At 32.9% G+C, this 72,089-nt stretch overlaps 3 protein-coding genes and 1 non-coding gene across 7 annotated transcripts in view; 3 read left to right on the top strand and 1 right to left on the bottom strand.

The window, feature by feature from the left end:
* The first annotated feature begins 19,554 nt into the window (after positions 1-19,554).
* TRNAM-CAU (transfer RNA methionine (anticodon CAU)) lies at positions 19,555-19,627 on the top strand. Its single transcript has one exon. It is a non-coding gene; the product is annotated as a tRNA-Met (tRNA).
* Positions 19,628-58,754: 39,127 nt separating this feature from the next.
* LOC143921275 (polycomb protein Sfmbt-like) lies at positions 58,755-62,933 on the top strand. Of its 3 annotated transcripts, none has more exons than XM_077445510.1 (6): positions 58,755-58,935; positions 59,371-59,542; positions 59,612-61,107; positions 61,182-61,398; positions 61,516-61,826; positions 61,902-62,933. In XM_077445510.1, exons 2-6 carry the CDS (start codon positions 59,404-59,406, stop codon positions 62,217-62,219), a joined length of 2,481 nt encoding a protein of 826 aa, XP_077301636.1. In that variant the 5' UTR covers positions 58,755-58,935; positions 59,371-59,403; the 3' UTR covers positions 62,220-62,933. The 3 variants fall into 3 exon arrangements, with proteins under 3 accessions (XP_077301636.1, XP_077301554.1, XP_077301000.1); XM_077445428.1 differs by having other exon boundaries at positions 61,182-61,428; positions 61,516-61,805; XM_077444874.1 differs by having other exon boundaries at positions 61,182-61,428.
* A 1,213-nt stretch (positions 62,934-64,146) lies between these two features.
* Pi3K21B (phosphatidylinositol 3-kinase regulatory subunit alpha) lies at positions 64,147-69,568 on the bottom strand. Its single transcript, XM_077445595.1, has 4 exons — positions 69,307-69,568; positions 67,975-68,111; positions 67,206-67,904; positions 64,147-67,121 (listed from the first exon to the last, which is right to left on the bottom strand). The coding sequence occupies exons 2-4, from the start codon at positions 68,061-68,063 to the stop codon at positions 66,683-66,685; spliced, it is 1,227 nt and encodes a 408-aa protein (XP_077301721.1). The 5' UTR covers positions 68,064-68,111; positions 69,307-69,568; the 3' UTR covers positions 64,147-66,682.
* Positions 69,569-71,317: 1,749 nt separating this feature from the next.
* The window catches only part of LOC143911363 (uncharacterized), a 2,977-nt gene continuing 2,205 nt past the window's right edge, over positions 71,318-72,089 (top strand). Inside the window, exons 1-2 of one of the 2 annotated variants that reach the window (XM_077430240.1) lie at positions 71,318-71,560; positions 71,837-71,966. In XM_077430240.1, the coding sequence (XP_077286366.1) occupies positions 71,544-71,560; positions 71,837-71,966 (147 nt within the window). In that variant the 5' untranslated portion in view covers positions 71,318-71,543. The remainder of the gene's footprint in view (positions 71,561-71,836; positions 71,967-72,089) is intronic. The other variant, XM_077430230.1, reaches the window with a different exon arrangement.

Here is a 72,089-nt window from a genome sequence, read left to right as displayed (position 1 = left end):
TCTTGGTGAATACACGTTTATGTTAAAACTAAAACGAGATATGGTAATTCCAAGCTATTGTCAATTTTAATCAATAAAATCCACGCTGATCTTAAATAAAATCAATAAAAAAATCATGATATTATAGATAGATCATAACTAGACACCGACCCACAGCGCGCCGTCCATTGTTCAATTGTTGTAAATGCTTTGTTAAAGGTTCGCCTAACATGGAATCTTTTACCTTCTCAGACCCTGTTTACATTAACTTTATCGCTTGATGTAGAAGTTATTTTCAATTTATTTTCACCGGGACTTTTCGTATATCACAGAGTACACCATATTATTTCGTTGCGTTTTGTCAGTGTTTTCATATAATATGTAGCAATCGAGAATTATGTTATAAGGCAATTCGTGCACAATGTTTTTTTTTCGTCGTTTCGTATGAAAAAGTCAATTACAAAATATGCTGTTTTCCACAAATCAATTTAGAATAAACAAAAAAAAATCATCCCTATGACCCTTTAATGTGCTAAATAAAACAATTCCATAATAAATTTTTCTTCAAAAAAAAAAGTCAGAAATGAGAAGAATCCGAAATTACATATCGAGGTAAGCCAGTTATCAATAGAGTTTTTGTTATTAATCCACAAAAATAGTCGAAATATGATTTTTCTAAGTGGAATTTATTTAATTATCATATAAAGATAATTTAATATATTATCCCTATTAATTCAATTCAGATTCGTGTAAATACGAGTAAACACTAGTACGAGGTTTTTGCTCGCAATTTTACCGATTTAAAGTTCAGCACACTTCCAATTAACCTTTTTAAACGAAAACAAAAAATAGTGTGATCAGAACACTATCTCAATAAACATATTTCAATAGAAATAACTCAATATAAAATAGTATTAATAGTGGGAAAAAATCCCAAGTGAAAGTACGTACTTTTGACTTTTGATTTGAACTGGATGACTACTTAGAGAGATTTGAAAGCTGAAAAGTACTACAAATGAAAGATAAAATACCCGACTGTAGATTCCAATCTTCATTTTGAACAAAAAATTAACAGATTTTGAGAAATCGACCGAATTACACCAAGATATAGAAAAATCGCGCGATTTAAAAAACACATCTATCTCCGAATCTCGAGCCAATCAACATTTTTATTACCAGATTCGTGTTCACTTGGCATAATTCTATAAGAAAAGTCATATCTCGTCACTGAACCAAAAAAAGTCGTCATTTGTCGAACAGTGTAATTATGCGTTTAATAGTAAGGACATATTTATTATGATTATGGCGAATTTCGTCTACGAATTCATCACCGCTAGGCAGACGGGAATTTGCAGGCTTCGCTTACATCGCTTATCATTTCGGACCAGGCCCTTAAAAGTAGTTGAGCCCGAGAATTTATACGGTCTCCCCGCCCCCCCCTTCTCGGCCCTGATATATATGTACATATATTATTTACTGATATGTACATATGTATATTATTTCGTCATGCTCATTCAAACAATTTCATAACTATTTAAAAGGTTCTTATTACAGCACTTGAAAGCTAAACAAGAGTACTGTCATTAGTTATGTAAAATAAGATTAGAATCAAATTTTGATCTATGAACTAAAATATATGTTTAATTATGTATTATATGCACATATGTAGTATGTAGATAGAAAAAGCAATTTCCTTATAATTGAAGAAGAAATGGTAAAAAATCAAGTCAGAATAATTAGCAAACGGAAATTAAAAATACGATTAAGGAATTTTTATGCAAAAACCACCGACGATGAAAAACGATTTTCAATCATTTCCGTTAAAATTATTTTATCAAGTATGTAGTTTTAAGAAGCTTTTCGTGTACTTATTGAAAATAAATTCGTGAATTACCGATGGTTACGTACCACTGACTTTTACTGCGATACTGCCGACAGACAATCGCGATGTTTTTATACCACTTCTGTAATTTGTAAACGCAAAACGACAGTTACATTGGAAAAGCCTTTTTTATCAAAACCGTCGCGGTGAAAACATTTTTTATGCTTATTGAAAAAAAAATTATATTTACGTTTTAACTATTTGTCCGCTGAAAATATCGTGCCGTAAATCGAAGAGAAATATTCGCAATTTTCACGCTACTGATTCTCGACTATTTTTCAATTTAAATCCACGAAGAATGTTCACTAAATACATTAACATTAAAAAGGTTTAGCCGTACGCATAATATAAGGGATTAATCGCAATAAGCTTATTTACAATACTAAATTTGAACTTACATAATATTTCAATATACGGATTTTTTACAATATTTATTTGCCGATTGTGAAATTAATACGTTTTTTTAAATTAAATCATACAACAATTAATAATAAAAATCTGCTATAATGCGCGTTTTCCGATACAAGTTGGAGGTCTTTAGTATATATCCGGCAATTTCGTATAATGGCTGACCGATAAAAAATGTATAATTTAATCGTTGCTTATCGCAATATTTTGCTATTAGAATACTAATTTATTTATAGCGCTGATGAGTCTATTCCTTTTCACGACGTGTGAGTGTTTTAGCTTTATCCATATATAATACGAAGCATCGATATATTATGTACATACATATAAAATATTGTTTTCGTAAAAATTGCCTTCGTGATATTTTCACTATAAACTTAAAAAAAAATAATTAAAACAAAAACAAGCCTCTAAAAACAAAATCGATGAAATGGATTCGATTTTCTAACTGGTTTCGAGTATTTGTTTAATAGCTAATTGAAATATCTGTATTAAATCACCACTCTTCCACAACAAACAATTATGAATTGTATTTACTTTCTACTTATACTAAAAGGCATCATGAGACTTTCTGAAAAAAAACTTTTATAATCCAATATTTTTCTTAATGTACATATGTAAGCAATTGAAATGCTATTAAATAATACATAGATATTATATAATGATTTATGACGTTTTATTTTACTTCATTATTTTTTGTGTACTCAGATGCTGTTATAATTACCTATACCTTTCTCTTCCCCTTCTTTTACATACATATAGGCTTCCTTTTAAATTTAAGCTATAAACTCTTTCGACCACTTTCCAAATTTTCCTATCTGCATGTTTAATCACTCTACGAAAAAGTAAAGTTGTTTCTTGGCATTTCAGCATGTTTTCAAATGACTTTTCAATATTATTATTAAATACTAGTAGTTTTACCCGGCTTTTCTCGGTATTTGTAAAATAAACCGCTTAAAGATGGTTAATCTAATAGTAAAAATTCATTTGTTTTTTCATTAAAATTTTATTTGAATCGAAAAAAAATAATATTCAACGATCGTCATAGTAACTTTGATTTGTTTTCGATGCTCCCACCCAAACCTTACATATTTAGTTACAAAGTCTCTTTCGAAATTATATACAATTAGATTACTCTATTAAAATATACCACAAGTAGCTTATATGTATATATTTATATAAATATGTATACACCTATACGACATATATGGGTTTTAACGTTGCACAAATTTAGCATGGAAAAAAGCGCGTGCTTTTCACACAACAAGGTTAAACCACGACCGTGGCCTATATGGCCCAGTATCAATCGGTTCTGGTTCAATCAGTATAGCGGAAGCTCGTCAATTTTTATTTCCAACGAGAGATCAAGATCAACTGGTCATTCGCCATGCCCAGACAAGGGACTATTCGTTCGTCCGTTGCTCACGCGAGATTTTCCGATCCAATGATCTCTTTTTATAAACATAAAAAAAATATTTGTACAACACGATGTGCTATTGACATTGGTTTCAATAAAATGTCCATTCAATTATTAATCCATGATTACTTCCTAATTCATTCGGGGAGGAAAAACAATTTTGAAATTATGCATACTATTATAATGAACTACTATTTATACATGTTTAAAATTAACACTGATAAAATATAATAACGTAATATTAAAATATTTCAGTTCCTAGTCTATGTATGGAAAAACTTCTATAGGATGAAATTATTCTAGTTTACACAGTTTACATATTTTGTCGTCTGTTATATTTATTTTATTTATTATTTTATAATAATAATAACAAAAAATGACCAGTGTGACCTGACAGGTTGCCCCAAAGCGTCACACCAGTCTTACAAAAAAAAGAAAGAAAATAACGAAGTAAAAACAATAAAAACTCCAATCATTTGTCTCATTCAAATAGTCTCGTGTGAATCTAAAGAAACTAACCAGCTCTTCAACATGACAATTGCATCGTATATAATGATTGTCTAATGTACTTGCTGTTAACACCATGCTCCGCCTCTCTTTCTCCCCTTGGAATCGTATATCATGGAAAGAGACGTGGCATAGTGTGTATAATATTTAAATTTTAGTAAATTTTTTTTAAAAAAAATCGCATTTTTAATTTATTAATTTGATTTTGTCGGCCGATCAAATTCCGTTGATCCGAATTGCGATATTTTACCGAGTGCACAAGTATGTGCACACAGGCCACCAGTAGATAATAATAAAATTACTACCACTATATTCTGATGTATAAGTATAAATGTACATATACTTTGAGCAATCTTCTTATGTCCGAAAATATTTCACCCATTTTTAACTAACCCAATTCTTTTGACCTAAAATATTATATAAGATGTTGAAATGAAAACATAATTAAATTAACATGTAAGACTCTTTAAAACACCACTTTATTAAATACTAGTGATTCCACCCGGCGGTGCTCAGTATCTGTAATATGTATTAATGTAATCGCGTTTTTTTAAATATTTTATATTAAAAGTATACCCATGGTTATTAATGAATATATTGTATAATACTAATTATCTGGCTAATTTAATAGTAAACACTTATTTGTTTTTTAATAAATTAAAAAAAAACTAATTTTTAACGACAGCCCATCAGAAACGAATACACACACACACACACACACACACACACACACACACACACACACACACACATACACAACGGTCTTTGTTTTACACATCAGCCAGTACACTTTTCTTCATTTTGAGAAATATTTCGGAAAACATTAAATATAATGTTATCATTACATATCGAATTAAAAGAAGTAATAGCAGTTTTTGATATTATGAGCCGTAATATTTTTAAATAATATATATGTACATATATGTATATACTTTTGGTGCAATAACTTTTAAATAAATAGCATAATATAAGTAGAAACATTATTTGCTTAAGCAAATATATGGGAAAAGAACGAAAATATAACATGCTTTTTAACTTTTCTATAATAATGTGTAAATCCTTAGGAAAAAAAATTTTCCATCCGCATTCGATTTTTCGTGAATGTTCATAAATATTCAATATTCTGAATGTAATGAATTCGAAAATGCATATTCAAGACACGTCCTGGAAAATTGAAATTTTACAGTACATATGTACGAGTCAGACATTTTTGACCGCTATTACGCATTATATTTTCCAGTGGATTTAGGCCGATTTGCGTAATTGCTGAAACATCACATGATGAATGTAAGGCTTCTGACATCTAGAAAATTGGGTAGGATTTCGTCGTTTGTCGTAATATTTAAGTATAATGCCATTATACTACACAACCGAACATTGTATAACTGCTTTTAATGATAATATGGATATTATACGGTTGAAAATGTCAAAATTTCCCAATGTTTTTTACAATAAATTCAAGATTACAAAGCCATTGATGTATTGAGATAGTTCAATAGAAAAATAATTTTAAAACGTGAATGCTGTTACATGATGCTGAGCATGTTAATTTGTTTGCACTATTGGCAATGAAAATATACCGGAAAATTTTCTTCACACAATCTATTACAATCCGTGACCCACTTTTACACCTTTTTTGCTTATTATTTATTTTCATACGAACTATATATTTTCATTTACGATATCTTAATTCTCCTCTGAACTAATTTCATGATAACGTTAAAAAATATCAACCATGTTCATATTAAATCAATATATTCATAAAAGTAACATTTTTAAGATAAGAAACATTTTTATATTAAAAAAAAACGTTTTAAATAACTTAAATCATTTATGAAGTGTTTGATTATATTAGGTAATTTTTCAGTGACTTATCTGATAAAAAACGTGTACTTCAATATTTTATTCGAAATATTTTGTTAAACATGGGTATTGTGTACGGTACGTGGGAGGCAATTAAATTCTAAATTATTCTATGTATACATTTAATTTCAAGTTCATCTCAATTAATGTAACAGTTCGATCGTCTCGGGAAGACAATAGACTTTAACATTATGGGCAGACACGGTAATAGGAAATATTTGTTTACAAACGACATCAATGTCACTAATCACTCAGTCAAAGATAACTACTTGAGGTCACTAACAATAAATTGCCATCTAACTGTTTGTTGTCGATTGCGTTGTATTTGTTTATTTTTATACATTACAATATTATGAATCGTTTGCGAAAACCAGCATAAATCTCACGATCGCTTCTTGTTAAAGTGAATCATGTTTATAGCGAATAAAAAAAAATGTAAATAAAACGCGATATTCCCTTGAAGCTGTTATTCAACGTATAGACAAGGTTGCATTTGTATAATTCCTTAATAAAAAATATCTAACACATACATATGACTTAATTATATGCATTTCTAAAGAGTTAATTATACAATATATGTACTTTTGTTACTTAAAAATTACTTTTAAATTATTTGTAAATTTTGGACATATATACAGACGTACATGCATATCGAAATTAGAGCAGTGAATTTTTAAATTAAATATAAAAGTGGTGTTGAACCTTTTTAAGCTCACGTGTCGAAATATACTGGATCATTATAACAATTAAAATCTACAGAACACTCAGTTCAAGCACCTGAAAAAAAAACCACACTGCTCTTCTAATTTGAACGTCATACCATTGTTTTTTAAATTAAAAGTATTTTTATTATACTTATACATGTTACAGTCCAAATGCATATTTCATTCATTCATGATCATACTAGTTTGTTCATAAACGAACCAATTTGGTCAGTTATAGTGAACACAAAATAATAAATTGAAAAACGAACAAGTTGGTTCATGCACAAACTATTAGGCATTAGTTTAAGTATTTTAAATCGTTTGTCTCATCATCTATGTACATGTACATATACATACATATTATACGTACGCATATGTATATATATATATATATATATATATATATATATATATATATATATATATATATATATATATATATATATATATATATATATATATATATATATATATATATGACGTTTGGACATCTCAAAGATTTTGACAGCTAAAAATTTTATGCGACACCTGGTGACTCTATTTGAAGATAGCCTTTGGCAATTTTTATTTATTTATTTTATTTTATTTCATTAACATGTAAACCCCCCATTCGCTTTCCTTGCCAATTACAAACAATTATACAGTATCATAGAGACATACTGGGTAGCATTTAATAATATCAGCAAATTCAAGATGCTTTTAAACTCAAATTTGCGAGAGATAAATAAGACATATTTTATGTACATTATATGTTTATACAATAATACATAAAATAAACAAAAATAATGTATACTAATATTCTAATTAATTATTTATTTATTTTTTTAAAACACAAACGTTGTCATAAATAATATATTTATTTATCCCTTATGTATTAATCACATAATTAAAAGCAATTCTTCGTGTATGAACAAACTAGTATGTTCATGAACGAACCGATGTGAACACTTAATATGTATGTAACATAATTATTAAATGCTTCCCTTTTCTTTTGTCATTATGAACTTGACCAAGATATTGAAATTACATATACGTACATATACATATATGTAAGTGTAGAAAATATTTTGCACATATTCAATACGTTATCGCATTACCTTCTGATGCAGTTATTTCCGGCGATCGTTGTTGAACCTTGGCTATATATAATATAATATAATGGTAGATAAAATGTCCTCAAAGACCAGCACTATAATTATTATAACAAACACATAACGTTAATCCTGCATACGAGATAGAAATAAACGGTGACTATTAAAAACAAAACTTGACACACATCGCAATTACATACATATTTCCAGCTAATAATATGTCACATTGTGTGCGTATTATATATATGTAGGTACAAAGTAAAACCGCTTCTTACCTCATTCGGATAATCTTATAAATTTTTGTTTCTGAAAAAGATTTTCCCAATGAATGACCTGCAATTTATCGTGCACATCCTTACACCTTCCTCTATGTCAGTGTCAGATGTGTGACCTCTGTGTTTATTTTGATCCACAACATAAGCACTGCAACGTATTGTTAATGCAAGGCTAACACACGGATGCCTAACTGCACCTCGTCGAACACGTGGTCAATGATGCAATAATGCATCGATGACCGATCACAGGAAATTTCTATTTCTGTTTCTGAATATCGAATCCATTGAAATAATTGCAATATTTTGAAATAGCATACATATACATATATGTACATACACATATTTGTATGTATGTATGTATGTATATACATATGTACATAATATAAACGAATTCAGTTTTCAATCTTTAAATAAATATATTTAAAGTAAAATTTATTTATTGGATACATATATATTTTATTTATTTATTGGATACATATATATTTTATTTATTTATTGGATACATATATATAAATTTTATTGGATACATATAAATTTATTTATTGGATACATGCATATATGAACATACATATTTACTTATTTTTTTATTTTATTTTTACATAGATATATATACCAGAAAGGCTTAACAGGATGACCCCAATTCTTAGACAATTAATTACAAACAATGCAGCATTTTTATTACATAAATCACTATATTTCGAGAAGCTGAAGAACACGAAATTTACAATTAATTAATAAATCCATTGAGATATCCATGGATTTTTAGACTTGTACATACATTTTTACAAATTGTATATACATTAATAAAGAAGATTTGTGACAGCAGGTAGGATGACTATTTGCCAATTTTAAGGAACCGTTTCACCAATGATCAGTTTCACCAATAAAATTGGCAAACTCTGATAAGAAACGACCACTTGGACTCACAAACATCCAAGTCTAACTAGCAGTATATTAAAGATTAGCCCAGAATCGAACCCAATAATCTCTTGGTGCTAAGCTTAAACGCAATCATTGAGCTAAACTGCTGTCTATTCATACTAATTTCATACAGAAAACATATTTTTATTTTATGTTTCGATGAATTATTTTTTTAATCTATAAGTTCTTTGTCATCACTTACCCGGCTTCTTACAAGCGACCCGTCATGCTCTTGATACCCCGCAGCTTGCAATGATTCTTGTCACTTAATCTTGTGGCATCTTCCTCTTCCTCCCAGAACGACCAATTTTTCCGAGCTGTTCTGGTTTCACCTCGCGATGTACCCAAAGAACTAGAGGATAGATGTAAGACGTGTTGGTTACTGCTATTTCAGATACGTCACGTACATATGTAAATATTACGAAACATATGAATGTGTCAATATAGAATGTAGTAAATAATATATTTCGTAATGCTGTTTACGTGCAGTTGCCGGTTTGTAATATATTATACATACTAGTATAAATCAACCTTAAGACAGATGAATGGTAGCCTATCACCAACCCTCAACTCCTGCTGAGAGAAAGCATTGGTTCTTCTCGCTGTTCAGAGGATAATAAACATCAGTCTCTATCATCACATCTCAAAAGCGTCTATACTCTGTCTTTTTTATCCTTAACTACAGTATTAATAATGAATAACTGATATTTGATATTTTATACCTGGGGTGAGTTTAGGCGTTAAGCCCAAAAGTATTAAGAACCATAATATGAAAATCTCTACGATACCAAATTATCACCAACGACTGAGCATGGCCAAAAAGAGCAATGACTTTGGGCAAGAATTGGCGCCGATTCGGACGCGCACCTATGCACCCACGATGCACACTAATTGAGTGGACTCTTGTCCATTCGAGAAAAACCAAAATAAAATAAAAACTCATGCCATGTCCGTGCTCGTGACCGTGACATTGAATGGCAGCCAGTGCGGCAAGATCGACCGAAATCACACACCGTGCACCATTCGTAGAATCACGGTAAATCAGTCGAGTCACACTGATCCGCGAAAACGGAAATTAATATGGATTTTCCGGGAATTTTCCGGCCACGCTTTCGACCGATGGACTATTAAGCTCCGAAAGACCGACGTCGGCAGTAAATCTGTCGCGATATGACGATCAGTGACCTTTTCACACACGAATCTTTCGATGAAAAGGAAATGACATTGCATTGTAATAGTTGGCGCAACATCTTGGCGCACGCGACATCAACAAACGGTCACTAATTAATTTTCTGCGAGTCAAGGTCAATGAAAATATCCCATCGCAGAAATAAATGATGACAAAAGTCAAAACTAACACCGCATATACTAAATAAAGTTGATTTATATCCATGACACTTGCCGACGTCGGTTCTGGCATTGAAGAGTTCGATAAAAATTCGGTTCGTGTTTCGTTCAATTTTGAAACGACGGTTCGTGTTTGGTTCAATTTTGATTTACGGCACATCATTTAAACGATTAAAGAGCCTATTTCAATATACCTACTTTTAGTGTTTCAATAAATTGTAATAATATATTTTAACAAATGATTTTCAATACGACCACGTACTGAAAATCATTTGAATGGCAAAACATTACACCAGAAAAGCATTATTGTAATAATTACATTCATAATGTATTACTGTTGTGGGATCCAATTTAAAATCATATAATATTTTCATTGACATTAACAAATTGCTTAAAAATTACCAATAAATTATCATATATATAACGACGGTATCATATATATAACGACGGTAATCTGTGTGTGTGTGGGGTGTGTGTGTGGGTGTGTGTGTGGGTGTGTGTGTGTGTCCTAACTCTCGCCGAACATAATGAACGAATCGATAAAAATCGATTAATTCATTTTTCGACGAGACGACTTTGTCGCGACTCGAACCGATCACCCCAAATAGCCTGAATATGGGTCTAATGAGGTAATGGTCTCGGACATCGTGCCAAATCCAATTTTTCATTTCGCCTTTTTTTTTTAAACATTAATTGAAATATTCCTTCTCGCCATATAAAAATACGTAATTTTAATAATTTCATTTATCGAAGTTTTGAACCATTTTTTTTTCTTTTCATATAAAACAATTAAATATATATTTTTAATTGAAATTATTGAAATTGAAATTAATTTATATTTTAGCGATATTTGAAAAAATAAAATCAATTCCAGGACGCCGACTCGAACCTACCCCCATCGCGCCCAGATCAATATACACTGACCAGTACACCATGATACGGATATAAAGGCTGCTCTAAATAACGTTAATATTCAATAATCGTACAGAACGTATGGACAACCAATCAAAACGGAGTCATATCTTCGGTAGTTGTCGGGAGAAGTCGGGTGTCATGGATCGAGTGAATCGATTTCGATTTGCAGTATCGCTCGGGGCGATAGCTAATAATAATAGAAAAAAATAGGAAGTCTTTAAATAAATAATTGAAAACTCTCCATGGGAGTCTGCGTATTTTTAAGAATCGAAAATTATTATAAATAAAGAATTGAAAACTATCTATGAGAGTCTACGAAAATAACGGTTCCGGTTCCGGATTTTTTTTTTAGTTTTATAAGAGTATATAATAATTTTATACCCATGCGATGATGTTTCATCGGGCTATTCACTAGTTTTCATATAATTGAGACCGGTCTCCGTGACGGGCCGGAATGTGAAATTACCGAAAACGCAAATATCGGAAGGCAAAGATCGAAAATCGAAAGAAAAAAAAAGAGTGCATGGTAAACGGTACATACTCACTTAATTTGCGCGAGCAGGATACAACAGGAACAAGACGAACAGGCTTTTCCTCCCGTATTAATGTGCGCGTGCTTTCGATTTTCGATCTTTGCCTTCCGATATTTGCGTTTTCGGTAATTTCACATTCCGGCCCGTGAGGTAGACCCAATTGAGACATACATAGTCGAATCAAGCAGTATATTTTTACGGATTTATTTTTACATTTATTTTTACGGATCTAAGACAAATATAAAACTCGAAGTAAAATATTTTCATATCAAAAGACATCTATTACGTAATGATTCTAAACTTTTGACAGATTAATAACTACATACATATATGAAACCGTAAATTATGTATACATTAACAAGACAATCCAAGATTAACAAGACAATTCACTTGCTAATATGAACAATATTCATATACATTTGATTTTAAATTGATCTTCCTAATATCCGTTTTATCAAAATTTTAATCACATATATGTACATATGTATGTACGTATCAGTGGTGTGCCGTCATTGGACTAGAGGGACTAGGCTAGCCCATAAAATATTTAACCCAAAATTTAAAAATATCAGCAATTGAATTAAAATGAATTCAAATCGTTGTCCATATTGATATTGTTCACTTATTACGGATTAGTGAAGTTCAGTAACCGGGATCAGCCCTACCTGAGCTACCTGAGGTAGTGGTAGTGTTAGTGAATTGTTATGGTATGGTCCGCCGCGTCGTTCGCTTGCGCGGACTCGCGTCTTTTCAAGCATTCATAGTTTCACTACAAATATTCTAATTTGTGTCTATCAAACTACATTCTGAAATAGTAGGTACAAATATGGTAAGGGACTCGGCTCACAAAACGATCAATAACGAGAACTTGAAATGTTGCAGTCACGACCGATTGTTCGAAAAATCATTCATATGATTAAGTTTTGAAGACAGGAAAGATGTTTTTAAGATAAATACGCTAATTATGTATGTTATTTCTGAAAAATTTAAAATTATACTCATCACTTATAGACAGATTATGATTCCAAATTATGATTCGAAATTATGACGAAACTTCAAACTATGATTCGAAAATTATTTTTTTTTATACATATATATTTTTTGTCCATACCTAATCCCCTGTTTTAAAAGTCACGTTATGCCATTGGTACACATGTAAATATATGTATGTATTTTTCCATAACCAATTGTAATTAATTTTCTGTACATTTTCCCGTCGTGTTGATTTTGGATCATTCTAAAAAATTATAATTATGGCAATTCCGAAATGATTTTACGATAATTAATAAGTCAATGCAACCACATTTGCCAGTGATACCATAACCTTGACCACAGCTACCTGCATATCATATGTATAATCGTACATGCATACACGTTTCAAAATTGTAATTAGCAATCTCTTTTTGGCGAATTACGTGCACAGACCGTATCGCAATGGAAAAACCATCAACATTCACAGACTCTTCTAAAAAATAAAATTATTTCTGACGTACTCATTATATATTTTTGATCGTTTGGAAGATTTAGTGCAGAATATTTTAAATTGTAATTATAACCAGTTGTTAATCTGTACTTCAAAAAAAAGATAATCCATATTCATCGCATTTCCCGAGACTTTTACCAAGGTCAACCGATGATTCAAGTACTACAAATCAATATGTATGTATGTATGTACATACATATTCGACTTATTCCATGTCAATCCGAACCGATTCATAACCTACTTTTACTAAAGTTCAATGTAACTTCAAATATTAAATGTTTACCATTTTTTGCCCCTACTGTCATACTATAATTGAAGCGTGCCGTTCGATTTTTGCTGATCTCACCAAGGCAGAAAACGAGATCAAAATTCTAAGGATAACAACAATTCCAATTTAGTGATCGAGTTTCAATAGTGTCAAAATTTATTTTGATCGCAAATAATACTAACAGATTTCGAACATTAGTATATATGTACATATACACAGTCGTGTGGTGCTAAATAAAAAAGAACCAGGTCGGTGTTTAATTTTTACAACCCCCCTCCCACTTTTTTCCTTACTAAAAAAAAATTGTATCCTAATATTGGTAGTCCAAATATTTATAACAAAAATTAAATAATAACTAACTAATATTCTTACCTACTTGTTGAAATTATGATGTATTTTTTTATATTTTATAAAATTTTCCATAATGCATCCTTTTCAACATCTTTCATTTTGTAAAACCCGTGTATGTATGTCAACAGCAACATTTGCTTTTAGCAATGCTAAAACCATGTACATATGTACATACATATTATATATACATATGTCAAAAAACTATCAAACATTAAGAGGGCTGTAAACCCGAAACCTTAATTTTGTTGCCGTTCCTTTCTTCGATAAATATATTGAGTGAATGTATATATTGAGTGAATGCGAAAATATATCAATATATCTATTGAGTGAATGCGACAGTTGCGCTTCGACCAGATAAAACGTATTTTAAATTGACAACATCGAGGTTTTGTATTCTCCTATTTTCTCCTCCGAAACTGGACCAATTTTTAAAAAAAAAAGTCATGATCGGTATGAGAAAGATATTTTCTGTGCAACTATGTGCGTATTTTTTTTAAAATCGACCATTAAATAAGCACGCTGGACTCTTTTCGTGGGTGTAAAAAAGAGGCGATTTTATTGATGTTTGGCGGCTCCTAGCTCCTATAAAAAATAACTAATCAAAAAAATAAAACGATAGATGCAACCCAATGGTAGATATCCATAGCATATTAAAAAACAATTTCTCTAGTGCCATAATTGAGAAAAGGAGAAGTCTAATACGTTTGTATGGACAAGGCGCTGGTATCCAGCCCTCTTAACATGTGAATTTAGGAGATGACTATTCATTTAAGCTGAGTTCCCTCATTTTATCTACCCTCAAGTGCGTCTGGTCAATAGTTCAAATACTGTTTTCTTTTGAAGATTTGGGTGGTTTTAGATAAAAAGCTAATAAATTCCATTAAACGTCCTCTCATTTCATTAAGTTTTATGCTCAGATTACTATTCTATTGTGGTCATCAAGTGTTAAAACGAGAGTCTACTCACAAAATTTGAAATACAAAATTTTATGTGAAATTTTAGTCAAAATATTTTTTAATTGTACTCGAAAAAAAATGTTTATATCAATCAAAGTGCCAGGGCGGCGACCTGGCTCAAAAAGAAGTACCTGACCCGACTACACCACCGCATATACATAGGTACATACAATCACCCGGGACATTTTTCACTCAAATTGAAAAGGTTTCAAGATCTTATTATAATAATTAATAACACGATCTATTTGGTTTCAACTAAAAAAATACACTATTGTTTATGTAAAATATAATTTTCCATGAAATTTCAAACCTTCCCTCGTTCTGAGAATCCATTTTATTTTCAGTACACATATTAATATCCTGTGTGTCGATGTGTCGAGGATACCTCTAATTAGGTCAAACTTTGTATAAATACATATATACATACATATGTATACGATATTATGTACGTATGTATGAACGTTGATTTTGAAATCGATATTTCAAAATCAACGTTATTTTTAATTATTTTATAAAATATTATATGAAGTTCAATTACTGGAAATGAATTGAATTCGTGTTTTACTTTATAATAGCACAGAGTTAAATTTATAAAAAGAAAGTCGAAACAGTTTGAAACCCATCTTCATATTGAGATAATTTTTGGATGAATAATAAACTCATATTCTCTTGGCGTGACGTTATTATTTCAGAACATATTTTTCATATATAATACATATATTTGTATGTGAGACAAATATAACTTTCTACAGCCATCTTTATTTGTTTTTAAATGCATTAATTTATGGACTAAAACAACATTTTTAAATGAAAGGATTACTAACGACGTGCAGACTAACGATTTAGTTTTACTTTTCTTTCAAATTGATATTATGGTAACGTCCATCATATATATAAAGACGGTAATCTGTGTGTGTGTGTGTGTGTGTGTGTGTGTGTGTGTGTGTGTGTGTGTGTGTGTGTGTGTCCTAACTCTCGCCGAACATAATGAACGAATCGATAAAAATCGATTAATTCATTTTTCGACGAGACGACTTTGTCGCGACTCGAACCGATCACCCCAAATAGCCTGAATATGGGTCTAATGAGCTAATGGTCTCGGACATCGCGCCAAATCCAATTTTTCATTTCGCCTTTTTTTTTTTTAAACATTAATTGAAATATTCCTTCTCGCCATATAAAAATACGTAATTTTAATAATTTCATTTAGCGAGGTTTTGAACCATTTTTTTTTTCTTTTCATATAAAACAATTAAATATATATTTTTAATTGAAATTATTGAAATTTGAAATTAATTTATATTTTAGCGATATTTGAAAAATAAAATTAATTCCAAAACGCGGGATCGAGCTGGGGTCCTCAGGTTCAGAACATTCACGCTAACCACTACACTGCGGTCTCGATAGAAAAAATACTCTAAATTACGTACATAATATTCGATTACCCTTTACAAGTATGGGGAACCAATCATTCGCGTATCCCCGGCTTTCGTCGACAGTCGAAAAAATTTTTTTATTTCATTTTTTTCATATTTTTCATATTTTTCATTATTTTCATATTTTTCATTATTTTCAGTTTTTTCAGTTTTTTTCAGTTTTTTTTCATTTTTTTCAAATTTTTCATCTTTTTCATTGTTTCCATTTTTTTCAGTTTTTTCAGTTTTTTCATTTTTTTCATATTTTTCATTATTTTCATAATTTTAATTTTTTTGTGCCTTTGTCTTTCCGAAACCAGTCGATTCCATATCTTTAACTTTATTTTTATTCGAGTTTCAATTTCTTTTCGAAACCACCCGTTGAAATCAACGGGCCCTACACTAGTTATCTTATATGCACCAATTCATATGCAGATCCAATTATGTAAGTTTCGTTCATGTTCATCAATTTATTTTAATTTTAATCGGCCGTTTGGGAAAATTGACTCATTGCTCTTTACATTGTTCCAATGGTAAAATGGTTTCTAAGTTCAATGGCACTGCCCGCACATTAGAAAGGAGAATTCTCGTAAAAGTGTGAATGGCACAAGCGGATGATGTGTTTCAGTTGAAAAAAAAAACTACCAACCGTAAATAATTATGGTCGGGAAACGACTTTCCAGCCATTTCTCGGTCGAAAATATTTATTTTTCCCGTTCGTTAATTCTTTTTTCGCGTTTGAAAATTTCTACTAACGATCCACCGGATTTTCTTCTCCATAAATTCGTAAATTTAAATCGACAACACTCACTTTTAAAATTTGCGTTCAGATAAAATAATTTTCGTACTTGAATTCTATCAATGTATACATATTTATGTTTATTCCAATACGAATGTATATATAATATGTACATATATTCACCTCCTCAAAATAACCTTCACTCACATATTGACTGATTTTAATTAAAATTTCTTGCAAAAAACCTACTCTGCCACCAATCAACACGGCAATTCTATTGTCCTTTCGGACGATACACAATCAAACTGACTTATTGATGTTAAAAATGACACTCAACAACCAGTCACAGCATAAATCATCATTTCTGACACAGTAGAAGCAATCCACAATAATGGTTAGATCGGTATAAACCGGTTCAAAATGCTATCAAAACATTTTTACTGAAATTGCACAATGAACATCGATTACAATGACAATGGTTGGTAAAATAGATTTTGACGCGATAATTTAATAATAATAAACTACAACGAAGTGTGTTGACAAATATAAATTATAAACAAGTGTAGTGGAATTGACCTCGCCTCCGTAAAATATTATGATATCGATAGTTATTAGATAAAATTATGCATAACAATTCCATAATTATGAATATGCACATATGTAAATCATATATATATAAAGACGGTAATCTGTGTGTGTGTGTGTGTGTGTGTGTGTGTGTGTGTGTGTGTGTGTGTGTGTGTGTGTGTGTGTGTGGGTGTGTGTGTGTGTGTGTCCTAACTCTCGCCGAACATAATGAACGAATCGATAAAAATCGATTAATTCATTTTTCGACGAGACGACTTTGTCGCGACTCGAACCGATCACCCCAAATAGCCTGAATATGGGTCTAATTGAGCTAATGGTCTCGGACATCAAATCCAATTTTTCATTTCGCCTTTTTTTTTAAAACATTAATTGAAATATTCCTTCTCGCCATATAAAAATACGTAATTTTAATAATTTCATTTAATTTCATGCAAATGACCATCTCTAAAACATTTCGCCCTGCAAATAAAAAGAGTGCCCTTCTTTAAAATAGCTCGCACGACAGAATCGGGGTCCACCCAGCCAACCCTAACTTAACCTAACCTAACCTAACCCTTACATAATACCAACCCAACAATTTAATCTTAAATGAATAAAACCAACCCTGAAAATGTAACTGGTTATGATTTTACTACGACATATTCATGTCATAATTAAGTATTTTTCCTGATACTATAATTTCCATAAAAAAAAACCGATGCGAAATTTCATCAAACTGTCAAATGCATCATAAACTTAAATTTTATTTTTGTTACTTGCAACCCGTTTAACGTTTGATTTGCCGGGCGGACCCCGATTGTGACGTGCGAGCTGTCAATTTGACATTAAATGTCGTTTTGACATTCGTCGTGTAATTTATTTTACAGCCGTGCTAAAAATATTATCCCTATTTATATTACTTAACTACATACGTACACACAGAGAAATGTAATATATTTATTTAACCTAAAGCCACTTCTAATATAGAAGTGGCTTTAGGTGTTCTTTTGTTGTCAAGTGACATTCTGTCCACGGACAGATCTAAATAATTTTAGCATCAGTCGTATTTGACGCTTGGTGCTCGACATATGTCCGATAAAAACTTCTCTGTTTGTTTATATTACTCGCAAGATGGGCAAGCATCGGTAAAATTTGCACAATACATTCAAAAACACACAATAAACAACATGGGATACATTTTTATAAGTAAATTGATCCGATTGTATTCCGTGCGATGTAGCGTATTTATAGGAGACGTACCGCGTAAAATTGACAACAATTATTTATTCGTAAGGGCTCCTCTATTCTTATTACATCTCTCTGCGTACACATATGTATACGCGACGAATAAAATTATATGTACAGACGTCCAATGTTTAAAATCGTCAATGAACTCAATATAATTCAACGGTACTAAATTAGAGCAAGCGTTTCGCTCAGATGAATAATAATTAAAATAGAAATTTTTCGAATTAAAATTATAGTTGAACCAAATAATATAATTTAGTCAATAAATATTATTGAGAAACGAAATACTGTTGCTTTGAACATTAAAAATACGGTCGTCTCTTTCTTACCGCAGACTCAATATGAACATAGTTTCACCTGAAACAGTAGTATGCGACGTTGTTCGGAAATTGAGCACAATACCCGCATGAACATTCGAAAGTATACTCACTTACGTGTAAAATAAAGTTCACTAACTGAAACTGTATTTGATCTGATGCGGTAAATCGATATATTCGTTTTTCACGCCATTCCCCACACTAAAACGATGTGATCGCAGTCGAAAATGTTTGAATTGCGTAATCTAGACAGTGACAACGCTATTTTGCGATAATAGCTTAATGCGAGATAAGTAAGTTATTTCTGTCTCATGGATGCACGCATTACTACAGATTAAATTGCAAAAATCTGCGAGAGCTCTTCAGTGGCCTCGGTGGCGCAGTAGGCAGCGCGTAAGTCTCATAATCTTAAGGTCGTGAGTTCGATCCTCACCCGGGGCATAATTTTGCCTTCTACAATAGTTTTTTCAATCAAATTTTGTGTTTCTTTAAATACATAGTAGATATATATGTTACCCAAATTTTCAGAATCGTACCGTAATCGACATACGTAATTCTTTCTAAATATTTTCATATGCGCCGCAGTCAAAGTTTTTACACCTGAAAATAAAAATACAAAAACATTTATATTTTTTACTTAATATTATTTTATTTAATATACATGTTTTATATACGTTTTAGTTAACGTGAAAGGGGGAGGGGCGGGTGGGGGCAGCTCCGGGCCATAAAATTGAATGCAATTTTAAATAGAATAATAAATACAAAGATATTTTTCCCACTTTTGAATAAAAAATGCATCATTTAGAAGCCCTTCGATTAATCAATAGATTTCATTTGAAAAAAATATATAAAAATAGCACAGAGTATTCTAGTCACCGGCCGCATCGCCGAGTAAACTTAAAATAGTCAAAAGTTATTTAAGATCTTCAATAGCTCAGAACAGACAAACAGGCAAATTTTTAATATAAAAAAACTAATAATAAAAATAGGATATACATATGTATGTTTTTGGTAAAATACGCGATATAATAAGTTTCTAAGCGATTCTTCAGACATTGTAGCGCGGCATTTTTACTGAACTATATACATTAATAAAAAATTGTAAAAAATGCCCCACCCCCACCCCTCTTCGATAAAATAAGATAAGGTGCTAATTAATTTGAACTTTAATTTTGACCACATTCACTTTCATTAGAATACTGTACAATCATAACAAATATATTGCACGAAAAACAAATTATTCAACTTAAGTAAAATGTTTTCAACATTAAATAAATTATTCAACAAACATATTGCACATTAGAAAAAATATTATCACTGAAATTTATTTGTTCACACTTTGTAATCAATAAAGAAAGTTAAGGTGCAACAAGTGCATAGTAGTTAATTTTAAAATTAGCCGAATTAAAATTCAGTGTACTTAGCGAATCCTATCGAAAATAGAGTTCAATTATATAATTCCCCAATACGATGCGTCCCACTTAAAATAGCACAAATGCTACAAAGAAAATCTTAACATCATAAATTCAAACTATCGAAATTTTCTTATTTAACAGATTTTGAACAAATATCGGTATAAAATACGATTCCGTTCCTTCAAGAAGGCAATTTAAACAAAAACTGAGTAACACAGGTCACTTAATTTATTACTTAATGATAAATAATATGCTCAATATCGCACATGTCGAAATTCACGAAAGAAAGATCATCAGTGGCACATTTATCGACATAATTAAATGCCAGTCTTGAACATGGTACATTGTTGCATTACTATACGCGTGAAGTATCGTGTGCATATTAAAATAAAATCTTATTCAAATTTAACTTCTTTAAAAATTGAACATTGCGTATTTTCTCGCATTTGAAAAATCGTGACCATTAAATTAGCGGTAGGTATGGCACTATGACCGCGACCTTAGACGCGTGACAAACTTTCTTCTTTAGCAGCATACCATCAATAACTCCGACGACAATACCTTATTGATTTACCAGAGAAGGAGATGCCATTGTTTCTTTCTTCGTCGCCCTTTTCCCATGGTTTTCCAGACGGACATCGTTTGTGCACGACCTTTCGTCGTAATCGTTAAAATGCGAAGCGAAGGTCTGAGTTATTGTTTTACTGCTACAACGTCGATTACAGTGCGGCAGTTCCTGTAGAAGTGTAGATGGTAAAAGTGAGACTACGCACCATGAAATTACCTGCTCGATTCACCTGCTATTTTTTTTTTTGTTTCATTTTTACCCAAGGTGAAATTTGTGCAATTCAATTCAAGAAAGATACAATGACGAATTTTATGGAAATTTAATATTATATTATACATTTCGATATTAACAATTGATGATTTCAAAAACCAAAACTGCTAATTTCGGTTATTATTTATGATGTATTATTATGAATGTATCAAACAATATTCCAGGTTGTTTTAATAAAAGGAATATATAATTGAACTTCATACATATTTGATATTTTTCACTAAGTACATGGAATTTTAATTTGCTACTTTGCACTAAAGATTAGTGTAGATACTATAAGGTGTACCAAATAAGTATACATACATATATGTATAATACTTTTGGAACACCTTAACTTTATTTCGAATACTTTTAACTTTAAAATAAATACTATTCACTTGGTACACCTTAACCTTACATATTTCCAATACTGATACGTCAAATGACATAGTATCATGAACTATTAATTTTCTGTTAGCAATTGAATGTTTTAGATATTTTTGAAGAAAGTTGATATACTGTTCAAAACTGAGTTGACAAGGATTTTTGTTTCATCTTAGCTTACGTCTGTTGTGAAATATTTCACTTTCTGTCTTTTCGTTAGCACAGCAAAGATGTAAAATTTTTGTGTTTTTAACAAAAATGTTTTTTTTTATCTATTTCAAATTTAATCAAAATAATAAAATAAATGCATCTATTTCATTTTTGATTAACATAAATAAAGCAATTGAATAAAAACCAAGCATTGACATAAAGAATACAACAAAAACGCTTTTATTTCCATTTTACAAAAGTAAAAAAAAAATTGCTTATCATAGCAACATAAACAGAAAGTTTAAAGAAATATTATACTATTCAAAAAAATGTCGAGTCCCTTATTTGGCCACAATCTATGTACATACATAAAAATGAATGTCTGTCTCGTATAGGCTCCTAAACCACTCAACCGATTACGATGTAACTTTCAGGATTTGTTGTATGCATGTCCGTAAAGCTTACGGTAAAAAAAAAACTCCCAAAAGCGGGAACGGAAACGGGGAAAATGGGAATGAGTGGCATTGCAAAGCAATAATTTCAAACGTTTTCGCGTCGCGACCTGCGTTGATAGGGTACAATAAAAAAAAATTGAATAATTTCAAATGTGTTCGCTACCTGCATTTTTCCGACAAATGGGAACGGGAACAGGAACGAGAACGGGAACGGGAATTAAATGCGTTATTGTGGCATTGCAACGCATGCCGGGTTCAGCTAGTTTCTTATAAAATCAATATTTCATAACTTTTTACACGCTACATGTGTTTGATACATAAACATATATGTACATATTGTTTTCTTAATCATTTTCGCTCATCTCTGTATATTCAGTGGATGGAGTTACTTCACTGACCGCCAAAAATTGTCTTTCAATTGATTAATAAATTACTTTTATTATTATTATTTAATATTTAATATTATTATTATATCATTATATTATATTTTATGATTCATTTGTATTATCTATATATTATTTATATGGACGATGGGGATTGCACTATCCTCCCTATCGTCTGGAATAAAAAAATATTATTATTGTATTATATATGTATGTACATGTGTAAAATTTACTACAATAATATGTTAAATGAATTAAACACAGTTAAACCATGATATTATAGTTCTTATTAATGAGTCCGTAATTGTACTTAAATAGAGGCAATATCTAATTAAGTATAGGTTATACTCACAATACGTGGCATTAAAAATTAAACTCTCTCAATAGTCGACACAAAACATCAACTCGTTAAAAATCATGAATTGCTCAATCAAAAAAACTGAATAAAATATAATCATGATCCAAAAAGGAACTGCCTACTACTCGCGTCGTTTTAGCATTTTGCAATACAGTTCACTTTCCTTTTTTGTTTCTGGTGACGCTTGCAATTATTTTGGGCCGCGGTGTTTAGAGCTGAGCAAATTTAATTCGCCAACTTGCGTATCTTTACCTTACACTCGCTCACACACATTCACACACAATGAGTGTTGTTACACTTGACCCACTTTATGGCCGTTAAATAAGAGGAAAAAAACTTACACCGCCCCAAGTCATCACTCATTTATACACATGTGCAGATCGACTTTTAACTCTTATGCTGTGGTGCAGGATCGACCAATCAATGGTTGTCGGGCCTTATCATGTTTGCTCAACTTTTGGTATAAATCCTTCCATTTATGAAGCCCCACCCCTACTCTTTGGAAGATGAGCAAAAGCAACGGTCGGCACACGATCCTACTACTGTGCTCATCTTTTATCTGAAGTGGGGATGAGCCTTCATGATTAGAACTACCTCTAATCTCGTATTCACAACTACATATGTACATATGCTATCATAATATGCACAGTATCTATGCCATTGTAGAATGACTTTCTGGTTGTAATATCTGATTTCTTTCGAAATTTCAGTGATCGTGTTCAGTCTAGTAATTTATTTTAATTACATTTAATTATTGAGAAATTTCTATATTCCAAAATGTCAGTTGTGTATAAGTTAGTAAGTTAAAATTAGCGTTTTTTATTTGATTGGTAGAAAAATGGTTGTGAATATATGCAAAAATATATACATATGTTGTAATTTGCAAACGGCGATATATGTATGTATGTATATATTCGAAACAACCTTCCAGCTCAACGACGATACGTGTTCAATGTACAAATTGACAACATATTTTTCTCGATCTATTTAGAAAATATGAAAAAACCGATAGATATGATAGGATAGGATCTCATTCATGTCCATATAAATCCATTTGAAATCGTTAAAATAAAAATGATAATTGCAATTGTGGTCATCGAAAACGAGTACAATCTTCGCGGTGTAAAAGTATATTACAATTTCAAGTTAACATTATTGTGCCTATATAAAAAGTTTGTATTGGTTATAAATCTTAGCCCATCAAGGCTTGACCCTGCGATCAGTAAAAAGTACAAAACCTTAAAAGTACTTAAGATACATACAAACATACACATGCATAATGATATTTTATTATACATATAGCAATGTGTCTACTTGATTTGATTCGCCGTACTATATTATATTGTACGACATTGAACTGGATTATTACTTGCACTTTTTGGCAAATACATACGTATGTAGAACATAATCAAGTTCTTTCGTCTACGTTTTCAATTGGATAACCTTCATTCTAATATAGAATAGAATTTGATTCACTTGCATAATTTATTTACATTCAATTTATTGCGTACATATTATTTTATTTTACCAAATACTGTATACCAGTATACAAGTACTGAAATACGATTGAGGGTAAATTTAACACAATTGTTACTAAATTTCCAATTCGTAAATTCTTTCCTTTTTGCAAACTTCCATGATACATACATATGTATGTATGTATGTATATGAACACATTTTAACGAGTACTATCAATAATTGCAATTGATTTTATTATAAATTTATTTATTTTTCATTTATGAAATTATATGTATGGTAAAAACACTAGTGTAGAAACAACTCACAAATGCTAGTTGGTCACACCTCTTATCACATAACTTTTCTACATATTTATCTTATTTATAATTTATTTTTTTTATCGAATAAATGAATAATTTCATATCACTTTATACTAACTTACATATAAACATCTTAAGAATAAAAGTTCAGGCAAGAATACAAACTGTATTATCGACCTTTACATATTCATAATATACCTACATATATGTACATATGTATATTGTATCGTCATATCACTTTTATCACGCTTTTTCGCCCAATTTTTTACAATTTTGGTCAAAATCTTGATTTCAAGCTTAATTTAACTGTATGTTAATTTAAAATTTAAGTATTTGTCTATGTATAGTTAAAACATTGCAAGAAAATGTAAATATTTGTTTTTCCTTTGTGTTTATCTAGTTTATAATTTGATATTTTCATTGAATCGCTTCATATTATATGTATATATAATATAAAATATTTATTTATTTAAGAATATTTGGGAGAGGTGCCATAGCCCAACCAAGGTGTTAGTTTTATTTTTCAAAATTCAAAATACCAATAAGATAAAAACAAAAATGAGAATAAAAATCGAAATAAAACAATACTCAAAATGGAAGAAAAAATTAAAAATTAAAAAATCTCATATATAATTCGAAAGAGATGTACTTATATTTGTTTGTTTGTTTGGTTCGTGGAATCCGCGACGTTCAATTTAATAAAAAAACAAATGAATATTCAAATAAATTTCAATAAAATAAAAACTATTCAAATAAATTAAACATGTTTAAGCGGTTTATATTACAAATACCGAGCGAAGCCGCGTAAAAACACTAGTATACAATAAGAATAAACCAAAATTGAACTATTATACAAAAACCCACTTATTGTTAGGAATTCATCAAGAATATATTTAAAGAGATTTAGGTTACTAATTCATTTGGTAGACTATACAGAATTTTAACCACTTTATTTTAAAAGAAGGGATCTTTGATTATTTTGTAATAAACATATTTTTGGAGACTGATAGTATGACCTCCCAAATAAGTGTTATTGTTAAACGTAATGAGGTTTATCAATTGTAATGGTTATTTTTAATATACATACTTCAATAAGATCGCCTCTCATTCTTCACGTCTCCAAAGTGTAAAGATTCATTATTTTCAATCTCATATCATAAAATATATTACAACAAATATATTCCTTTTAATGAACGATCAATTAAGCTTGAATCTCGCACTGAATACAAATGAGCAACTGTTGGATTACGATTAGACGGCGGGTCGAGTAGAAAGGCAAGTGAAGTTGAACACCTCTGTTAAAATAAATAAATTCTGCGCACATGTCGTTACTGTTACCATTTAAGAATAAATGTCAAGATTAAAGGCTGACAGCCAGCACTTAGAGAGGTGTCGTCGCCGTGGTCATCCATTGATGTACTACACATGACCGCGACCTTATTGCGCACCTCGAAACAACCCTGAATCCGTCTCTTCCACAATTAATAATCAGTGCAAACCTTTTTATTATTGTTGCCTTTGGCATAGTCTTCGTTTGCCCTTTATTTGACCGTGCGTTACGAGGCAATTTGTTAAAAAAACGTTTACAGTTCAAATTTTCCGCGTTTCCTTGAACAAATATCCGCGTACGGAGAAAATGGGTCTAGGTCTTAAGACTAATCGAAATTGCCGATTTAATCGTGTAAAATCTACACTGTTTGTATGTATTATATATGTTGTAGGACTTGTTTTTCTTTATCAGTCCTTTAGAATTTCATCACATTTACACATACGTACATACATATGTATGTATGTTGCAGATGTATCTATTTTAATTTGACGTATTGAAAACAAAAATCAATAACTTTAAATAATCAAAAATATATGAGTTTTAACAATCTTCAGGAAATACTCGCATCGCACCATTAGCAGTTTTATTGATTCGGGAAACCTTAGCAGTTAAGTCAAATATCACCCCATATTATTTACCTTCATAAAGAAATATATTGTAAGTCATTTTCTTTCCAAGGAAGTATTAAATATAAATACTTCAAAGTAATCGGCTTTAGCAACAAAGTTCAAATCACAATTGTTACAACAAATTGATAGTAACAACTCATGTAATTTAATAAAAATATATTGTACATTATTTTCATGTGTATTCCATTATATCAATGTATTCTATTGGAAATTTTGATACATACATATATATATATATATATATATATATATATATATATATATATATATATATATATATATATATATATATATATATATATATATATATATATATATATATATGTACATATATATGTACCTAGACATATTTCAGTTACGCTTACATTAAAAAAATTTGCTGTCTCTCATGTAAATGTTTCTTGGAAAATATATATACATATGTACATATGTAGGTATATACATATGTACTTGTGTCAATTTCTATCAAAGAAAGGTGCCTACTAATTTTTATATGGTAGGCACCTTTCTTTGATAGACGAAACCAAATCCATAAGATATAAATCGTAAAGTCGTATTTTTTTCTAATAATTCCTTCGTATTTAATTCATAAATACTATTAACTGAATAAAATTTCCACAATTTTAAATGAAAAACCCATTTTTATGAAAAATAGCTTTGATAACATAACTTTATACAATTTAATAATAAATATATAGAAGAAAATCAGGTAAGTAAATTAAACGCCGAATTATAAATATGCAAAACGAACATATGTACGTCGAATGTATGACTGTTGCAAAAATTTAAATCATAATCATTAAACAGGGTGAATAACTAGAAACAGTGAGAAATAAGTCCTCGAGGGTGGATGACTCGTCGATCATTCACCTAATCGCCTAATTGGATTTCTCTTACATCATTATCGTATTTCTAGCCTTTGCGTTGATTCAATTGCGTCAACTTAAGATCATGAAACATCATTACACCATACATAAACATCATAAACATAAAATGTTATTACAGAACTTAAAACTTCCCTCACTGACTATCATCAAGTTCCATCACTGACTATCATGAAACTCAAGTTCCTGAATCGAATTGGCCTCGATAATTGGACTATTTATATATGTACATATGTATTATATGCAAAATAGTCTTATAATCTAATGATTATAATGGTGATCATTATCTATTTAATACTTTCTTCTTTTTAATATTTATAATGGGAAAAAAAGCTCAAAATATTTACTAAATAGTCGAATTAATTGTTTTACCCGGCTTCGCTCAATCTAATAGTAAATATCCTATTGTTTTTTTTATTAAATTTATTTGAATCGAAAAAAATATAATATTTAACCAATAGAACTTTGTATTGTTAACGAAGTTCCCAACCAACATTACATATTTTCTTACATACTCACAAAGTCTCTTTCGAAATTATATATTAAATTCTAATGGAGAATAATGAGGGGAAAGTTTGAAAAATTGGTAATATTTTACTTATATATGTACATACATATTAATTAAATCGGAAAAAATGTGAATAGAAGAAAAATGCACAATATTTGCTTCGATATTTTGAACGTTTATTGGAGGTGAAAATACCACACCTCAAACTTAAGTATTTTTACATACCTCCTTTACGTTTCACTTACGATTACAATTCAGGAAAAAGTTTGCCTCTTATCCGATCGTTTTCATACTTTGCCATATTGCTCATTTTGGTCATCAATACAAGTAAATGGATCCTCCGCCATTACGATAGAGATAAAATATCGTTTAAGAAGCGAAACAAGTCCGAAAATTTTTAATCTCGGTGACGTCTCGTAGTCATTAATTTTATACATAGATGGCGGTATATTATTGGCATTTTTATTCAAAATAATAATTTTACAACAGTAAGTTATTGACAGACTGTAACGAATATATAATATTTACTTGCATACATAATGTACATATGCTATTTTTCATTCGAGAGACCATACCGTGCATGGAGCCTGAGGGCGTTTGTTAAACATTCTCCAAGACACATAATCTCATGGGGCCACGTAACACCGATAAGGTGGTCTCTTACACAGAGAGAAGAAAAAAAACTCAGTCAAATGTGGGTCAATTCAGTAATGTGGCATAGGTGGATATCGAACGACCGGCTGCCGCGAAAATGTCACCTTGCACTCTCGCTTCGAGGTTGATCGGGTTCTTAACCCAACCTCTATTTCGACAATCTTCTTGAAGCCCGAAATAAAAACAACTAGACACTGATGTACTTACTACTTGTCAGGGTTTGTTATTCTTTATAAATATTTCATTCATTTTTAAATTGGAGCTCATGCCACCTGCATACATAGCCTGTGCAGTTTCAAAGCTTTCCACGAACACAAGTCTAATATAATACACAACAAAAATTAAGTGAAAACGAAAAATTGATTGGGTATCAATTTACTACTATTTATGTAGATACAAGTCTGACAAAATCTCGAGGTAAAATTTTTACATGATCACAATACTTCATCTATAGTTACTACGTACATATATTCATAATTTTTATAATATTCATACGTACATACATATGTATGTAATTTTGGGATTCCAAAAATATCCTCATTTGTCGATTATCGACTAATCATTAATTATTTAAATCAATTACTTTATTAATTATTAAATATTGTGTTGAGTCTTTATACACTGTGCAAATATCCGATCAGCAAGTTTCAAAAAAAAAGTAAATAAATTTTTGCATGCTCCATGCTTTGAAGAATTTTTAAATGAAAGGAATGTTTTTTGCTTTAAATACTATACCAATATGAATTCAAATAATTCTGAAGTAAAATGCATACACATAATTAAAATATTTTCGACATACTTTATCTTTGATTTTTAATTTTTGATACACTTATCGGCTCCTTTGCATAGCAGGTCAAAAAGGAAGCCCATACAAACTAGCCGATACCACATTTTATTATAAATTCAAAACAATTTATCTAACCTAAAATTGAAATTGTTATATTTTATAGGGTAGTATATTTTATACTTCCCTATAGTGCTGAAGAAAGAATTTTGACTAAAAACTAGTTGAACCAGTTTCCATTTCAGTCGAACCAATCCCTAGTAATTAAATATGTACACACATATTTTGGACAAATTTTAATTCAATTTCACATTTATATTTTTATTGAATATGGAAAACCTCTTGTTTCTGTAAAACTGCGTATTAAACTATAAAAAAGCAACTTCATCATTGCTTGAAAACCAATACTTCAAAAAAAGAGCTCGAAAACGTTTTTCATTTTTGTATATTCGAATATTAATTTTTGAATAGAACATTCCTGGAGAATCTATGATTAAACTGATAAAATTTTATTGTAAAACAATTGCAATAAGTGTCGTCAAACTTCAGGTTCAAGTGTGCTAAATACGAGTAGCACAACGACTTTTTGGAGTTTCGAATTTTTCCGAAAGCTATAAATATTTTACAGCTGATTTAAGTGAGTCGATGACTCGCTATAATTATTTCTCAATCGGAGAAGGTTAACAGAACAAACTTTTATTTTCTTACGGAGCAAAAGAGTAACTACTGATCAAAATTATCGAGTGACCATTTTGATGTCAAATACCAATTTTTTAATTTAAATTTAATTTTGTTAAATTTATTAATACTAAAGATTAAATAAAACATATCGATAAAGAATTTTGTTAACCCTGCTTTTAATTGAATTTCAACAAATAAATTATATATAAAAAACAACAAATACATAGAACAGTCTAATAAAATATACATATTGAATTCGTTTGAAGTGACTCAATGGATTTAATCGCAGAAATCTCAAGCGGGTTCCATTTTCCACGCTTCTCTTTCATTCGGACTTGGTTCACTTTTAGACAGCGCAATTTTAATAAACGGTACACACCATCAACACTCATATTTGTAATTTAAATAATTATAATAATCGCCTCAAGCTGCGTTTGTTTTTATGATCAGATCGATATTATGTACGTTTCAAAATTACTATACGTGTGAATGAATCGGGTCACGACAGATTATGTCGTTTCATGACACGACTCGTATAAGCACCCTTAACAATGACTAATTGCTATGCAAATAGATAATCATTTAACATAACACATTAACGAATAGTTCAATAGAAAGTGAAATGTCTTACAAGATGATATTATATTGTATGGTACCAACTCAACAACTGTTAAATAAAATCAAGATTATAAAATAATATATTATTATATTTTAATATTATACTATGTTATTATTTCGGTCAAGCATCAATGTATTTCTATTAACATGTCAGCTTAGTGAAAAGTACATATTCGTTTATGCAATTACACATGTATACCTTGAGGGCTTTCTTCAAGCTCGCCTATGTATCTCTCTTAGGGCACACCTGCATTCCCTTTCACCCCTCGGGCCTCTCCTCATATGTATTGCATTTTCTTCGAATCATTTTTTTTTCGAACATTTATCACCGACATCTCGATCTGACCGCAATGAATATAAACACAATGTAATCACTAATGCTGGACATATTTGAGATTTCAGATACGTACGTGCACCTATGCGCGGTCGATTGCCAAATTTCAAATTTTGCATCGTCATTTATGTATGTATGTATGTAAGTATATGTACATACATATGTGCATCTGCGATGAACGCAAGAAGGTCGTACGGGACCATAATAAATCACTTTAGAGATTCAAAACAAAGAAAAGAGACTTTCGGAACATCTTCATTGTTGCAAAATTCAAATTATCCTATACAGAACGAGACTTGAAAATTTTATTGACATTTTTTAAACCGTCTAGTATTGTTAAGTACTATATTACTATTGGCAACCAAATTAAAGATTTTGAATTTTTTAAAAAATCGAGCAAAAAGCTAAATATTATAAATATTACTAAATCGGGTTCACTGACATTGCCAAAGAAAAATGGATGGAAAATAAATGTAACGAAATTGAAAAATTACAAGAAAAACACGACGAATTTAACGTACATAAAAAACTAAAAGAAGCAACAGGATCATTCAGAAAAAAAGATTTCATACTCCTTAGGAATAAAAATGGAAAAATCATTTTAAATATGGATGAGAAGAAATCAGAATGGACCGAGTACACAAAATTGCTCTTTAAAGACAATAGAGAAACCGGAGGGCATATTGAAGATCCAGAAACGGGACCATATATATTGAAATCCGAAGTGGAACATGCTATAAAACTAGCAAAGAGTCGGAAAGCTACTGGACCGGATCTGATTCCTGCCGAATTTCTCAAGTTATTGGACGACGATAACATAGAAGATCTAACAAAACTCTTCAATAAAATATATTTATCAGGCGAAGTACCTAGCGATTGGTTACAATCCATATTTATCCCGTTGCCCAAAAAGAATAACGCGAGGACGTGTAGCGACTTCAGAATAATTAGCCTAATGAGTCACACATTGAAGATCCTACTAAAGATAATACAGGGCAGAATTTACTCACGGTGTGAAGAGGCGATTAGCAGAGAGCAGTTTGGGTTCAGACAAGGCTTGGGTACCCGAGAGGCCCTTTTCTGTATGAAAACACTACTCCAAAGATGCAGAGAAGTCCGTAAACCTGTGTACATCTGCTTTATAGACTTTGAAAAGGCCTATGACCGTGTCCAACACGCTCGCCTGATGGAAACATTAAAAAATATTGGCCTGGATGACAGAGATGTCAGATTGCTACGAAATATTTATTGGAATCAGACTGCAGTAGTACGTGTCGATGATCAATTCACCGATAAGATTCCTATAGAACGGGGCGTCAGGCAAGGATGCATCCTATCACCTACTCTTTTTAACACCTACACCGAATCCATCTTCCACGATGCTCTCCAAGAGGCGGAGGGCATCAAGGTGGGCGGCGAGACGATCACCAATATAAGATATGCTGATGACACGGCACTAGTCGCTGAAAATTTAGCAGACCTGCAAAGATCTCTAGACCGTGTACATCAAGAAAGCAATCGAAGAGGTCTGCGCATAAATCTAAAGAAAACAAAATTTATGATAGTAGATAGAATGCAAACAGACACCGGGAATCTAACCTTGGATGGAGAGGTGATAGAAAGAGTAAAAAGATTCAAATACCTGGCTACTTGGCTGAATGAAGAGATGGACCCAGATGAAGATCTAAAAATCCGCATCGAGATGGCTAGAACAGCATTTGTAAAAATGAAGGCGGCCCTTACAAACAAGCATCTCAATCTTCATACGCGGTTGAGATTCGCGAAGAGCTACGTCTGGACAGTATTACTACACGGATGTGAGACGTGGACTCTGAAAACCAAGATGATCAGCCGCATTGAAGCTTTTGAGATGTGGGTCTATAGGCGTATGCTGAAGATTCCGTGGACCAAAAAGATATCAAACGAAGCTGTCCTCGGCATGATGGGGAGAGGCAGGGAACTTGTTTCTGTCATCAAGCGGAGAAAGATGGAGTACCTCGGACACATGATACGGGGTCCAAAATACGAATTTCTCCGTTTGATAACCATGGGGAAAATAGAAGGAAAAAAATGGATTGGCAGGAAAAAGTTATCTTGGCTTCGAAACATGCGCATGTGGACCGATATGAGCGCCGAAGAGCTGTTCCGAGCCGCTGAAGACCGATGCGGATATATTCAAATAATCGACGAGGTGGTCGCCAACGTCCGGATGCGGACAAGGCATTAACAAGAAGAAGAAGACATTGCCAAAAACAAAAAAAAATTGAACAACGAACATCATCTATTAAAATATTTAAATTCTATCTGATGATAAAATAAATTATGGTTCATCTAATGACCCCATCCATTAGACCCAAATTAAAAAACCGATCAGGCCCAAACCATTCGCCTATGAATTTTGACCGTATCAAAATCTCCAAGAATCACACTGTAATTTTTTTCTGTTGGACAAATATAATTAATAATAATGAAAAGAAACCTTCACACCATACATATGTCATTGAAGTGTCCATATGGATTTCGAGAGGTAACCTTTGAATCAATAAATTGTCATTGCGGCCTTCTCCATTCAAGATACAACACTTCTTTCACAGTTGGAAAATTATCGCCAGAAGAACTCGTTCTGCGAAGACAAAAAAAAATCGGATGTGACCAACCCACGACTTTATCTATGTATTGACGAATATAAGAATAAAGTGTACATACATATGTATGTACATGTTCACGCATACCGGCTATGAGGGCATTTTCAATACAAATTGAGCGCAAATTTTCTAAAGTTCTACTTCCGGCTGTCAGATTTTGTTCAAATTTTTTGATAACTTAGGCTTTCTATATTATACACATTAAATTTCAAAAAAATAATTTAAAAGGAAAATAAAATAAAGAAATATTGTTTTAAAAAAAATTACTACTTGCGGTTGTCGGATTTTGTTCAATTTTTTTTTATTATTTAAAATCACTATCAGTACTATAAAGATTAAATAACAAGAAAAAAAAATTTTTAAAGGTCAAAAAAAAATAATGAAATATTGTTTTAAAAAAAATACTACTTCCGGCTTACGAATTCTGACCAAAACCTTATCAGCTCTAAGCTAGGACATAAATAAAACAAATATAAATTTTCGGCTCAATACGTTCAGGAGTGTGGAAAAAATCATGTGCTCACAACATTGTTGACTCTAAGAGGAAAAAATCCCACTTGATATACTTGAATTTTTACTTAACAATACTTGAATTTTCTTGAGAAGAGCACTTGTTTAAGAAATAGTGGAAGAAAAGTCGAAGAAGAACTGCCACTTCCGGTTGACGGATTTTATTTTTTTTATTTTATTTAAATAGGCACACATACAGAATAAAATATAAAAAGAAAGTTGTATAATGAGACAAAAAATAATAATAAACATAAATAAAAGTATAATATTCCATTTACAGTGAGCACCACATGGTGGATGATTAACATATTTCATATGCAGCTTGGTATTAAGCTTAAACTTCTAGATATGAAATTTCAGTTTTATAAACCAAAATATTTAAGAAGATGAAGTAATTACAATCACAATCAGAACTGAGTGTCCTTCAATTTTAAATTTGTAAAATTACGCTGTTTAACTATTGCAAAACGCCAACGAAAGCTAAATCTGTCGATGGATCTGGTAGTAAGTATTGGTACTGTGTATTTTAAACGGCAATTTCAAACATTTTGTGAAACTACCGAATTTCAACACAAATTACTCTTCGTCCATACCGAATTGAAATTAACAGCGCGATCACGTATACTTAGAGGTGGATCAACTTCAGCATAGAAAATGAATCGCTCAGTTTTAAATTATGACTCAGTTCAATTTTTAATGTACATTTTAAATCATCAAAAGGAAAAAAATAGACGCCGAGACATATGTACACTTATTGAAATACCAATGAAATAATTTTTTTACATTTAAAAAGAAGGACGCTTCGTGTAATATTTATAATACACTAGTGTTGTGCCTATTGAAATTTTAACGGGTGGTTTCGGAAACAAATTGATACGTGATTTAAAATAAAGTTACAATACGAATAGTAATAATTAATCGGAATCGGAATTAAAACAGAAATCGGGAATCGGAACTAAAACAGGGATCGGGAACCGGAACTGAAAAAGAAATCCGGATCCGGAACTGAAAAAGGAATCCGGATCCAGAATTTAAACAGTAATCGGGATCGGGAACTGAAAAAAGAATCGGGATCCGGAACCGAAACAGGAATTGGTATCTGGAACTGAAACAGGAATCGGGATCCGGAACTGAAACAGTAATCGGATAATATTTCGTACTGCTACTGTACTAAGATAAACGAACCTTAGCCTTTACTTATTTTGTATCATGAAGGCGTATTTTATATCACAATTTGCACTATTTATACATATTTTCTTCTCTCAAAAATATTACTCAATATGTGTATAAAATATTTACAATCATTAATCACTAAACAGTTCCAATCTACACTTATTTGTTTCCTATACATTTAAAACCTGTTCAATAGATTTTTTTTAAATATGCCTTCTTGAAGTGAAAATAGTATACGCACATGTAAATATGTCCATTGAAGTCAACAATGTTAAATTATCGTATATTTATGTGTACAATAAAATAAATCGTAATTGCGTGCACTTCTTGCAAATTTGGTAATAATATAAAGGCGTGTTGCAATGTAGTTGGTAAATTTTGGTATAGTCAAATGACGTAACATTGCAATTGAATAGTTGCGTAAAAGAATTTATATTCTAAGAGAACAGTGTGAAGATACACATACATTGAATGCAAAATCAATGAAAGTTGCCAATGTATCATGTGGACATTTTTTGGGCGCGTTTAAAAAACGAGGGGACCTCAAAATCCTACTTTAATTTGAAGTCAATAATTCCTACCAGACTAAGTTTCAAGAAACCAAACTAAGTTTCAAGTATAATAGTGTTGCGTAGGGGTGGGTGGAGGATCCAAGAAAAGCCAACCGTCGTTTCACAGCATTTATTGATGATTATGGAGATACACGTATTGCCACTGTTCAATCCAGAATGACATGATATCGCCTACGTACCGCCTTATAAGGGGTAGATCTCTCAGGACGTCTAATCTGTTTACCTACAGTATAGTCACGTATTCGGATATGTATTCCCACGGTATGAGAAGTGCACTCATTGTTTAGCTTTCATGCACTTAGCTTTTCGCTAATCCCTAAAACCACTTACACTGGTCTCACGGTCTGTCAGGACGTCTACCCGTCTTAATCCGATCGCAGTTACTCGGCGGCTCTGTTTAGTATACGTTACATTGCCCCCCACTTAGGTCAAATCGTCCCGATTGACCAACAAATCCTAATTGATAGATCTACCGTAGTAGTTACATTTATATCTGATATCAGTCATAATTACATTTACAATTACAGCCGTTATCTTTGCAGTTACAATGAAAACAATGACATTTAATTTCTACTACCGTTACATTAACGTTACCTTTACAATTTAAATTCTGTAACAGTTAGATTAACGTCATCTTTACAATGGAAACAATTGCATTAAACTTTCGTTACATTTCAATTTACGACACCTTTACAATGTAAACAATTACATTAACCTTTCGTTACCCTTCAATTTACGACACCTTTACAATGGAAACAATTACATTGAACTTTCGTTACATTTCAATTTACGTCACCTTTACAATTGAAACAATTACATAAAAACTTTCATTACACTTCACTTTACGTCACCTTTACAATGGAAACAATTACATTAAACTTTCGTTACACTTCACTTTACGTCACCTTTACAATGGAAACAGTTACAGTTACATTTCTACTCGCCTAAAATTAGTCATCCGATGTTCTACATTTGGAAATCATTATTTGTTAGCTCTTCGGTCCAAAACTTCTCACGTGTTTGGTCCATGTTGCTCGTATCACCAAAGTCCAAATTTGCTATGGCAGCCCCGTATTCCTGTCATGTGGCCCAGCATCCTGCTGCAGACCAACGTTCAACCCAGAACGTGCTCCAAAGCCATGTCCCACAAGAATCGCTCCCATCCTCACAAAAGTGACTTGGTCCATGTCTCTCGTGTCACCATCGTCCAAATTTGCTACGGTGGCCCAGTGTTCCTATGTCATGTGGCCCAGCATCCTGCTGCAGACCAACGTTCAACCCAGAACGTGCTCCAAAGCCATGTCCCACAAGAATCGCCACCATCCTCACAAAAATGACGGTTGACCCTGGAAAATGTGCACCCCTCAGTCTGCCACTCTGTTGGTGGTGCTTCTTTTCCGTTCCCTTGACCCTGGAAAATGTGCACACCTCAGTCTGCCACTCTGCTGGTTGTGTTTCTTTTCCGTTCCATTGACCTTAGTAAATGTGCACCCAACAGTCTGCCACTCTGTTGAATGTGCTTCTTTTCCGTTCCATTGACCCAACTGAAATCCATTTCTTTCTGATGTATTTTCCCGTTACATCTGCGAGATGATCTAAACACTGCTGCAACTGTCCATGTATTTTTTCAGGTACTCGTGTTTCCACTAGTTTCCAACTAGATTTTTTTCGATGTTGACGTATATCAATTGTTCCGCTCTCTCTCGTTGAAGTCGCGATCTGGCGTTTCTTCGGTTTCAAATGCCCTCACGTGGTTGATCCAAGTCGCTCGTTTCCCCAACGTCCAAATTTGTTGCGGTGGCCCCGTCTTCCTCTCATGTGGCCCAGCATCTTGCTGCAGACCAACGTTCCACCCAGAACGTGCTTCCGTTGCCATTCCCTCTGAAGCGGTGCCTCTATCCTCCCAAAAGTGACTTGATTGACTCCGCCGACTGACCAACCAACATTTATCCAATCTGATAAATGTGCCTCTCTGCCGTTGCATGGTTCCGATTGAATTCCATTTCAATCCGTTTACTTTCCGACTCTTCCAATTAGACTCGACTAGTTTCCAATCAGATTTTTTTTCCAGTTCGTTGACATCTGCCCTCAACAAACAGTTGAAGGGAATAGTGGCTTGTAATCGACATCTCTCAGTTGTAGTCGATCTCCGCTCCTCTTCTGACGACGACGCCCTCCCGTGGATCGACGCCACCTACAGCCGCTAATTCCTGCCACCCGCGGTGAATTGGCGAACCGCCCTCGTTCCGGTCGCCCCCTGGACCACTCTGCAACTGCCGGATGCCGCTCTCCGATGCTGCCCTTGACAACGCCTCAAGTTGTCCTCTCCCAGCAGCACCTGCACGAAACCTCCCGTTTCGCAACCTCCCTCCGTCATCCCGATGAATTCTTGCTCCTCCCCATTCCTGATCTCCACTCCTCTTCTGACGACGATGCTTTCCCGTGGATCGTCGTCACCTACAGCCGCTAATTATTGCTACTTGCGGCGAATTGGCGAACTGCCCTCGTCTCGGTCGCCCTTTGGATGACTCTGCAATTGCCGGATGCTGCTCTCCGATGTTGCCCTTGACAACGCCTCAAGTTGTCCTCTCCCGGCAGCACTTGTACGAAACCTCCCGTTTCGTAACCTCCTTCCGTCATCCCGATGACTTCTTGGCGGCCACCGCCGATAATGTCAAAGTCGAGTTGCAGTGATAACTGCAATTCGACAACCGAAAATGTGATGACCGATTCTGTGTGTTGCAGTGAAAACTGCATTTTTTTGTTTCGTGTCTCCATGGCTCGAACTCTCTCCTACAGCTCCCGAAGATGGCTTCGCTGTAGCTTCTCTTCCTTCGCTGGTGACTTTGTTCCACGGCCCATCTTGGATCCCACTTCTGACGACCAGTGTTGCGTAGGGGTGGGTGGAGGATCCAAGAAAAGCCAACCGTCGTTTCACAGCATTTATTGATGATTATGGAGATACACGTATTGCCACTGTTCAATCCAGAATGACATGATATCGCCTACGTACCGCCTTATAAGGGGTAGATCTCTCAGGACGTCTAATCTGTTTACCTACAGTATAGTCACGTATTCGGATATGTATTCCCACGGTATGAGAAGTGCACTCATTGTTTAGCTTTCATGCACTTAGCTTTTCGCTAATCCCTAAAACCACTTACACTGGTCTCACGGTCTGTCAGGACGTCTACCCGTCTTAATCCGATCGCAGTTACTCGGCGGCTCTGTTTAGTATACGTTACAATAGTATAAAACTTGTCACACCTTAAGAAAAAAAATGGAAGTAAACGTTTCAATTGAAGGTCGAAATTCACGGCAAACCCTCACAACAGGCCCTTTACTCTTATGAGGCTACTTGAGTTCACTACACATTTCATCCGTTGAAGTTCAAAGTCGATTTTTAATGACTTACAAGCAAGGCTGTGGGGTCGGAGTCGGAGTCTAGTCATGAAGTAAGAGCATTTTAAGCCGAGTCGGAGCCGGAGTCAAAAAATCAATGGAATCCGACTGCTATTTGTATTATTTTATTTAATACATGGTATTACGGTATGTGTTTACTATAATCTCCAATTTTATTATTAAAGTAAATCCAGTAATAATTTTAATTTTGTATTATTTGTTTAATTTTTTTTGTGTATGAATTCGTAGGTGACACGACAACTCGTTCACAGATTTTCCGTAAACCGATGATGCGCTCCAGGCATTTCGTATACGGCCATCTCTTTCTCACCCCGTCTGTTCACCATGATCTCGTTTACTCTGCCATTACGTATGCAGCCATCTCTTTCACAGACCATTTTTTCATCGATAACAGTCGGTCTGTGAAAGAGATGGCTGCATACGTAATGGCATAGTAAACAAGATCATGGTGAACAGCGGGGTGAGAAAGAGATGGCCGTATACGTAATGCCTGGAGCGCATCATCGGCTTACGGAAAATCTGTGGACGAGTTGTCAGGTAACCGAATTCGTATACATATTTACATTATGAATGTACATACTATTTATTTGTGCCAATTTCATTACCAATAATTTATTAAATTGGGTTACATGCAGATTTTTAGTGATTTTTTTAATTCCTTTAATTTTTTATCTAAAATAAAATCGCTATTATTTTTATTATTAACAATTTTATACGTTGAAAAGAAAAGTTTATCTTACAAAAATCGTTCAAGTTGGAGTCTTAGTGGGTAAATTTTGAACCGACTCCACAGTCCTGCTTCCAAGGGAAATTTCAGATATTTTATTTCTTTTAAATGTGTATCTAGCAGTCAATTTAATGAATTAAACTCGATAAATACCATGATTGCAAACTAATTTCCGATTATTTATACTAAAATTACGCAAAATACAAAAAGTAGTAAATGAAACTATATGTATATTGAAACGGATATGAAATGGTTGGGTCTACCTCACGGGCCGGAATGTGAAATTACCGAAAACGCAAATATCGGAAGGCAAAGATCAAAAATCGAAAGATCTTAAGTCGAAAGATCAAAAAAAAAGGGTGTATGGTAAACGGTACATACTCACTTAATTTGCGCGATCAGGATACAACAGGAACAAGAGGAACAGGCTTTTCCTCCCGTATTAATGTGCGCGCGCAGAATACGGCAGGAAAAGCCTGTTCCTCTTGTTTCTGTTGTATCCTGCTCGCGCAAATCAAGTGAGTATGTACATGAGTATGTACCGTTTACCATGCACCCTTTTTTTTGATCTTTCGACTTAAGATCTTTCGATTTTCGATATTTGCCTTCCGATATTTGCGTTTTCGGTAATTTCACATTCCGGCCCGTCACGGAGACCGGAAATGGTTATGTGACATCGTAATTTTAAAGAAAACTGCGTATTTTAAGCAAGACTGATCGTGCATCGAATAAATTTATTTCAAGAAAAAAATCATTGCAAATAAATCCTATGTCAATGTTTAAACGCCGCGCCAGAGATACATACATACATACTACATAATATCCAGAACAGATAACAAACCACTTTCTTGCTCAACGTATCATATTATTATAAGTAAGTATAATAACTACCGCTACACAGCCTTCGAATTAGATTATACTTCGATGAGCTGACACAACATTGAATACTTTGAATATTTAATCTTATCAATCAAACATCTCCATTTGAATATACGGTTTTACAACATCGCAACTGGAACCCGCACAGTGAGCTTGATGTCATCTTTTGGCAACATACATACGTCAATTTGGTTTGGTGTGGTGTTTTCCACACATACTATACAGTAAGAGGCTTCCACGCGGACAAATTTTTAAGCACAAGTTCACCTTGTCCCAAAAACTGCTCTCAAACCAGACGACTGATACAATCGAACCACAGCGTGCACATAGCCAATTTACAGCTAATTGCTGCAGCGAAACCCAGGGACCTATCGTAGCAAGAAAGCGAATTAGTTGGTTACTTTCACGACCAAAGTTAAATAGTCTAGATGTAATTTACATTCAAATTGCAGTTTGCATTAGGAAGTGTAGAAATATGCGAATGCTGATGTTCAACATCGCCATGGATGTTAACTCTATAAAGACAACCATACGTTCTGCTTATTCAATCGAACATTTCTATTCGAATATCAAATTTAAATGAAATCTTCTATCTAAAATTTACTAACAAAATATTGATTTTTAGATTAGATTGTCAACAATTTCACTTTATATTAATTTATTTACAATTTTGCCATAGTGACATTACAAAATAGCTCCAATTCATAACTGTGGACAAACAAAAAAAATTATGAAATATTGTTTAAAAAAAAAAACTACTTCCGGTATATGAATTCTGGCCAAAACGTTAGCAGTTCTAAGTTAGTACATAAAAAATACAAATATAAATTTTCAGCTTAATATGTTCAGGGTTGTGGACAGAATCCAGACGACAACATTTTTAACCTTTCTAGGAGGAAAAAATCCCACTTCCGGTTTCTTAAATTTAGTGATTTTTTTTATTTTCATCACATTGATACAATAATTTTGTTGTGAAGAACACACATGTTTAAGGGGTCGAAAAAAATAAAGGAAGAAAAATCGAACAAGAGTAAACTGCCACTTCCGGTTGAGGGACGCTTACCAAATTTTATATATAACTTGGTATTATGCTTTAACTTCTAGATATGAAATTTCAGTTCAATAAACCAAAAGGCTTCTAAGAAAAACATAAAAAAATCACTAGATTAGAACGAATACAAAATTAAAACACATTTACGATCTCAAATTATACAATCCCTCAACCAGATCAGCATACTTTACATGAACCAAATCCTTTATCAGAAATCTGGTTGAGGGGTTTGATACCTCTTGCAACAGGTGACGAAGCCATCAAATTGGTACGTGCCACAGGAGAAGAGAACAAACTGCGGCGTCTAATGTGCCCGAGTTTGCTGGGAACTTAGAAGCAAGAATTTAATGATTGCTAACCAAACCAACAGGTAACTTTAAGAAATCTTTTCTCAAATATGTTTACTCTGCGTCTTGATTCGAGGGAGTTGTCACCTTGTGATCTTAACAGGTAGGCACTAGGATATGTATATATCGGGTGACCGTGAAAAATTCGAAGTGAAAAGATCGAAAATATTCGTTTATCATGCATACATATGAAAAACGGTTAGTATATACATATATCAGTGGCGTGCGGTAAAACTCTCTCTTCCCCCGTCGTACATCCTCACTTAATTTGCGCGAGCAGGATACAACAGGAACAAGAGGAACAGGCTTTTCCTCCCGTATCCTGCACGCGCACATTAAACAAGGCTGTATGACAAAAAGAGAGATAATTTCAACGCATGCCACTGATATATATTATATATATTATACATAGTACTGTTTACCATGCACCATTTTTTTATCTTTCGACTTAAGATCTTTCGATTTTTGATCTTTGCCTTCCGATATTTGCTTTTTCGACCTTTTCACTTTCGTTCCCATGAGGTAGACCCGTATATATCATACATACATAATGTATTTCATTTTTAACGACGAACAAATAAAATAAAGTCCCGTTTTTAACTGTCGACGCCTAGTCACCATCGTTATGGTCGCGGTACCATTCGTGTTCACAACCTAGGAAACCATGATATTAATACAATATAATTTTATATCAGACGGAAAGTCATCATTGCGGAACCACTAGGCGTTTGTTTGCTAGAACGATACGGAAAATTGCCAATGGTGAAAGTGACTATACTGGTCGCTATGCTAATGAACGCGAGCTTGACCTTCCGGTTATGCAGTCAAGACTGCACCAAGGTGACTTCCTAATGCACCAGACCCTTACTTGCATAATGAGGCCTCTCATAGAAGCAGCCGCATTTGATTCAACAGTGACCATAATTCATTCTACTGAATTTGACGACAATAGGAGAAGAATTATCACAATCCCGATCAAAGACGAATATTATAAGAAAATAACCTACACATGTATGTACATATGTACAACCTACTCGTGAACCGGGACACGGGGACACAGACCTCTAAACCGGGACGTATGGCAGCCCTTAGACCAGGGTTGCCAGATTTCCAAAATCACAGATCGGGACATTCGCTATTTCAAATGATCAAAAAGAAAAAAAAAGTAGTTTCCAAATTAATGAAGAAATTAAGAAAAAAATATTTTAAATGAAGTTATAATGTAGATGAGAACATATAAAAAATAGTCACTTAATAATCCACAGGAATCACAGTTATTAAAATAATTACATTTTGTTTTAAATGCAAAAATGTATATGTATAATCATAAAAATTTTATTAAACGTTTTTTTTTCCTAGCTTTTAGCTTGTTTAAAAATATGTACTCCAGCTTTGCTTGATATAATTTTTTGCTCTCTAGAGAGCAAAAAAAAGTTAACAATAGAAATTGACAAAAGGATTAAATTATTTTCTGTGCTGGCGCATTTCTGCGCCGATCTCTGGTCATTACCATAGGCCAGCGCGACCCTTCGCACCATTGTTCATTTTAATGGTGAACTTTTTTTTTGCTCTTTGGCTTTGTAGTTTGCCCTGTTTCATGTAAAATAGCCCCAAAACGCCCTCTTTCCTGGAAAAAGCACGCTCCATCGCCGAAGACTAGTCATTACAATTGCACTAATTCAGCTTCTACGGTTTTTAATAATAATCTGTTTCTCTCCTTTCTCCAGGTTGTACTCATTAGACTAAATATTATTTCGCAAATTACAATGGAATGTAGAATTGAAAGGATGTGGGCTACAATTTTATACACATTGCAAGCGGAATGATCTTTAATATTGTCCATTTCTCCAATTTAATATTATCCATTAATAAAATATTGTATTAATAAAAATCTCCAATTTAATATTTAATATTGTCCATTACTAAAATATTGTCCATTACTAAAATAGTGTCCATTTCTCATTTTTTTTCTCGTTTGGTTCAGTAAAAATTTGTTTAATAAACAGAAATCTTCGTATAGAAGGTCGACATTGCAAATAATATTAAATAATTTTGTTAATTCGATTTTCATGTTTGGTTTAAGGACAAGACTTAAATGGATTGAAATTTGTTACTTTTGAAGTCAAACCATTTCTATTTACATACATTTTTTTATATATACAAATTTTGTTAAGTAAGGATTTTCAGCGGCAATGCGGGACTCGGGATTTGTCTGTTGAACTCCGGACAGTCCCGCTCAAATAGGGACGTCTGGCAACCCTGCCCTAGAACCATCCTAACAAACTTGCGTGAATGAAATCTATCCGAATGAAAATAAGTTTGCAATGATAAACTTATCACTTGGACTTGCATATGTAGTATGATATATACAAAATAATTACCAAGTACATATACCCATTAAATAGTTAACACAGTACGTGACCTTCCCCTTACAATATTGTTCATCAAAGATAAATCACCGTAGATACATCGCGTTATTTACCCAGTCGGTATTAGCAGTTACTTCCGGTAGTGGCTAGTGACTTCCTGCCTCAGTGGGTGAAGGTCTTGAACTTGAAATTGTATAAACGTCGAGTTATTGTTTTTTGTACGGGACTACGATCGCATTGTCGACTCTTGAAGGTTGTATATGACATGGCGTGTAGTTATAATCATACTTTCGTGACATGTGGGAGGTCGTCCTTTTCCCGCCGTTGGATACTAATATTTGTAAAATATGGTATTGTACGCAAGATACAAACAATCGCTTTGCAAAAAAATCGCCGAATAAGGTGATGGCCGGTCAAAGTTGTAAAAAGCACGATCGAGCTCATTATCTTTTCAAGATATTTCTACTGTATTTTTATTCCTATTTTATTTTAGCAGTGTCATCTGTCGATAATTTCTTGAAACCACAAATATATGAGAATTTTACTACATATTAGTCTACACTCTACAGCAAGTAAAAACAAAGTTTTAGTCTGGTATGATTAACAATGTTCGAGTACAAATCAGTCAAAATTAAAAATTCGGATTATTATTACGATAATACTTTCAAAATATCATGAAGATACAACAAATTATTACCAATCTCGTATACATATGAATATATGCAGCATAGCTCGGACGTTAAGCTTCTGCTTACCGTCAAGAAGGTGCCGGGTTCTATCCCTGAATGAAAATGAATTTTTCAGAGTATGCTGTTGGTCAGACCTGGATTTGTGACTCCAGGTTGATCGTTTCCTATCAGAGTTTGCCAATTTTCTCTGATTTCATTGTTGAAACGGTTCCCGGAAAAAAAAATTGGCTAAAAATCCTTCCTACCTACTATGTCACCACTATTTGAAATTTGATGGATGTACAATAAAAATTTATGTACAATTCATAGATGTCTCGTTATTTTTCAGTGTCTCACAATTCAACGACTTATAATAAAAAAATGCTGCATTTGTATTTGTAATTGGCCAGGAAGGCGCATTGGGATTTACCTGTAAGGCCTTCCTGGTATATATGTAAAATAAAAAAAAATAAAAAATAAAATAAAATAAAATATATAAATACAGAGTAAATATCTTACAATTCGATTTACGAAGCATTCTTAAAACTAATAAGTTAATCTAATGAAGCCCGTACCAACCTGTCGCATAATCGATGACAGAATTTAAGAAATAAAAGAATTGCGATTAACATTAAATTTGAAAATATATATATTAGTAGGAATTTTAAATATACATACAGGGCTAATTGGTGATATACAAGGGTTGATTTTTATGAAATATATAATAACTATTTAATAAAAAATCAATATATTTTTTCGGGTCCCTGAATATATTGACAGCACAATACTCTAGGGATCCCAAATATTCGTCGACTTCAACTATTCGAATATCGAATGGTAAATCAAGACCTATTCGAATATATTCGAAAATTTAAAAAAAATTAATTACATTAAGCTTCGATTACTTATATATTTAATAAAACATAATTTTAAGAATATTTATTAAGAAAATTAAAAAAATATATAAAACTAAAATACACAAACACAAAATATAAGATGGTTTGTAAAATTGAGAAAATTGCAATTGAAAGTAAATTTACAAAATATAATATGGAAAAATCTTAATTTAGTTTCAGAAAATGATATTTTAGAAATAATAATGCGTTGAATGTTGCATTGTCGAGTCTATTTCTAATTTTGGTTTTCATCCACCCTGCAGTCAAAAATACTCGTTCACACGTTATTGATGTCGGCTTTGTTGTTAATAAGGCCCGATATAGAATGTCCAGGCTTTTTGATTTTTTTTTTCAAATTTGTCGATTTTTTTGAAATCTTCTTTTATTTATTATGCTATTTTTTATGGAACTCGGTTTTTATGTAATTTTTTAAATGGTTTTTATCAATTCTTGTTCCATAATTGTTTCTAAATTGTTAGTATTAATTTCATCTGTCAGTAGAGTCAGTAGAGTTAGTGCTTTCTGAAACTAGTATTTTTTCCATCATTTCAATTGCAAATGATATAATTTCAGATTTTGAAGCATATTTAAAAAAATCGTCTGATTTTGGAATAATTTATTTAGGTAAATTAGTAATGTTTTTACTAGAGATCGGACCGGAAGCGTGCCGTTCATTGTCAATTGTTGCTGTGCTTTGTTTTATGAAGAACCTTCTTTTTTGCACTCTAGCTTTGTAAATAGACCCAAAACACCCTGATTCGTGGAAAAAGCACGCTTCATTGCATTGTTAAAGGTTCACCGAACCTTTTTTTTTTTTACTCCAGCTTTGTAAATAGAGCGAAACCGCCCCGATTCCTGGAAAAAGCACAGTCTCTATCCGCGCTCTAGTTATTACCGTCTTATTACGTCTTTCATTCGTTCTGTTTTATACTTTCGGGAAGAATTCTAAGAATCGGCACGTGGCATTCAATCGACGAATATATGTATGTACATATAATACTTGCACACGCATGATGTACACACTTGTGTATACGAATATGATATAAATTTATATGTATTGTAAGATCGCGAAATATTGTAAGATCGCGAAATATTGTAAGATCGCGAAATGTTTTAAAAAAATAACTTTTTTGCAAAATATATACATAATATGTACACGAATAATATTCGAATAGTTGATGAAATATTCGAATAACGAATGACTGAAAAATCAGACGAATAATTCGAATACTCGAATATTCGAATATTCCATTGGGATCCCTACACATGAATGTGGTATTTAACGATAAAGATTTTTATTTGTGTTTTATTATACATATCAGACTCAAAAATTAATCCAAATGAACTATTAATGATGCATAATGACGTATATTTATAAATACAATTCACATACAAATGTACATCCTGTATTAAAATGTAAGTTTAATTTGCAATAATTTCGTTTAAATGATTATGACTCTTGATATGCTAGTAATACATATTATATGATATATGTCAGTAAAAAAATTACAATTGTAGAAGTTACATATCTGGAAGGTATATTGGTATAATCATGCGTATTCTACATTTTGTTTTGTTCTTGGCATTATATAATTCGATGATATTTATTAAATGTGATCTCACAAGAGAACAACTGCTGACAGTGGATCTTCCAAAGCCTGGTTTTGTAAGTTTGACTGGTGTTTTACAGAACAAAACATTTAAATTAATATTTAAATTTTTTCTTCAAGGGAAAATATATTATAGCAATTAGACTTCTTACTGAATGTATCGCAATAAAAGAACCGATAGATTCAAACGCTTTCATTAAATATGATATTGAAGCAAATAAAATGAATGAAACCCACGAAGAAATTTCAGGGATATTCTACTTACCTGAAACAATCAAAGTAATCAAGGTTAGCTATTTAAATAACATGAATTTATAATATATTTATTAATTCATATTTAATTAAAACATTAAAATTGACACCAACAAAAAATCATCAAAAATAATTGTTCCACCTCTTTTATATTTGCATATATTTATATATTATTATATGCTGCATATATTTGAAATTAATATAATTTTAATTCAAATTCAGAGGAAAATGAACTCTGATCTGAAATATTTAATCGGTTATAATTACGCTGACCATACATATGTACGTCCTTTATTTAAGAGGACAGTATTTTATTTCACTGCTCTGTCCTATAGATTTATTTATTTTCTAGAATTTCCGTTTTTCCTTTATTTTGTATCGACTATGGCTAAAAATATTAACGCCGAAATATTTCAAGATACAATTCATTAATTTTATCAAACCTGTACTGATTACGAATAATCAATCTTATTAAATTTGAACCACTGAATTCGAATACAATTCTTCTGTAATTATTAAGTACTAAATTGAAAAATATATGTACATATACATATGTATGTATGTACATTCAACGATCTTGAAATAATATATAATTTCGAAAGAGACTGTGTATGTATGTATGTATGTATGTATGTAAGGTGTGTTGGTAATCGAAAAACAAATCAAAGTTTATATGACGACGATTCGATATGATAAATTTACTAAAATAACAAATGAATATTTACAATTAGATTCGCCATGTTTAAGCGAAGACATGTTTTAACAAATACTGAGCGAAGCCGGGTATAACAACTAGTATTACATATTTTAGGGTTTTATTTCCATTTTTTTTCTTTTTGTAATTTTTTTCAAAGTATGTTTATATATTTGTGTAAAAATTGATTTTCAGTCAAAACTTGTACCGGTTTTAATAAAAAAGGACGGACGTTATAGCCAAACACTCCACAGAACAAGTGCTGATCCCTGCAATGACATATTACTTTCAGTTCCGTTAAAGCTTTTTTTCTCTCCCGATAATTGTAATATAAAACAGGTGAAAATTGTTGCTTCGTACATTGCATATATGTACATATGTATGTATGTACATATGAAATAATAAACATCAGCCCTGTTTAACATGCGATCCGTGGAGCGTATTTTTGGTTACCTGTAAAAAACTGATTAGTATATTATTATTTAAGTAAATTTTCTAAAATAGAAATAAAATATATTTTTCGGTCCTAAAAATGTCTGAAAAAATTTTTTTGCAGCCCTATGGCCCAAAACAGTTAAACAGGTCTAATGTATGACACTATAATTAATTATATTTAACTTAATTAAAATATATTTACGTTGTACATTATTATAATTTTATTTTTAATAAGTGCTTTTTTTCAGGGAAATTATACAATGAATCAATGGGATATTACGAAATGGGCGCGTTCAATAGCTACCGACAATTTTGTTTTCGCGAGAATACAATTAACCCTTGAATATTACACGAAATCTGGAATGGTATTTTGCGTTTTCGTTGTAGCAGATTTAAAGCCGATGCCAAAGCCTAAGAAAAGAATGCAAAAATCCCATAAAAAGCAGAATTGATATTTATATTTTCTCATATTCATATCTATGTATTGTCATGATATTCAATAGTGTATGTAGAGTTTTGTCATTGCTATAGTCGTTAAAAAACGACTATGATTCCGGCTCTGATTTTAAAAATTAAAAATTTCCAATTGAATTTTCTTTTCCATTTTTTACAAGCCTCTTATTTTTTTTTCAATGTATGTAAGACCATTTATATTATATATTGGATTGTCGGAAAAGCTATGACGGATATATACGGACAACAAATCGCGCGATTTCATTTTTTATGTACAAACATTATTTACTAACCTCTTCTTATATTACCTTCACTCTGTTATTCAAAACTATCATCACTAAAGGGCGGATAGAAAGCGTGCTTTTTCCAGGAATCAGGGCATTTTGGGTCTATTTACAAAGCTAGAGTGCAAAAAAAGGTTCTTCATAAAATTTAACAAAGCATAGCGAACAATTAACAATGAACGGCACGCTTCCTATCCGCCCATTAATCATCACTCACATAAACTTTACTGATACTTCGTTTTGACTGCTGACTGTTATAGATCTGATTCACTCGATTCTAAATGACTCCGACTCCACAAGGACATCCCCCCTCCCCTCAGATCTGGCCTGGTCAGGAACTTTAATGAACTATATCATGAATCTTAATCAAATCGATTATTCGTTATTATTCGATTAAGTTTAAGCATCCCAATCAGAAGCTTCTTCCAAAAAAAAATAGGTGCTAAAAATACAAATACAAGCTAGACTCTGGAAAAAAGCCACGACTCCGAATCCAACTCTACAGAACCGGTTTTAATAAACAATAAAAACATATTATGTATATTAAAAAATACGAACTAAGCAAGATCATGGTTTCCCGTGGAATCTCGGATATATATATATATATATATATATATATATATATATATATATATATATATATATATATATATATATATATATATATATATATATATTTATATATATATATATATATATATATATATATATATATATATATATATATATATATATATATATATATATATATATATATATATATATATGTAGTATTGGAGTTCGGTCTTTCGTGTCATGCGGGGAAGACGTGCTTCTGCGTTCTTCCCGCTATTACTCGCTTAAACCCGGCTATTGCACGAAATTTAATCTAAAAACTTAACCATCTAATCACTTATTTTACTAATTGCATCCTAGTATAATTTAAGTGTAAAAATAAACAGCAAATCGGTCGTAAAAAGCGGTTTTATATCAGTTATTTCGAAAAATTTTGTGCTAATTTTTGTGTCAAATCTGAGCAAAAGAATATACGAACGAGATACATCTCCTTACCTGAATACAAAAAAAGGGTCCTTCAGTCGGTCCCACAGAAGCAATAAATCTTCCACATAATTGCTTCCAGCCAAAAATCTTTAACGAACTTTACTTAATAGAATAATAGCAAACAGAAACGGTGTTTCCCAACTGTCTATCAGTTCTTTTTCATATTTAAATTATATTAAAGTAATTCGTGTAATTTTATATTCTTTACTAAAGTTATTATTAAAATATTAAATTGCAAACCGCACTCACATATATAAATCCGTTGTCTTCAAAGAGGCGTCTCACGATAAAGATCTATAAAAAAGTAGTATAACAATTGCTAATCTATTATTATCATAACTAACTACTTTCACTTACAAAGTAACCCTGTTAAATGGCATGTAATAACTCATAAGTGATCCAAGTGATACCTAGGATGACTATCTGTCAAAGCTGACCACAGAGAAGAGTCTATGGCGGTAAGAACTCACTCCTTGAATGGAAATCTCTCTCAAGTACCGCCTTTTTCTCAACACATCTTGGATAAATGCGAGAAAAATAATATCCAAACCTCCAACAAGGTAAGAGTGACGATGGATGATAGCTTAGCTAATAGAAACCTGTATTTAGCCACGTACAATGTAAGAACGTTATCGAGTGAAGGAAGTGTGCTTGCATTAGAGAATGAATTAGAAAATATCAAATGGGATATAATAGGACTTAGTGAAGTAAGACGAAAACAGCAAAACCAAATAATCCTAAAAAGTGGTAACTGTCTCTACTGGAGAGGGCTACCAAATGGTAGAATAGGAGGAGTAGGGTTTCTTATCAATAAGAGAATAGAAAGAAATATTATAGAAATAAGCGACATATCGGAACGTATATGCTATATAGTATTAAGAATCTCGAGCAGGTACACTTGTCAAATCTTCCAAGTGTACGCCCCCACATCTAGCCACCCAGACGAGGAAATAGAAGACTTCTACGAAAAAATACAGGACGCATACGATAATAGCCGTCACCACTTTAAAATAATCATGGGCGACTTTAACGCAAAAATAGGACAAAAGGCAAATACAGAAAGAGCAGTAGGCAATTTTGGTACCGGCCAAAGAAACGACAGAGGCGATCGCCTCATAGAATTCGCAGAACACAACAGGCTCTTTATCACTAATTCATTTTTCAGGAAAAACACCAACAATAAGTGGACTTGGGAGAGTCCTAAAGGAGACAGAAACGAGATCGATTTCATCCTAACAAATGCCCTGCACTCCGTTAAAGACGTTAGTGTTTTAAGTAAAGTAGATATAGGTAGCGATCACAGATTAGTCCGTGCCAAGATGGCCATTAATATAAATTGCGAACGTAGGAAATTAATAAAAGGATGCAGTAACTCTCCAGATTTCGCTCAACTAAGGTCTAGGAAAAAGGAATTCGAACTCGAACTTGGAAATCGATACGGGAAATTAAACCCAGAAGCAGACATCGAGGAATTGAACACTGTAATTAGTTCGGTTCTAACCTCAACAGGTAAGAAATTAGGTGGATTCAGGAAACAGATTAAATTAAGCAAAATTTCAGCGGAAACAAAAAACCTAATTAAGCATAAAAGGAATTTAGATAGGGATAATAATAAGCAAGAATACAATCTAGTAAATAAGGAAATTAAAAAGAGAATAGTCAGGGATGTCAGGGATTTTAACAGCAAGCTAATAGAAAATACCATTAAGAATAACCGTAGCCTGAAAAAGTGCAAACAGGATCTTTTCTTAGGCAAAAACCAAATGATCGCAATCAGATCAGAGAGCGGAGTAATAATTAGGAATAGAGAAGAAATCATAGACAGAGTTTACACGTTCTATGCAAAACTATACGAGAACGACAACGGCCAATTCCCCGCTCTGGAATCGACACACGGCCAAAGGGTTCCTGCAGTATTGCCTAGCGAAGTAGAGGCCGCGCTAAAAACTGCAAAGAACGGTAAAACCCCAGGGGAAGATAATATTCCCATTGACTTACTAAAATGTGGCGGCCCCCCCCTAATTAATATCTTAGCTAGGCTTTTCAGCAAATGCATCCAGAACCAAGCTATACCAGAAGGATGGAATAACGCAACTATCATTTTAATACACAAAAAAGGCGACAAAAGCGATATCAAGAACTACCGACCCATTAGTCTACTTTCAGCGGTCTACAAGCTCTTCACGAAGGTTATTACAGAAAGGCTGAAAAATATCCTCGACGAGAACCAACCTATAGAGCAGGCAGGGTTTAGGGCAAATTTCAGCACAATGGACCACCTCCAAGTAGTTGGCGAACTAATCGAGCGCGCCAACGAATATCAACGGCCATTGTGCCTAGGTTTCGTCGATTATGAGAAAGCCTTCGATACAGTTAGTCATAATGCAGTACTTAACGCTCTAAAAACACAGGGAGTGCCGGAACCCTATGTGGGACTGTTAGCTGCAATATATAAGAATGCCACAGCTTCGGTTAAAATTTTTTCAGGTACAGATAGATTTAGCATAGGAAAAGGAGTAAGACAAGGAGATACAATCTCGCCCAAGTTATTCAATGCGGTGCTTGAGGGAGTTTTCAGGAAATTGGATTGGGATACAGCCGGAGTAAGCATCAATGGTCGCTTTTTGAGTCACCTTCGGTTCGCAGACGATATAGTTTTAGTAGCTCGTGATTCAGCTGACCTACTTATCAGACTAACACAGCTGGACAGGGAAAGTAGAAAAGTAGGATTAAAAATTAACGTAGATAAGACTAAACTAATGTTCAATAGTTATTGCATGCCTGATAGCATCCCCTTAGATGATAAACCAGTAGAAGTAGTAAATAATTATTTATATTTAGGTCAAATAATTGACATGTCTGGTAGTAAAAATGAAGAGATAAAGAGACGTATGAAATTAGGGTGGAGTGCATTTGGACGGATGAATGCTGTTTTTAAATCAAAAATGCCACTCTGCCTGAAGAAAAGGATCTTTGATCAATGCGTTTTGCCAGTGATGACGTATGGATGTGAAACTTGGACACTGAACGCCAAGATGCAAAATAAAATCCAATGCACTCAAAGAAGTATGGAACGCTGTATGCTTGGCATAACGAGGAAAGACAGGAAGCGGAACACGTGGGTGAGAAATATGACAAGGGTAGTGGACATAGTGGATAGAGTGAAGAGATTGAAATGGCAATGGGCGGGTCACGTAGCTAGGAGGATGGACGAAAGGTGGACAAAAGAAGTGCTTGAATGGTACCCGAGAGAAGGCAAAAGAGTAAAAGGAAGACCGCAAGGAAGATGGGTGAACGAAATTAGGAAAATGTGCGGAATGAGATGGATGAGTGTTGCGCAAAACAGAGACGAGTGGAAGCGTGTTGGAGAGGCCTTCATCCAGCAGTGGATGGCGAATGGCTGTAAATGATGATGATGATGATGATATGTAGTATTACGTAGACGGTAGGAGTGAAATGAAATAAAATGGGATCCACCAACATACACGAATTGGTACCAGTTTGCAGGATGGCAACCCAGTTTCGACCATGTCGTAGGGTCCCCACAGTATTATTCAGTTTTTCCGCCTCTTCTTGCGAGTGGACACCACTCTACACAAAATACAATCTACACAAGATACAAAAGTGTTAATTGGTATCGCATCACTCCTTTCCTACCATTCAAATAAATTACTATGTCGTTCCCTATACAATACTACCATATTTTATTTATAATCATAAGCTTACCATGGGTATGTAAAAAAATGATCAAACTTAATTATTTTTCGGTATAATAGATAAACATCCACAGCTATTAAAATATGTACATATGCAGTGGCGGACTGGCCATACAAGCGAACATGCCCGATGGCATGTGGGCCCCACGTTCTGTTAGAAAATATGGGCCCTCAGTAAAATTAAATAACTTTTTATCTATTTCACGTGTGTAAAAATTTATAGGATATTGCACTTTGGGACCTAAAGTTTGTGTATTTCAACAAAACAAATTTCTTACGATATACAAAAACAACTAATACCTGCTTTAACAGCCCAAGGATTGGTTAACTTTTTTTATTAGGCTCGAAATGTAAGTTTCAACATTGGCGTGGGCCCTTTTGCCGGGCCCATTTCCAACGTCAATATTATGTATATACCAATACCTATGTAACAACTACCTACTGAAATAAAAATGGTAATAAACAAATTTCCGTGAATAATATAAACTGAATTGCTTAAACCAATTTTGTTAGGACGATTCATCATCAACCAGCTATTTAAATTTACTTCATACTTTCGAAATAACATTTGATTATACTTCGACGATATAGTAAGATTTAAATACACAATTGTAAACAGTTTCCGAATATAAAATCTATTCCTAATCTAGACACATCCATGTTTATAGAAATATAGGATAGGGGCCCCTTCCCCAAAATCCCGATTTTCGATTAACATTTAATTGAAAATATTATGCATCGTTTTCAGGGACGTAATTTGGGGGGGGGGGCATAGGGGGTACTCGCCCCCCTAAATTAAGGAATATTGTGAATTTAGAAAATATTATGAATTTAATGATTAATGGGATACTATGGATCTATGAATACTACGTTTATTTCTTGTGTATGTTACTTTTGGGTAACTAATAAAATAATCGCTGCAATGTGCTTTGAAAAAAAAAATATTATTTCAAAGCATATTTTGGTTTTTAAGTGGTATGCTTTGGGTAAAATTTGTCCATCCTATGAAGCGAATCGTTAGAAAGGTCCCCTTTACTTTATTTTGTCTCAAAAACAGATGTGTAACGTTTATTTTTCCGAAAGTTCGTATATTTTTTGTTTTCAAGAAATGTTTTAAATTAATATTTTACTGAATCGGTTCGATCACAAATGATTTTATTTCTTTTATTTTTATTTTATTTGCAGACGTCCATTATCTCACAAAACAACGAATGAGATGGATTTAAACTTCTTGTGTAACGAATTCGGTCCAAAACAAGTTTTAGTTATTTAATAAAATTGCTTTCTGACCAAAACCTCATCAAATTTAGTACATAAAGAATAAAAATATAAATTTTCAGCTTGATACGTTCAGGGGTGTGGTAAAAATTTTTTTTACTTTTTTAAGAGGAAAAAATCCCACTTTTGGTTAATTAAATTTAATGATTTTTTTTATTATATTTTCATCACTTGATACAAGGAATTATACATAAAATCGTGAAGAACAGACATATTTAAAGGGTCGATTAAAATAGTGGAAGAAAAATCCGGTAAACTGCTAACAGGAGTAAACTGTCACTTTCGGTTAACGGGTGTTCACGAAATTTTACACACACTCAGACAGAACCACACACATTTTTCTATATTATGTAAACGTGATCAGTGATCGATTCTGAGTTCGAATTTTCGCATGATCACAAAACTTTATCTATTGTTATTACTAGTCACCGGAGCCTGAGGGGGCCGTGTATTGTTCAAAGGTTGTAAATGCATTGTTAAAGGTTTGACGAACAATGGATAGCACTGTGACTATCCTACCTCTAGTTATTACGTACATATGAACATAGATAAAGTGAAAAGACAGTCGGTAGAAATTAAGTTAATTGATAGTTTTTTAATGACTCAGTTTGATGGTCGATTTTTGTTGACCATGTGAAGATTTTTGGAAAAAAATTTTCGCCTGCGGCGCTTTTTTCGCTTTTTACATAATATTTTTTCAAATATAAGCTTATTTTTTCCATATTTTATAACTCAATAAGGTGTATTCAAAGAATATTTTCCATTTTTATTCCGATATAAAAAGATTTTTTGAAAAAAAATTAAATTTGACCAATCTTTGCCAGCCCAAGAAAAAGCTGAAATGACGTCCCTGATTCTTTTATGATGCATTCTATTTACCTAGGACAAGGGTTAAAACGAAATATACAATGTAATTTATGGATCTATTTTGCTTTTGCCATTTTTCTTTTACCTAAATTTGTTTATTCCCATTTATGAAAAAAAAAAAAATTTTTTCCCTTGATTTTTAGCGTGATGGAAAGAAGAAAATTTAGTTATATGGGGGGGGGGGGGACAAATTTTTTTAACCCTGGGGGGCCCCCTTTGACTCCTGGCATGCACTGATTTCAGTCCCAGTCCGCCACTGTACATATGTGATGTTTGAATTCCGTTTGGGGGAACAAGCTTGATGTAATTTGGTTAATGAAATGATCAGAATTCTAATCAATTTCGGTCATTTTGTAAATCAGTTTTCAGCCAGTATTTTATTAAAAGAAACGGTCAGTATTGTATTATTAAATGTCAGTATAAATAAAAAATGGACAGTATAAAAATCTGACATACATACATTTGCCAAAAAAATAGCAATGCCTGTTGAATGTACATAATTGTCTATCAAGATCGTGTCAATCTTGTAGAGTCTACATAATTGTCTATAATGTAGACAATTATGTACAGTAATACTGGTCATTGGGGCCGTCCACACATACGATATCAACTACCGATATTTCCATATCCAGTTCCTAAATAGCAACCACATGTTGCAATATGGGAACTGGATATGGAAATATCGGTAGTAGATATCGTGTGTGTGGACGGCGCGATTCGTCAAAATAAAACTTACCATTTAACATTAATACTGACTACGATTTACTTACCATTTAACATTAATACTTAATACGATTAATTATATATTGACCACTTATATAGTGAAATATGGATACCGGCCGTTTAATATATGTAAATACTGACAAAAAAATAGACTAAATTGCTTACTAGTAAAATACGGTAAATGGATTATTCCGCAAATTGCGATCACGTGCACGACAATGACTACGTCCACACTACCGATATCTACACTGGATATTTTAGAATTTTCCATATCCAGTTCCCATATTGCAACCTGTGGTTGCTATTTAGGAATTGGTTATGGTAAAATCCGTAAATATCGGGTGTAGATATCGGTAGTGTGGACGTAGCCAATCGTTGCTATAAAAATCACGAATACGAAATATCTGGCACTCGATTTCTCTTTAGTACAATTTTTCGCGTGGAGTTTTTGGGTGGCAGATTTTCTGTGATTGAGATTTAAGTAACGTGGGCGGGATCGCTTTTAGGTCTGTTCATAACTATCCAGCACGACCCGAATCCTGCAAGTACGGACAGTATTATTTAGGACATTCTATATGGACACGCATGAATGCATAAATGCGCATGCACGAATGGAGTATGAATACGTCCATATAGAATGTACCAAAGGACACCTGCAGAATACGGGTCATGCTGGATAGGTATGAACAGACCTTTTGCGGAATAAACACCGAATCGTAAAATACAAGCCATGTAATTTGAAGTAAACGGAGGGTGGCAAAAAGCTAACGTTTGAATGTTGGTAGCCGTATGTGACAATTGCAGCTGCAAGTGCCGAGTGGGAGTGGGAGTGCGAGAGGCATTCTCCGGGAGGAATCTGTCGATGACGAGTTGGAGCATTGAGCAGGAATCTGATCTGAATGGTGAAGTCGAGGATGACGTTGATGGTGACGGTGACGGTGACGGTGACGGTGACGCGAAAAGTGATGCGAAAGGTGAAACTTCGATGAGACGGTGTTTACACTCCTCTCTGCCACATAACCTCCTCCCTGCAGACGCCAATCATAACAACATTGCGACGCAATGCAACTAAACGCAACGCAACGTGTTCCATCACTTCAACCATCTCCTTTATTCCCGATATCCCCAAAACCACTGCCTTTGGTTTTTCGATGACGTTCGTGATTGATTCTAGTCGATTCCACCATAAGCTTCACCCATATACATATGTATGTGAGCTAGAGCTTTTGCTAACAACCTTATATTCTGATACTCGTCTTAATGTTATAATATAGCACTGACGTTACATACAGCTACACGGTAGTTATATTAGGAAACGTTGAAAATACATTTTTAAATTTAAAAAATTGTTTCAATTTAATCATGTATGTATCTACTTATAATATATCTTAAATTTAATTTACTTTCAGATATTTTTACTAAGAAAAGTTTAACTCGGTAAAATGAATAATACTTCGAATTATCCGAACCCCAACAAAAAAATAAAACCAATAGAGCACCCAGAGCTTGTTCTTAAATCTCCGATAGCATACCACGGCGGAACTGATCTCTCTGTTATTCCCATAGATAAAGATGGAATTGGTGAATATACTTTTATTTTTTCAATCGAATGCATCGAATTTTTAATATAATACAAATTTAACTTTTCAGCCGTGTGTGAAAAATGCGGAGCTATCGGAGTTAAACATGCTTTTTACACTAAACAAAGAAAATTTTGTAGCCTGACATGCGCCCGAAGTTACACAGGCTTAACGAATCCCCAAAAAGATGCTGGCATCTCAATGGATGAAAACTTAGATAGCAATATGGAAGATAATAATCAAATGAATAATTACAAGAAACAAGCCAATTATAGATTCAAATTAATGGAAAGCACCGACCATCTTGTGGGAATGATCCCGATGGAACCTCTGCCCCAACTGCCTGGAATGTGGCAAGCGGCCATAGATGACTTTATGCAACCTATTCCACATAAAACTGGCAACTTGTTCAATACATACGAATGGAAGAACGAATTGTTTAGTTGTGATTTTACAGCAGCTCCAGTAAAACTGTTTGCCCACGCACCTTTGTCAGATATGTGGAACAATGTATTCGAAGGGATGAAAGTAGAAGTTAAAAATACCGATTGTGAAAATTTTTCATACAAATTGTCTAACTACTTTTGGGTCGCAACCGTGCTTAAGCTTAAAGGCTATATGGGATTGCTACGGTATGAAGGTTTCGGCAATGATGAATCGAAAGATTTCTGGTTAAATCTTATGCATTCCGAAGTACATCCGGTCGGTTGGTGTGCAACGAGAGGTAAACCGTTAATTCCTCCACAGAGCATTGAAAATAAATATTCCGATTGGAAAAGCTTCCTCGTGCAACAGTTAACGGGAGCGCGTACTCTACCGACTGATTTTTATAACAAAGTGAACGAAAGTATGAAGTCTAGATTCCGTATTGGCCACGTTTTAGAAGTGGTGGACAAAAATAGAATATGCCAAGTTAAAGTTGCAACCGTTCACGAAATCGTAGGCAAGAGGTTGCACATTCGATATTACAATAGCACCCCCGAAGACAATGGATTCTGGTGTCATGAAGACTGCCCTCTCATACATCCCGTAGGTTGGGCACGCGAAGTCGGACACCTACTGGACGCTCCACCGGAATATTTAGAGCGTTTAAATAACGACTCGTTGGATTCGGACGACGCCACCAACGACCTATTCAAGTATTACATCAAGAAAGATCCTCATAATATAAATTTCGAATCTAATTTCACGGAAGGCATGAAATTAGAAGCTATCGATCCATTGAATCTCTCTTCGATATGTGTGGCGACTGTTATGAAAGTTTTACTTCACGGTTATATTATGATTCGAATCGACTGTTACCCGCCTGACGAATCCGGCTCGGACTGGTTCTGCTATCATGAATTTTCGCCGTACATATTTCCAGCAGGATTTTGCAGTGCACGAGGTATTCCTATGACTGTGGCGACAGGGCAAGCGCCTTTGCCCAAGAGTTCTTTAAATGTGTGCGAAACTACTTCGCAGCATGGATTTTCACCGGGAATGCGACTCGAGTGTGCCGACCTCATGGATCCTCGTTTAGTCTGTGTCGCTACTATTGCTGGAATTGTTGGTAGATTGCTGAAGGTAAATTACAAAACATCTTGAAACATTTCTCGTATATTTTGTATTGTAATTTACTGTGTTTAATCGGTTTAAAGGTCCACTTCAACGGTTGGGGCGATGAATATGACCAATGGCTAGATTGTGAAAGCACCGATATTTACCCGGTTGGTTGGTGTCAAGCAGTCAGTCACAAACTCGAAGGTCCATTTGTGCCAGCTCGGCAACCAGTAGGTAACACACGTAAGAAAGGGCGAAAAAAGAAAAACCATAAAATGTCTAACGATCAGCAAAAGACTACTCAAAATGGATCAGGTAATATGAGACGTATGAAGCCTCTTTATGGTAATTTTTTTGTTTTTGTTTTTACAGATAGAGTATGCTTATATATCTAACGAATTTTATTAACGTGTACCTTTTGCTCATTTTTAGATACATTAGATATGGGAAATAGTAATGATGATGGTCTATTTGATCTTCTCGAATCAAAATCAGAAATCGATTTCAATATGGATATGCAAAATATGAATAATAAATTAGAATCTCACAACATAAACAACTTAGAAAGTATATTAGACGATAAGTTGACATCGGAGAGCGCGCCAAGTAATGATCAATTAGATTTCGATATGAACATAGACGTAAAATCCAATTTTCTTCCAAGTGATTGTATGAATCGCGATGATTCCAATATGGATATAGACCAAATCGATATAAAAGAGGTTGGGGCAAGCCTACAAGTGGTATTTACTTATATTTTTGCTCCAAAAATACACATATAATCATCAAACTTAATTTAATAATCATTTATTTTAAAGGAAAACATTCGTGAGTTGAAGTCAATTCCGCGTCTCGTCGGCAACATCACATCTATGGACTTGAAGACGATGGAAACTGTGGATCCCGAGTCTTGGGACACGGAAGATGTGGCCCAGTTTCTTACCATCAACGATTGTGCACCTTATTGTATGAATTTTTCTCAAATAACTGGAAAAATGATGTTAGAATTGACGAAAGATGAAATCATTGAACTTTTGCAAATGAAAGTCGGTCCTTCGTTGAAAATATATGATCTAATACAACAGTTAAAGTGCAAATTAAAACCAGTGCATGCCCGAAGTAAGGCTTTCAAATGAAATTGGTAATTTTCCAGTTACTTTCCAATACTATCATACTATCGAAACTGTCAAGAGTGATTATCATTTATACTTATTTTTGAAACCATTTTATATAATTTTAAATTACGAATTAATTTTAAACTACATATTGTATACCAAGTTGCTAAATCATTCAACCTAGTCATACACTACACAAGACTAATTAACCGCCTTTTTGCTATATTTTGCGTGCATGAAATAATGACGCATTACAAAGTCGACAAAGTAAATGTTTTATGATGTTGATCGCAAAATTGCAAATCCTCGATTATTATTAATCTGTCGTTTGTCGTATCTCGCATCTACCGTATCATATACTATGTATTTACCTTTGATCTCAATTTTAATTTATGATCTGAGATACTGCTCATATTGGTGATCTTGCATCATATTTAATAATTTTTTGCCATAAAATGCTACATAATCCCATAAAAGTACATAGATATAATAGACATTTCCATTTTCTGTAATGTATGTATTATTTTTAAGGATCTGTAATATCGAGATTTTTGTCTTATTTTATTTACAATATTATGTATGCGTTTTTAGCATTTTTAGTAATATAATTTTATCTTTTTTATAATATTAGTATTATAAGTGTAATACTGTTTTTAAATATAATTTCTAATTGTACATGATTCATGTATGTATAACAATATCGAATGCTGAAAAATTGACGAATAAATGCATTTTAATAAAAAATATATGTCTATATCACTCCTCTTAGTGTATAACTTAATACATATAATATATGTTACTGTGCAAGTGTTCACTCCTGTTTGTTCATGAACATACTAGTCTGTTCATACACGAATTATTGGCTTTAGTTTAAATGCTAACAGTCAAAAGCTCACCACGTGTCACATGAAACTTTTAGCTGTTAACATGATGGTGTCCGCTGACTCATATTTGTATCATGTTGGGTGCACAACGCTTAGTGGCCGCTGGTACATATATGATTTACGACTGCGCGAACTGTATCAGTCTGCTGATATATTTTTGTATCACGTTTGCGTTAATCGTTTGTGGCCACGTTTTCGTTTATGACGAAAACGTGGTACAAATATATATCAGCGGACTGAAAAATATATTCGCAGAGTCGTGAATCATATGTATTAGCGGCCAGTAAGCGTTGTACACCCAACATGATACAAATATGAGTCAGCTGCCACCATAGTGTTAATGTGTCAAAACGCCAAGTATTTAAAAGGGAGATCCTATTGAAACCATATTTCAACGTTGCTAAAATTTCTGTTTTTGCCATTGATGTATAATACACATAGATGGGCCCTGACGTGTGATTTTGGTCGGAGATCTTGTCTTCACTAACTGAGGGGTGCGGGGGATTTAACTAGGGAAAAAATGGTTTTTTTCCCTACGACGCAGCGGTACCTACCTACCTACCTGCCGAGAGAAACTGTGCATGCGCCAAAAGGGAGACCAGTATAAGACGTGAGGGCGGATCTAGTGTATTATACATCAATGGTTTTTGCTCATTTTAAAAATATTTCAACCCATGATAAGCAAACATACATAAGATGGGACAAACGATTGAAAATACTTATGCCTAATAATTTGCACCCAAACAAACTAGCTCATTTGTCAATTCGTTCTTTAATATACAGTATAACTGGACAGATTGATTATTTTCTGAACAAATAGTATGTTCATGGACGAAAGAAATGTACACTTGGACTGTAGCATATATCTTATCCTATAAAAACCACTGTTCCTTATGTTTGTAATTTGTTTCCACTTGGTTGTCGTCAAATTCGTTTCTGATTGGCTGTCGTTAAATATTCATTGTATTTCGATTAAAATTAATTTAATTAAAAAAAAAACAACATATGAATGTTATGAATACCGGGTGAAACCACTTGTAATACAAAATAAAACACGAAAATTTATAAATTTAACTTTATTATAAATTTAACGCATCTCTAACATCTAAACTATGAATCAATAAATTATTTTTATCATAAATATTAACACACTTGTTCCCAACAGGGGCATATGAAACTGGGGGGGGGGGGGGAGATTGGTAAAACTCACATTGTTTACAATCGTCATATTAAATACAAATATTGAAGTCGTGCATTTGAAAGTTTGCTTATATTCCGAATAGTATTTATGAAGTTTCTGTACAATAATTAAATATTAGAAATAAATATACATACACATGTAACGGTATATTTGCAAATATAATACTTGCAATGTAAAAATGAAATTTTTGATATCGTAATCTATGTTGACACACATAGATAATGGGAATCGAATGATAAAATATTAAAATGTGAAGCGAAAAGCGAAGATTATCTACGTACTTCGGGAAGGCTGAGAAACTACAATACATTTACATGTGTAATAGATTATGTATATCCATCTGAAGCAGTTTCTCGATGCTGACGACTGTACTTGTTAACCATTGTAAAATCAATGTAATGGTATAATAAATTCAGCAAACTTCAAAAGCATACATATATATATCTTACATATTGTATCACAAAGCTGCAGCTATTTCACATTGATTTTTTTTTTATTATTATTTACATAAAATTAAAATTAGTATTTTATATGCCCCAAATATGTACTAGGTTAATATTTTTTTTCAATTTCAGTTCACATTTTATTCAATAGATTAAATCATCGTAATTGATATAAATTATACATAACTTATAGTACAATTTTAGATTATTATATTGATACCCAAAATAATTAATTTGAAATATATTTATATACTATTGTTTGAACGAAAAAAATATTGCACACAGTTTATATAAATATAACAGATAAATGACGTAATCATATTACATCGACAATTATATACAAATAATCTGTAATATTTTTGAAAGCATCAAATTAGTTGAAGATTTAACTATATAATTTAAAGTCTGGTTATGGTGATTCGAATAGCACCAAACAAGTCAACGATATTCATAATTTGTTTTGAGTAATACAATATATTTATAAAGAATCCAATTTGAGATCATTTAAAAGACGGTTGGGGATTTTATGCATCAACTTAAGCTAAATTAAATCCATCTACACGATCATATGGCAAATAGAGACACAAGATAGAGGCCGGATCAAAAATTTTATTGACATGATGGCCTCATCAGGTTCCGGTTGTATAAATTCAGTGCTATTCGATTGAAGAGACTGAAAAAAAGATTGGACATATTTTTCGATGATTATTATACATAATATTATTATTAAATTCACTAAGTCAAATATGAATTGTGTATACTTTCAAGTAATGCGATAAGATTGTCAAATAACCTAAAATGTATTACAAACATGGAAAATACAGAGACAATATTCAACTTTTCAACTAGCTGATAATTGAAAATATAGCTCACATTTTGCATGTTCTAATGCGGTAACGTTTTATAAGTAGTATGAATATGTATAACTATTGACAAATAAACTTTCATGGCACAAATAAGGAAAAAGTAATTATTATGCATTTAAAACACTTAAAAATACATAAATTTTGGTACACAAATGTACAAAGAGATCCACAATACTTTAAATTTACAGCACATTTTACCAACATATAAAATATTAAGGTTAAATGTGCGACAAATGGTATACAAATACATATATGTACAAACATAAATCTCAGAGAAACGATTTCCCAGCTGTTCAAGTATAAATATGGATTCTCAAAATCCAGCAAAAAATACAATACATATCTATTCTGAACATAGAGGACCACAGTTTGCCATATTTCATACACGATATATACATACATACACGTATGCATGTGTATATATATATATTAGTTGAGCACACCTACAACTCTTACAGCTTCTTACGATCAAGACAAACTACCAAACCATCGATCATTCTTACTTATATAATAATAAAGCACAATTAACACGTAAACAATTGTATTGAGTAATTGTCGTGGGGTTTTTTTTAATACTTGATTATTAAGAATATATTACTTTTTAATCTAAACAATGAAACCGGAAATTGTTCGATTACCATCACTACATACATACATACACACGCAAAGTGAAATCAAGACTGTGAGAATTGTAAAATGTGCTACACAAACATTAATTAACTTATTTATAAAATAACTTTCATAAGCGCATAAAGATTATTAACTATGGAGAAATATTTACATTTTTATTATCACATTATTCATGATTTTTATCAATATAATTCAGACCATTTTCCATAGTGTTCTATTGCCTATACATTTGCCAAATTTCAGACATTGAAAGATTTACAAAATAAGTGCCCATCCTTGTTACATTCAAACTGATGTGAATATAATAATAATTTTTCCATTTAATTATTATACAACCTGGATCGATATTTAAGTATGTTTCGTTAATCTTAAATTTTATATAATTGTATTGGGCACAATCATCAATTCATCAATAGAACATATAATAAAATAGTTGAATTTTTTAATTGACGTAGATTCATCACGCAGCCCGATTGCCGAATGCCATTTGACCCGCCTCCGTGGCAAAGATCGGAGTTGACAATGTTGTCGTGAGGGAGTCGTTGTGCACTTCCAACGAATTGAGAGCGTAATGGAGCACCAGAGCTTTGAGCGATCCATAGATATTATACGGTTCGGTGAAACCGTAACCCTTTTCCGTTTTATAAATTATACAGTGATAGATGTTATTGTTGCATGTGATGGAAAGAGCGTATTGCCCAGTGCTGTTCGGTCGGATGAGGAATGTCCCCGTCGGTTGACCGCTAAGCAATAGTTCGGCTTCTTGACGAGAACATTTGTCAGCTCTCCACAAACGTTCGTTTTGATGGGGCAATTTTTCTTCTAGCGTTTCTTCTTCGTCCTCTTCACTCATCAGAATACGAATTTGATTATCAGCTATACCTCTCATTTTCAACCATCTAAAATGAAAAGTAACGATCGATGAAATTTCTCACACAACATAGTACTTACATTTACAAATATTTATATTATAATTTACGTACGCTTTGTGGCGATCCCTTTCTCTATATAGATTAACAATGTCGGGTTTCAATGAAGTTATCTCTCTTTCTAACAAACGACAATAAGAAACCTGTCTATCCTTATTTTCTTCTAATTCCTTTTTACAAAGCAAAAGTGAATTTAAACGTTCTTCCAATAAATGATGATTTTCTAATAAATATGTTATTTCGTGCGGTTGAGCTTCATTTTGAAATTTTTTGTGTAAATTTACTTGCTCTTGGAACAATTCCACTCCTTGCGAAAATGCACCCAAAGCCAGTTTCATATGTTTTATCTTTGTATCCACTAAATTGTGTTGTTTTGAATGTTCATTTAATGCTCTAGTTTTCTGGACATAGTCTTTCTGTATGTCTTTGAATTTCTCAATAAGAGTTTGGATGTTAACTGAACTAGCTAACTTCTCTTCTAAAGTTCTCGACAGCGGATACAACAATTTAATATCTAAACTAGTATTATAATGAGCTAGTGAAACCCGGTGGTAAAATTTCACCAGTTCCACTACAGAGTTAAATTCGTACGGTTCACAAAATCCATATTGGCCATTGCAATTAAATATTTTAACAAGTTTATTAGTCCCACTCTTCCTAACAGTCAGCGTAAACCCCGATCCTTTATTTGAGGCATTGCGTACAAGAAACGTGCCATCTAGAGAATCCTCCAATTTCTCGGTAACATCATCTCTACAAAATAAATAAACACACATTGTAAAACATTTATTTTGAAATTTTAAAATTAAAAAAAAAAACGCACCTAGAAATATCTCCCCAATACCAATCGGCATTTTCTAATGAATCACAATCAAGTTCTGTTGCAAGACTAGTGGACGTATCTTCAACCATGCTTCCGTTGGATGACAATCATCGATGATCAAAGTAGTATAGGGAAATCTGCAATAAATAAAATCTACATAGTAAATTCGAAGATTAAAAAGGTACAAATATATTTAACATGTACATTTTGCAAAATAAGAAAATATTCATTGTTTTTAATACACTTTGACATGAATTCGATAACTGATTTTATGATTAATCTAAATATTGTGACAGTAGAGCCTATTTTTTTTATTATAAATTGAGAGTTCCATAGATATGAATATACAAATATTACAAAATTAACACTGAGCTGATACATATGTTGAAGGCTCATACCATAGTAAGCATTTATATTGTTTTTTCAAGGGGTAATTCTGAAATATAATACTACTAATTAGTTATAATTTATGTGTATAAAGGTATTGCAATACATTCAGTGACAATTTGGTGAGTTTCGTAGCCATAAAAATATATATAAATATGAATGATTGTTTGTCCGCTATGAAAATCTATAGTTTTAATTTACAACCCTTCAAATTATGCATACTTTGTCTTTGTCTTTCTGCGAAAATACGACCTACCCCGAAAATAATTCCCACCATGATTTTAAAAGATTTTATGAGAAATCGGTGTATGCACCTAAAAGTAAGAAGGTACAAGTGTAAAATTAATACAAAACCGGGTCTTATTTTCGGGGGGGGGGGGGGGGGAAACGATATAACTCAGACTATAGACAGTTTTTGAAGATCAGAGTTCAGGGTGAAGAGACCTCCATATAAAAGAACCTGGGCAGCGTTGGGAAATTCAGTTATTTAAAATTTAAGTCGAGAATAAAATGATGTCTAGGACTCAGTATTGAACATGATATTATCTTATACGATGTGGTTTTATTTAATTAAGTTTCGGTTTTGATATAATCATACACCCGCATATAGATTAATATTGTGCAATGTAAAAATACTAAGGTTAAACACACAAACTTGCAAATAAATGTGTTATTTTTTAGGAAAAATCATTCGATAACATGCGCTTTCCGAGAGCGCAATACCACTTCCGGTGGTAGAAGATTAACAAACTTCAAGGTCGGCATTTGACATAACCCAATACTAGATGTAGCGAAAAGGTGTGGTTGCGGAAATAGAGAGGGCGAATTTCGGAAACACCAAGTGAGGGCAAATGCGAATGCGAATGCGAATGTGAATACGAATGTGTACGCATTTGAAGCCCGCGTTGAAGATGAAGATGAAGATGAAAAGACCGACCAACTAACCAACATTAAGTGGCAGACGTGAACCTCCGAGTGAGTGGTCTGCTCTGCACTGTACTGTACTACACGTATGAGAGGAAAATGATAGCGGGAGCGGGAGCGGGAACGGAAACGGGAACGGGAACGAAAGCATCAAAGTGGAGCCGAGACCGGCCTGGCCGCCACTTCCACTTCCACTGCCACTTCCACTGCCACTGCCAACTGCCAACTGCCAACTGCCAACCGCACAGCCCCGATACGGCTGCCTATTGGCAGCGTTAACACTAGCGGTTGATACCGCGGTATTTGACGGCGTGGAAACATACAGCGTGATCCAATTTTTCACCAATCCGCGAGCCGCACGACGCCCCTCCATAGCTCGGGCAGTACCCCTAGGATTGCCTTGGGGGGATGTCGTCGATATTTCAGAGAGCGTGTCGCGAACATATTTACGACATTTGCTCGGCTCATTACTTTATTCAATTATCTTTCTATTTACCCGGCTTCGCTCGGTATTTGTAATATAAACATTTTATTAAATGTATTTGAATAGTTTTATTTTGTTTAAATTTATTTGTATATTAATTTGTTCGCTGACGTCGTGGATTTACGAACCAACAATACAAAGTCTGTTTCTAAATTATATATTAGATTTAAATGTTCATTTATCCACCAATATTTTATCACTGTTTTGTTTATGATTGTGTTTAAATGTTGTTTTTTTTCTTTTTTTTTTTGTAATTTTGTATCTTATTTTTTGCTTTTGCTTTTTGTTCTATATATTATTACTTTATCTATGTATATATGTATGTATGTACGTAGTAACAATAGATAAAGTTTTGTGATCATGCGAAAATCCGAACTTGAGATTTTGACTGATTCGAACTCAGAATCGATCACTGATCACGTTTTCATGATCTAGAAAAAATGTGTGTGGCTGTGTATTTTTTAAACACCGTTAGTCCTATCGAACTGAAACTTAGTATCGGTTACTGAATTTCTTATCGATATGACGTAATTTTTTTTCAAATTTTTAAATTGACCGGAAATGGTACATATTCTTATAGGTGTCCTCTTTTTTTTAAGTTTTTAAATTCATTTATCTCCAAAACCGCTAACCGAATCAGACAATGAAATTTTTTTACATGTGATTGAAATTATAAATTTGATACCGTAATAATTTTACCTGCACCGGAAGTAGTACTCTCACTCTACAGAATTGAGGTTTTTTTTATGTTTTCCTTAGAAAATATTTGGTTTCCAACAAATGAAATAATCCAACATAGCCATCATGTCAGTAAACCTTTTTTGGTTCACCAAGACAACTTTGTGGATCCAAATGATAATGATCGTGATAGTGATCGGCACAAATCACAGATTACTTACAACGTACTTGCAATAATTTTTATTTAGGAATGCGGATTTTACAAAGTTAAAATACATGTATATGAAATTTGGCTGTGTGTTGGTGAAATTTGGCGAAACTTTTCAGTGTCAGTCGCACGCGCACTATGGACGGGGTGAACGAGATCGACCGTGTTCCAGAAGTCGGAACCGATTTACAACGATTCATAGTGTCCTATGAAACTCATCAAAATTTGTGGAACCCCAATAATAGAAATTACCTCAACAAGAAAAAAAAATTGGAATCCCTGGATATTATTTTAGAGACATATAATAAAATAAAGCCAAACGCCACGAGGATGGATGTACTAAGAAAAATTAACACCTTACGCAGCAATTACAGGTCGATTTTTAATTTATATTTATTAAAAATGTTGTTTTATTCATTTATTCGATCTCTTAAAACGAATACTTTGGGCTTGGCGTCAATTTTTGTTTGCATACGTTTGTGTCCATAACCTCATTTTTTTTGATAAACTGAACTTTACTTTAATTTTAAGCTTAATTTGTTTTAACAAACCTATGTTTTTATTAAACTGGTAAGCGGATTTATATATGTAATATTAAATACATATGTGGCAGCTCCCCAGGTACTGGCCGTAAACCAAGGTGTGATAGCGCTTCTTCTGTCATAACAAAATGCAGTGCATAACCTACGCTTACACTGTCATTACATACCATCACCTCATAACCAGTTTATTGTTCAATTATCGTAGTCTACTCATAACTGGTCATCTAAACACGCACCTTTTATTGTTCGCAGCACACCCACACCCACACCACAGCCTTCTACGAATCTCAACTCCAAGCGAGATGACTAAACTACACCGTCACTTCTCTCGCCCTTCTCCATATATATGGGGGTGGTATATGAGTACAAATATATATATATATATATATATATATATATATATATATATATATATATATATATATATGTATTATAGATATATGATTATTGATTAGGTAATATCGGACCATTTACAGAAGATAGAATATGTAAAATCAAAATTGTTTTATTTTAAAAAACGGACAGATTTATAGAATTCACAAATATCAAAATGTCAATATTGAAGTGTCTACCTAGTTCGTTTTGTGACCCTCATTTATTAAAAAATGTTGCTAATTTATTGAAAAATGTGATTTTCAGGAAAGAGTTGAAAAAAATAGTGCAATCTAAAAGGTCGGGCTGCGGAGCTGATGACATATATATACCATCATCCTCGACATTTCACGAACTGAGCTTTTTGGCCAACGTAGAAAAACCCGTGCTGACTATGGTAATCATCTTGCTTATATTACTACTTTTAGAAAATAATTTATTTATTAGGTACTATTCGACCACATCAACTTTAGTCTCGGCCCGATGATAGTAATTCGACAATGGACTGAAAACAACATTA

The sequence above is a fragment of the Arctopsyche grandis genome, chromosome 1 (assembly GCF_051622035.1).
Source record: "Arctopsyche grandis isolate Sample6627 chromosome 1, ASM5162203v2, whole genome shotgun sequence".
Classification (NCBI taxonomy): Eukaryota; Metazoa; Arthropoda; class Insecta; order Trichoptera; family Hydropsychidae; genus Arctopsyche; species Arctopsyche grandis.
This window is presented reverse-complemented; position numbering and strand designations above follow the sequence as displayed.

Bases quoted from the DNA above. Each gene is read 5' to 3' on its own strand.
- LOC143921275 (XM_077444874.1), top strand. From the start codon at position 59,404: ATGAATAATACTTCGAATTATCCGAACCCCAACAAAAAAATAAAACCA. The intron at 61,108-61,181 runs GTAAATTACAAA...ATCGGTTTAAAG, and splicing joins TTGTTGGTAGATTGCTGAAG to GTCCACTTCAACGGTTGGGG. The intron at 61,429-61,515 runs GTAATTTTTTTG...GCTCATTTTTAG, and splicing joins ACGTATGAAGCCTCTTTATG to ATACATTAGATATGGGAAAT.
- Pi3K21B (XM_077445595.1), bottom strand. From the start codon at position 68,063: ATGGTTGAAGATACGTCCACTAGTCTTGCAACAGAACTTGATTGTGAT. The intron at 67,905-67,974 runs GTGCGTTTTTTT...TTTATTTTGTAG, and splicing joins TATTGGGGAGATATTTCTAG to AGATGATGTTACCGAGAAAT. The intron at 67,122-67,205 runs GTACGTAAATTA...TTTTCATTTTAG, and splicing joins GAAAGGGATCGCCACAAAGC to ATGGTTGAAAATGAGAGGTA.